Consider the following 72,089-nt stretch of genomic DNA (forward strand, 5'->3'; position numbering starts at 1 on the left):
TAAATAACTTTCAGAAAATACACTTCATGACACTGTCATGAAGCATTATGACCATCCTGTGTCACTTTACTTGGATAATGAAAATGCACTTCATGACACTGTCAAGAAGCATTATGACCATCATAATCTTATAAACCAGCAGTGGTGGAAAAAGTTATCAACTGCCATTCTTGAGTCAAAATGAAAAAGGTACCTTAATCAAAAATTACTCAAGTAAAAGTAAGTCACCCAGTAAAATACTACTTGAGTAAAAGTCTAAAAATATCTGGTTTTAATTATTATTTTTTAAATACGGACACAGGGGCACATTCCAATACGCAGACATAATTTACAAATGCAGTATTAGTCTTTAGCGAGTCTGCCAGAACAGAGGCAGTAGGTATGACAACGTGTTGTATTGATAGGTGCATGAATTGGACCATAACTCCGTCCTGCCTGAGCATTCAAAATGAAACGAGTACTTTTTGGTGACAGGGAAAATGGGAGTAAAAACGTACATATTTTCTTTAGGAATGTAGTGGACTAAAAGTAAAAGTTGTCAAAAATAGAAATAGTAAAGTACAGATATGACTTGAAAGTATTTTTACTTAACTACTTTAACACCACTGTAAGCCAGATAGGCCTATCACGTATATGCCCTTATGTCAATCATCAGTCAAAAAGAGGGTGTCTTGTCCTGCTCCTGAAATCTGCTCCTGCATTAATCCTAGTCACCAGTAACAGAGCATTGGGGTAGGTGTATGTCTGACAATGTGTGCACAATTCCAATAATAATTTAATATGGTCAATTTTAGAAAATGTTATATAACATAAACATACTGTTGACAAGTAGGCTATGGTGTAATGGAATGTTTTGCCTTGTGTGGTAGGTTTTGTGGGTTTTGACACTCTTATGTAGGTGTCATAACCAGCCATAAAGTAACACAATGTCACAACAGGTCTAAATATGTAATGACAGTGTTATGACCATATTATGACAGGTTATGACAAGTTATATAAGCTGTTATGACATGGTTATGTCCGTGTTATTACATGTTATGACATAGGGTGTCAAGTGAAGTGCTACCCAAAAATATATTTTTACATAAGCATCACACCCCTGAGTCAATACACATTAGCATCACTTTTGGCAGTGATTAAAGTCTTTCTGGGTAAGTCTCTAAGAGCTTCGCACACCTGGATTGTACAATATTTGCACATTATTATTAAACTATTCTTCAAGCTCTGTCATGTTGGTTGTTGATCATTGCTAGACAGCCATTTTCAAGTCTTGCATAAGATTTAAGGCGATTTAAGTGAAAACTAACTTGGTCACTCAAGAACATTCAATGTCGTCTTGGTAAGCAACTCTAGTGTATATTTGGCCTTGTGTTTTAGGTTATTGTCCTGCTGAAAGGTGAGTTTGTCTCCCAGTGTCTGTTGGAAAGCAGACTGAAACAGGTTTTCCTCTAGAATTTTGCCTGTGCTCTATTCCGTTTCTTTTTATCCTAAAAACTGCATAATCCTTGCCGATGACAAGCATACCCATAATATGACGCCACCACCATGGTTGAAAATATGAAGAGTTTGTACTCAGTGATGTGTGGGGTTTGCCCCAAACGTAACACTTTGTATTCAGGACATAAAGTGAATTTTAGTAAATTGTTATAATGTTTTACTTTATTAAATGCCTTATTGCAAACAGGATGCATGTTTTGGAATATTTTTTATTCTGTACAGGCTTCCTTCTTTTCACTGTCATTTAGGTTAGTATTTTGGAGTAACTACGATGTTGTTGATCCATCCTCAGTTCTCATATCACAGCCATTAAACTCTGTAACTGTTTTAAAGTCACCATTGGCCTCATGGTGAAATCCCTGAGCGGTTTCATTCCTCTCCGGCAACTGAGTTAGGAACGAAGCTTGTATCTTTGTAGTGACTGGGTGCATTGATTAATAACTTCACCATGCTCAAAGGGATATTCCATTTCTGCTGGTTTTATTTTTGACCGGTCTACCAATAGGTGCCCTTCTTCGCGAGGCATTGGATAACCTCCCGGGTCTTTGTGGTTGAATCTGTGTTGAAATTCACTGCTCGACTGAGGAACCTTACAAATAATGGTATATGTGGGGTACAGAGATGAGGTAGTCATTCAAAAATCATGTTAAAACACATTTATTGCACACAGAGTGAATCCATGCAACTTATGTGACTTGTTAAGAAAATGTTTACTCCTAACCTTATTTAGGCGTGCCATAACAAAGGGGTTTCAGCTTTTCATTTTTAATTAATTTGTAAAAATGTCTAAAAACATAATTCCACTTTGACATAATGTGGTAATAAATATCAGTTTAATCCATTTAAAATTCAGGCTGTAAAACAACAACATTTGGAAAATGTCATGGGTGTGAATACTTTTTGAAGGCACTGTTTTGCTTGTCAGCAATTACGTTTTCAAGATATGTAACTTTCAAAATACAGAAATCACCACCGTATGATGCAAAATGCATTTGCATCATACATTAACCTCTTAAATGTAATGGCAACATTTAGAGTTCCACCTAAATAGACATACCCAAAAGTAACTGCTGTTCATGTGTAATTACATGATGCTGACATGCAAATACTAGGTATATTTGGAAAGAAGACATCTGGGAGATTATGAGGAAATTATCAGAAGATCAATAGGAGTTACATACTTCAGAATACACAATCAAGCATACACAAAATAACTGTTTTAATTATATATTTTTATTTTGGAAGTCATCTTACATTGACAAGCTATAAGTTAATTATTGATTCGCAGAGCTGGAAACACATCAAATGGCTTCAACAACATGTAAACAATATCAGAAAAAAAAGGGATTGATAGACCTAACAACTAGAAATGGGCAGATGTTTTAGTAAGTGGTGTCAGGTGTGGTCAAGGGACGTTTCCAAGTGTCCCTAAACCTCTCCAAAGTGGCATATGTCTGTAAATTAGATAAATCCAGTGCTATTACATATTTGCAATCCCTAAATGCTATTAGTTCAGTATAAAAACACAATTTCTACCATATCAACCTCACTCAAACATTGTGGTGGTGTTATGGGGTATCCAGGGTACATTCAATTGTCCTTTCAAACTCTCCAAAGTGTCCGAATGTGGTAATTGCACTGTTTCTGCACACTGGACATGCCTAAACGTTATTGTTCACTATAAAAACTAAATTTCTACAACACCAACCTCTCTCAAACATTGTGGTGGTGTCGGGGGACATACAGGGGATAGCCAAGTTTTTTCAACCTCTCCAAAGTGCCTGAACGTTTATCCTAGGCATATCCAATGTATTGGTCCCACATACAAATGAACTGTTTACAAAAACAATATAAAAAGCAACAGATATACATAAAAAATATATACAAATGTCTTATCAAACACAAACTTGGTTACACACGTGTCCTTCACTAGAAAGAAATAGAAATAAGCGTAACTATTTACAAATGGCATTTGTGTTCGTTTTACATCCCAGGTGTAGCTGATTAGATTTCACTTTCACCGTAGCTTGTGCATGTCGTGAAAGTCTTTGAAGCAGTCCCTCTCTGCCAGGAATCAAAAAGCAAACTGGTATTTCGGACAGAAGATCTGGCATTTCACCCTTTTTTCCCACCGGTGTTTTGTGTTCTATCTTTTATTTTTTGGCATGCGTGTTGGATAGTGGCACTCACCTTGAGTGGGGGGGGGTTCTTGTGATGGTTGTGAGGTTGCTTTGGGCCTCCAATTCAGCCATTTCCAACACCAGCTGCTCTCTGAAGGCCAACTGGGAGAAAGGGGTTTGACCTTTTGCTTTGGCCATCTGCTTGTGGAGAATGAAAGCATTCACTGTAGCAATGTCCACAAAGTGGTAAAAAAAAGTATTATACCACTTCCTGGTCTTGTGGAGGACCTGGTAGAGCATCAGATAGGTCGACCCCCCCCCCCCCCCCCATGCTGGCATTGTAGTTCATCACAGAAACAGGAATGGGTACATTCTTCCTTTGTCATCCTCCTTGAGACATGGTAGTTATTGAATGCCATATGCTGTGTGGTGAGCGTGGTTACTTCTCTAGTGTCCTTCTATTTCACAAAAAGCAGCTTGTTAGTCCTGATCCAACGTATGGTCCCCCTCTCCGCTGTCTTTGTCATGTCGTTTACCTTGGTCTTGGGGAAACCGATTCTGTTAGGACGAATTGTGCCACAAGCCCCTATTTTATTTTTCAAGAGGTCTATGAAAAGTGGACGTAGACCCATCAGACGTGGTGATTGACATAGCAGCGGGGGGTGAAGACCTTGACCGGCAGGGGCGCTTGCTGGGGAGGGGTGGCTCCCAAATGTCATTATCCAAATCCTCTGCATCCTCCACTCTGTTGTGAATAAAATAAAGGGATATATTGTTATAAGACACACAGAATTACAGCTGACTAAATTTACAAAACGACATTACTGTAAAGTAAAAACACCAAGCCTAAACTTGATCTGCAGTGACTCAAATAGAAGGTGTGAAGCACACACAACGCAACACTTCGGAGACAAAGGTAGAGGTGAGAACGACAAATAAACAATGGCCATGAGAGTTTAGTGGACAGCAAACTAATATGAAACATAGACAATAACTACTTATATAACATTGAAATTACTTGTTACATAGGCCTATGTAAGCAAAATCCAAAGCACAAAAAGCAGACAACATTTATAAAACGAAATATATATAGTAAATTAAAGTCATGAAAATAATTTACTTACAGATCTAAAAGTGGATCCAATCCTTCTAGAAAGCAATCTTCGTCGGTCGAGTCGAAATATTAAATTGTCCAAAATCGCTCCCTTGATCCGAGTCCAACCAGCATTTTATTCAAAGCTATGTCGGTATACTTATTCATAGCTGCCTTCTTTTTAGCTTCCTGTTCGATATTCTTAGTTTTTACCTTTTTCTACCCCCCTTGAGAAGCCATATTTTATGCTAAAGAGAAGAAATTAAAGCGATTAAATATGTTTACAATGTAATGTAGCGTGCTTGGTGCATATCATCTCTGAGCCAGGTAGCAATAGTTCGCATTATGCATAAAAGGTTCTAGGCCTTGCATTGTCCCACCCAGGTCAACTGCATTTCCCTGTAAAGCTTATCTCATTGCCTACAAGACTGTCAAGGTGCCATAGTAGCCAATCCCCTGTGTAATGGATTCATTCCCCGTGTAAGCAGGCAACGTAATGTTTGATGCGCTAAGATATAGTCACTCCGTGGACATTCGATGTTGCCATCCAGTCATACATCATCAGATAACATTGGCAATAGGCTAGATTAGTTCCTACCAACCTAAGGATTCATTTCATACCACCCCATGTATCTATAGCTCAAACACAGACCAAATCGAAGCTTACCTTGTAAGATGTTTGCTATTAGGTGAAAACGTTGTGTAAAATAAACATTGACTCTCAGGGCTGGTAGTCAATAACGGTAGGTCACAGGCAGACAAATAAGACATCTTCATGATCTGTGGAGTAACGGCTTTCGGTGTGTATCGACGTATTCCGTCTTTATTTCCTTTATGCTTCACAACGCTAAGCAGAACGTTGGTAGCAGCCATCTTCAAATGAGGTAATCGGCTCAGCCTGCCCTCATACATTTGTATGCCCATATATGGTATTAAGTCACACCAAAGATCTTAAGGCACAGATCAATAGCCAAGATAACCAGCTTTCCGCAGACACCCTGTTTTTGTAGATCGGGACTACCGTTCTCATACCAGACTGAATTGAATAAAAATATCTATTAGGGTCCCCAAATATGGGGACTTTACATTTAACAGGTTAACTGGGATGAGATTCCCTCTCATGGTAGACGAAAAGGAGCTAGCTGAATGCCGCACTTCCAATAAGCCACACCTGTAATATTCTGATAGGCTGCTGCTGCTGCTACAGTATGCATCCAGTTAGCAAGTATTGTCGCATGTTGTCAACCGAAGAGTCAGTGAAGGCCCAGTAGGTTACTGGTAGGTATTGCTAGTGGCAGCCAGTTGCCAAAGAGGTTATACAGTGGGGGAAAAAAGTATTTAGTCAGCCACCAATTGTGCAAGTTCTCCCACTTAAAAAGATGAGAGAGGCCTGTAATTTTCATCATAGGTACACGTCAACTATGACAGACAAATTGAGATTTTTTTTCTCCAGAAAATCACATTGTAGGATTTTTAATGAATTTATTGCAAATTATGGTGGAAAATAAGTATTTGGTCACCTATAAACAAGCAAGATTTCTGGCTCTCACAGACCTGTAACTTCTTCTTTAAGAGGCTCCTCTGTCCTCCACTTGTTACCTGTATTAATGGCACCTGTTTGAACTTGTTATCAGTATAAAAGACACCTGTCCACAACCTCAAACAATCACACTCCAAACTCCACTATGGCCAAGAGCTGTCAAAGGACACCAGAAACAAAATTGTAGACCTGCACCAGGCTGGGAAGACTGAATCTGCAATAAGAAATCAACTGTGGGAGCAATTATTAGGAAATGGAAGACATACAAGACCACTGATAATCTCCCTCGATCTGGGGCTCCACACAAGATCTCACCCTGTGGGGTCAAAATGATCACAAGAACGGTGAGCAAAAATCCCAGAACCACACGGGGGGACCTAGTGAATGACCTGCAGAGAGCTGGGACCAAAGTAACAAAGCCTACCATCAGTAACACACTACGCCGCCAGGGACTCAAATCCTGCAGTGCCAGACGTGTCCCCCTGCTTAAGCCAGTACATGTCCAGGCCCGTCTGAAGTTTGCTAGAGTGCATTTGGATGATCCAGAAGAGGATTGGGAGAATGTCATATGGTCAGATGAAACCAAAATAGAACTTTTTGGTAAAAACTCAACTCGTCGTGTTTGGAGGACAAAGAATGCTGAGTTGCATCCAAAGAAAACCATACCTACTGTGAAGCATGGGGGTGGAAACATCATGCTTTGGGGCTGTTTTTCTGCAAAGGGACCAGGACGACTGATCCGTGTAAAGGAAATAATGAATGGGGCCATGTATCGTGAGATTTTGAGTGAAAACCTCCTTCCATCAGCAAGGGCATTGAAGATGAAACGTGGCTGGGTCTTTCAGCATGACAATGATCCCAAACACACCGCCCGGGCAACGAAGGAGTGGCTTCGTAAGAAGCATTTCAAGGTCCTGGAGTGGCCTAGCCAGTCTCCAGATCTCAACCCCATAGAAAATCTTTGGAGGGAGTTGAAAGTCCGTGTTGCCCAGCGACAGCCCCAAAACATCACTGCTCTAGAGGAGATCTGCATGGAGGAATGGGCCAAAATACCAGCAACAGTGTGTGAAAACCTTGTGAAGACTTACAGAAAACGTTTGACCTGTGTCATTGCCAACAAAGGGTATATAACAAAGTATTGAGAAACTTTTATTATTGACCCAATACTTATTTTCCACCATAATTTGCAAATGAATTTATAAAAAATCCTACAATGTGATTTTCTGGATTTTTTGTCCTCATTTTGTCTGTCATAGTTGACGTGTACCTATGATGAAAATTACAGGCCTCTCTCATCTTTTTAAGTGGGAGAACTTGCACAATTGGTGGCTGACTAAATACTTTTTTTCCCCACTGTACGTTCAAATCCCAGTTAAGGATGAGTCCCAAGTGTGGTCACAGTACAACATTTTACACTAATTCAAATGTTGTCACTTGTGTAGTTTTATGATATCACATGTTGAAATTTTGCATTCCCATGAGGTCACATTTATAGTATTTCACATGAGATCATGTTGTTTTCACATGCTCACATGTTATCACATTAACGTCACATAAAATCACGTGATCACGTGAAATTCATCTGCTTTTTCCATAAGGGATTTCTCCAGCACAGTATCCACCAAGGTGCCTATAGCTGCAGGAAAAAAAATTTTCTCAGTGAAATACAGTCACATTTATAGCATTAAGCAGTAAGAAAATAAATGGGCCGGTTTTCTCTGAGGTCAAATTATCCTCAGGAGGCGCTGTTTACCATATCTATCCTCAGAGCACTACCAAGGGAAGAGAAATACCAGTCCCAAAATCGTCACGTTAAAAATATCATTATTAATATATTTTCATACGGTCGCTAGGTCCTTGATGCATGTGTCCTTTGTCCACGTCAGGAGTCTCCATATTAGAAATATAGGGCAGGTCACGGATGTGGGTGACATACACTTTTCATTCTCTCTCCAATGACTTAAAATGTTAGACGTCAAAGAACCCTGATAAGAAATAGTAGTTTTATGCTTTTAAAGAGGTAAGAGAAGTCAATTAAGATGTGCATATCTCTTATTCCATGTCCAATTTGTAAAAACATCCTTTAGTGAAGTGCATTCCAATGTAATTCCTACTTAGATCAATGAAAGTAGTATTGAGCTTTGATATAAATATTTGCAAAACACTGCAGACATGATTTCATGCGTTTCAATGTACGTTTCTTATATTTTAACCAACTGAATTACCATAATATTATTTGTTGTGATATCTCACGGCTAATTTAAAAATAAAATGTTATGTTTCCATCAACTGGACCCAAGTCGGAGTCAATCCCACGGTTTTAGAATCACTTGATTGTAAACAGGCGTTTAGATTTAGAACACAACCAAAGAGGAAATTACATTCTTGAAACACTCATTTTCCCAATCAATGTCAATGTCAGTGGTTGATTCAATACAAATTGAGAGCATGTTGTTCGCCTACTTACATTTACATTTTAGTCATTTAGCAGACGCTCTTATCCAGAGCGACTTACAGTTAGTGAATACATATTTTTATAATTTATTTTTATTTTTATACTGGCCCCCCGTGGGAATCGAACCCACAACCCTGGCGTTGCAAACGCCATTCTCTATCAACTGAGCTACATCCCTGCCGGCCATTCCCTCCCCTACCCTGGACGACGCTGGGCCAATTGTGCGCCGCCCATGAGTCTCCCGGTCGCGGCCGGCTGCGACAGAGCCTGGATTCGAACCAGGATCTCTAGTGGCACAGTTAGCACTGCAATGCAGTGCCTTAGACCACTGCACCACTCAGTACTTCTCGCTGTTGATGTGTATAAATGCTCAGGGGCGGATTGGCCATCTACCAGATGGGCTGAACAATTTTTTGGGTGACCCATGGGCCTGTTCATTGTGTTTTGTAGTAGCCTAGGCCAAACCTTTTTCTCTGTTGACATAATCTATCAGCTTTCTCTATTGGGCCGTTGTAGTAGGGAACGGCCCCCCTACCAAGATGGGCCTGCCAGGTTAAGTTCAAAGTAAAATGTGCCATCAGTGAGCCAGTCTATATTCCCTACTGAAGTTGCCAAAATGACCGGTTAAAAAATTAAAAGCTGGTGCTGAGATCTCTCAAGGCCGGTGCATCAAAATGTGTGCTACCAAATTAACAGATAGGCTCGTTTTGTAAAAGTTAAACAGGTGCGAGTGCCAGCTGAAGCAAAGAAGTGAAAGTGAGCAATGATTGCGAGGGAGAGGCCGCTAAATGAGCAGAGTCAAATTTGGATGATAAGGATCAAGAACGTGATTCTTGGCGCACAGACAGTTCAACTTCAGCCAAAGGAATGGAGGACAATGCAGTTGAGGTAGAAAACATAGAGACACACTGACAGATGTACAGGCCTACTGAGTTTCTTGATCTTTTGGCCTAATAATAGGACTAATGAATATATAATATCAAATAATATATCATATCAGGCACTCATTTGCAATATATGTAGCCTAGTTAGTTTAGAAAATTAATTACCTAAATGTAGGCCTATTGAACTAATTATAATTAATTAGTTTGCACAAGTTTCTCATATGACATGAAAATAATGCATCAATGGTTCGTATTTCCTGCAGCTTTCTAAAGAAGCAACATCATGGGTGGGTGTGTGTGTGCGCGTTTATCTATCACTGTGTAGTCAGTTAGTGATAGTCTACTAATGACACTGCAACTGTCTTATCAGGAGCCTGGACGGAAAGCCTTTCCGCAGAACATTCTCAATTAAATGCTAACTACAAAGTAGGCCTATGCCTACCTGGCAAAATTATATAATGACTATTGTTTGTTTAAATTGGGTGGGGATTTGTTTTGCAAACTCTGCCATTACAGTAGCCTACAGAAACATCGCTAGGCTAGACAGACACAGTCCTCTCTCGCTAGGTGCGCAATGTAGGAGGAATTACACCAAAAAATCAACACCAAAAAAATCCAGACCTCAACAACAAAAATAGTATTTTGATGTGATTTTTGCAGTAACATGGACTTAAAACATCCAATTTAGTTGTTTATCTATAAAAAAGTGTTTGAGAACAAACAAATCTGAAACCTAGGCTATGAGTCAAACAAATCAATTTTATTTGTCACATTCTCCAAATACAACAGGTGTAGACCTTAGTGAAATGCTTACTTCCAAGCCCTTAACCAACAATGCAGTTAAGAAAAATAAGTGTTAAGAAAGTATTTACTAAAATAACCTGAAGTAAATCAATTATAAAAATAAATAATAATAATTAAAGAGCAACAATCTGTACCGGTACAGAGTCAATGTGCGGGGGCACAGGTTAGTCGAGGTAATTGAGGTAATATGGACATGTAAGTAGAGGTAAAGTGACTATGCATAGATAATAAACAGAGAGTAGCAGCAGCGTAAAATTTGTGGGTAGGGGGTCAATGCAAATAGTCCGGGTAGCCATTTGATTAGCTGTTATGCCTTGGGGGAGAAGCTGTTAAGAAGCCTTTTGGACCTATAATTGGCACTCTGGTACTGCTTGCACTGTGGTAGCAGAGAGAACAGTCTATGACTAGGATGGCGGGAGTCTTTGGCAATTTTTAGGGCCTTCCTCTGACACCGCCTGGTAAAGAGGTCCTGAATGGCAGGAAGCTTGGCCTCAGAGATGGGCTCCATGTAGCTCAGTTGGTAGAGCATGGCGATTGCAACGCCAGGGTTGTGGGTTCGATTCCCACGGGGGGCCAGTATGAAAAAAGACAAATGTATGCATTCACTAACTGTAAGGCGCTCTGGATAAGAGCGTCTGCTAAATGACTAAAATCATGTACTGGGCCATACGCACTACCCTCTGAAGTGCCTTGCGGTCAGAGGCCGAGCAGTTGCCATACCAGGTGGTGATGCAACCAGTCAGGATGCTCTCGATGGGGCAGCTGTAGAACCTTTTGAGGATCTGAGGAATAGGCGTTGTCGTCCCCTCCTCACGAATGTCTTGGTGTGTTTGGACCATGATAGTTTGTTGGTGATGTGGACGCCAAGGAACTTGAAGCTCTCAACCTGCTCCACTACAGCCCCGTCGATGAGAATGGGGGCGTGCTCGACTCTCCTTTTCCTGTAGACCATAATTATCTTCTTTGTCTTGATCACGTTGAGGGAGAGGTTGTTATCCTGGCACCACACTGCCAGTTCTCTGACCTCCTCCCTATATGCTGTCTCATCGTTGTCGGTGATCAGGCCTACCACTGTTATGTCTTCGGCAAACTTAATGATGGTGTTGAAGTCGTGCTTGGCCATGCAGTCATGCGTGAACAGGGAGTACAGGAGGGGACTGAGCACGCACCCGAGGGGCAGAAGTGGCAGATGTGTTGTTACCTACCCTAACCACCTGGAGGCGGCCCGTCAGGAAGTCCAGGATCCAGGTCCAGAGGGAGGTGTTTAGTCCCAGGGTCCTTAGCTTATTGCTTAGCTTTGAGGGCCCTATGGTGTTGAACGCTGAGCTGTAGTCAATGAATAGCATTCTCACGTAGGTGTTCCTTTTGTCCAGGTGGGAAAAGGCAGTGTGGAGTGCAATAGAGATTGCATCATCTTGGGATCTGTTGGGGCGATATGCAAATTGGAGTGGGTCTAGGGTTTCTGGGATAATGGTGTTGATTTGAGGCATGACCAGCCTTTCAAAGCACTTCATGCCTACTGACGTGAGTTCTACCGGTCGGTAGCCATTTAGGCAGGTTACCTTGGGCACAGGGACTATGGTGGTCTGCTTGAAACATGTTGGTATTACAGACTCGGTCAGGGAAAGGTTGGAAATGTCAGTGAAGACGCTTGCCAGTTGGTCAGCGCATGCTCAGAGTACACGTCCTGGTAATCCGTCTGACCTGTTTAAAGGTCTTACTCACATCGGCTATGGAGAGCGTGATCACACAGTCATCCGGAACAGCTGGTGCTCTCATGCATGATTCAGTGTTGCATACCTCGAAGCAAGAGTAGAATAATTTAGCTCGTCTGGTAGGCTCATGTCACTGGGCAGCTCGCGGCGGTGTTTCCCTTTGTGGTCCGTAATAGTTTGCAAGCCCTGCCACATCTGACGAGTGTCGGAGCCAGTGTAGTAGGATTCAATCTTTGTCCTGTATGGACGCTTTGCCTGTTTAATTGTTCGTCGGAGGGTAAAGCGGGATTTGTTATAAGCGTCCAGGTTGGAGTCCCGATTCAGCTCTACCCTTTAGCTCAGTATGGATGTTGCCTGTAATCCATGGCTTCTTGTTGGGGTATGTGCGTACGGTCTCTGTGGGGACGACATCATCGATGCACTTATTGATAAAGCCATTGACTGACGTGATGTACTCCTCAATTCCAGTCTGTGCTAGCAAAACAGTCCTGTAGCTTAGCATCTGCGTCATCTAACCACTTCCGTATTGAGCGAGTCACTGGTACTTCCTGCTTTAGTTTTTGCTTGTAAGCCGGAATCAGGAGGATCAAGTTATGGTCAGATTTGCCAAATGGAGGGCGAGGGAGAGCTTTGTACGCGTCTCTGTGTGTGGAGTAAAGGTGGTTTAGAGTTTTTTTCCCACTGGTTGCACATGTAAGATGCTGGCAGAAATTAGGTCAAACGGATTTAAGTTTCACTGCATCAAAGTCCCTGGCCACTAGGAGCGCCGCCTCTGGATGAAAATGTTCTTGTTTGCTTATGGCCTTGTACAGCTTGTTGAGTGTGGTCTTAGTGCCAGCATCGGTTTGTGGTGGTAAATAGACAGCTACGAAAAATATAGATGAAAATACTCTTTGGTAAATAGTGTGGTCTACAGCTTATCATGAGCAAAACCTTGAGACTTCCTTAATATTAGATTTTGTGCACCAGCTGTTATTGACAAATAGACAGACCGCCACCCCTTGTCTTACCAGAGGCAGCTTTTCTATCTTGAAAATGCATGGAAAATCCAACCAGCTGTATGTTATCCATATCGTCGTTCATCCACGACTCGGTGAAACATAAGATATTACAGTTTTTTATGTCCCGTTGGTAGGATAGTCTTGATCGGAGCTCATCCAGTTTATTATCCAATGATTGCACATTGGCTAATAGTACGGAAGGTAGTGGCAGGTTACCCACTCGCTTCGGATTCTTACAAGGCACCCTGACCTACGTCCCCTATATCGGCGTCTTTTCTTCATGCGAATGACGGGGATTTGGGCCTTGTCCTGTGTCTGAAGTAAATCCTTCACGTCCGACTCGTTAAAGAAAAAAAGAAAATTCTGACATGCTTTGTCATTGATGGATTTGCTAAATAAAACTACAAAAATGTCAGTGTCGTTGTTATACCAGAGTTTTCCTTATATAAGGCCTCAGGTGAGAGATCATGACACAATTATTGCCTGTGTTTTTCAGGGCCAACAGAAAACTGTCTGGACTTGATTTACTCGACTGTACATGGCAACCCCTACCGCAACCAACCACTTTACCACCGGAGAGATTATGTCTAGAAAGAGATTGTACCGAAAACACTCTCCCTGTGAATTTAACCCATGGGTAAAGAAAGCAATTTTTGAAACACTCTTATCTCAGTAGGGTAGGAATGTTGATATGAACGAGCAAGGTGGAGTTTTTATTTCCAAAATGTCAACATTTTGTTGCTTCCTCTTATAAGGAATGAGGTTTATATGGGTATGAATTAGGGCAGGCCTCCCATCACACTCTGGGTATAGGCTGCAGGATGTTTAGTAAAAACAACAACAATGGGTTAGTGGCTTTAGCCCCTATGAAACTATTCCAATGTTACTAGTGTTATTACAGTGTAACTACACAGATATAACATGTTTTTGTATTCGCTTATTGACATTTGTATTATATATATATATATATATATATATATATATATATATATATATATATTGCCTTATGCTGTTAGGCATACATAGACTACCAGTCAAAAGTTTGGACACTACTACTCATTCAAAGGTTTTTCTTAATTTTTACTATTTTTTACATTGTAGAATAATAGTGAAGACATCAAAAGTATGAAATAACACATATGGAATCATGGACTGTAGTAACCAAAAAAGTGTTAAACAAATCAAAATATATTTGAGATTTGAGATTCTTCAAATAGCCACCCTGTGCCTTGATGACAGCTTTGCACACTCTTGGCATTCTCTCAACCAGCTTCATGAGGTAGTCACCTGGAATGCATTTCAATTAACAGATGTGCCTTCTTAAAAGTTAATTTGTGCAATTCTTTCCTTCTTAATGCGTTTGAGACAATCAGTTGTGTGTGTGACAAGGTAGGGGTGGGATACAGAAGATAGCCCTATTTGGTAAAAGACCAAAGTCCATATTATGGCAAGAACAGCTCAAATAAGCAAAGAGAAACGACAGTCCATCATTACTTTAAGACATTAAGGTCAGTCAATACGGAACATTTCAAGAACTTGAAAGTTCTTCAAGAACTTGAAAACTGAAAGTTTCTTCAAGTACAGTCGCAAAAACCATCAAGCGCTATGATGAAACTGGCTCTCATGAGGACCGCCACAGGAATGGAAGACCCAGAGATACCTCTGCTGCAGAGAATAAGTTAATTAGATTTATCAGCCTCAGAAATTGCAGCCCAAATAAATGCTTCAGAGTTCAAGTCACAGACACATCTCAACATCAACTGTTCAGAGGGCACTGTGTGAATCAGGCCTTGATGGTCAAATTGCTGCAAAGCAACCACTACTAAAGGACACCAATAAGAAGAAGAGAACTGCTTGGGGCAAGAAACACGAGCAATGGACATTAAACCGGTGGAAATGTGTCCTTTGGTCTGGAGTCCAAATTTGAGATTTTTGGTTCAAACCCCTGTGTCTTTGTGAGACGCGGTGTGGGTGAACGGATGATCTCCGCATGTGTAGTTCCCACCGTAAAGCATGGAGGAGGTGGTGTTATGGTGCTTTGCTGGTGACACTGTGTGTGATTTATTTAGAATTCAAGGCACACTTAACCAACATGGCAACCACAGCATTCTGCAGCGATACGCCATCCCATCTGGTTTGGGCTTAGTGGGACTATCATTTGTTTTTCAACAGGACAATGTCCCAACACACCTCCAGGCTGTGTAAGGGCTATTTTACCAAGAAGGAGAGTGATGGAGCGCTGCATCAGATGACCTGGCCTCCACAATCCCCTGACCTCAACCCAATTGAGATAGTTTGGGATGAGTCAGATGGCATAGTGAAGGAAAAGCAGCCAACAAGTGCTAAGCATATGTGGGAACTCCATCAAGACTGTTGGAAAAGCATTCCAGGTGAAGCTAGTTGAGAGAATGCCAAGAGTGTGGAAAGCTGTAATCAAGGCAAAGGTTGGCTATTTTGAACAATCTCAAATATAAAATATATTTTGATTTGTTTAACACTTTTTTGGTTACTACATGATTCCATATGTTTTATTTCATAGTTTTTATGTCTTCACTATTATTTTACAATGTAAAAAATTGTAAAAATAAAGAAAAACCCTTGAATGAGTAGGTGTGTCCAAACCTTTGACTGGTACAGTACATACAGGCACACAAAAAATATGTAATTCCTTATTATATTTACATTGATCTATTCTTAATGCAATGCAGGCAGGTTCAAAGTTACAACATACACTGTCAGAAACAGGTCCTATACTTTATACCTGCTTGTTGCTCTCACACAGACAAACACCTGCAGGGTATTATCCGTCATTCTACCTGCTCATGCTGTTGTTGTCAACTGCAGGTTTTGAGAAGAGAGGGATATTTGTATTCTAACTGCTCCTTAACTGCACCCTTTCCTCCCATTACCCACTGTGGGTCTCTCTCTCACGGCTCATTTATCATACAAAACCCAATAGTGTCTCTACTTTAAATTAGCCCTGCACCACACTACTGACTGAGTAATGGTAGAAGGGGGAAATGTAACATGTTCTGCCTTTTGGAAGAAAAAATAGCTTTTGCCTATAATGAACCTGGAATTCCTTACTCTTAGGAGAAAGATCGGCATTGGCCAATTCCTTAAAAGTTTTCCCCGAAGTTCAATTTAAAAAGGTGCCCGGTTTGGCTACTGAAGCCCTTCTAAAGGTCTTGTGAAATGCAAGTTGATTTTTCATGCAATAATGGGAAATACCCATTTGGAACAAATAGGCCAGTTATTGAAGATAATATTAAAAGCGATCTATCATAATCTGTGTGATGGAGGTCCTGATTTTATGCCAGCCAGACTTCAACCTGGAGAGAACCAATAAAAGTAGACGACTTGGAAATATCACAGAATAAATATTTTGTTATAAGTGCTCATACACGTTCAGTATACTATTACATTAATGGTATTCCACAATGACTGCTAATACGCAGTATGCATTGAGACTACATGATTTGCTAGTACAGAGCATATAGTCATTTATCCAAGCCTTACATGGAAATGCGATTAGCAATACCAAATTATACTGTATTTATGTCTGACGCACACCCATTTTGACCATGCTAACATAAAACCCAATTGAGGGTTAACAATGCATTGAATAGGCCTTGATGAAAATAACATTCATCATAGCTAAATTATCAGTGGATATTTGACACTTTGTCATGACAATGGGGGGTTGAGAGAAAGGTCAAACTTGGCAGGGCCCTGGACATCTGGTGTCCAGCAGCTGACCATTAAATATGTGATCATGGATGGACATGCATCATATGGCAAGAGATCTTTCTCTCGCTCAACCCCACATTTTAGTGACAAAGTGTCAAATCTCCACTGATGATTTAGCTATGATGAATGTTATTGTCATCAAGGCCTATAAATAGTGCCTTCAGAAAGTATTCACACCCCTTGACTTTTTTTTTTTTTTTTCTGTGTTACAGCCTGAATTTAAAATGGATTAAATTGGTATTTTTTTGTCACTGGCCTACACACAATACCCCATAATGTCAAAGTGGAATTGTGTTTTTAAAAATAAAAAGCTATTCAACCTTTGTTATGGCAAGCCTTCACAAGTCACATAATAAGTTGCATGGATTCACTCTGTGTGCAATAGTGTTTAACATGATTTATGTATGACTACCTCATCTCTGTACCCCACACATACAATTATTTGTAAGGTCCCTCAGTCGAGCAAAGGATTTCAAACACAGATTCAACCACAAAGACCAGGGAGGATTTCCAATGGCTCGCAAAGAAGGGCTCGAAAATAAAAAAAGCAGACATTGAATATCCATTTGAGCATGGGGAAGTTATTAATTACACTTTGCATGGTGTATCAATCACTACAAATCAGTCACTACAAAGATAACGGCGTCCTTCCTAACTCAGTTGCCGGAGAGGAAGGAAACCACTCAGGGATTTTTCCATGAGGCCAATGGTGACTTAAAAAAGTTACAGCATTTAATGGCTGTGATAGGAGAAAACTGAGGATGGATCAACAACATTGTAGTTACTCCACAATAATAACCTACAGTACCAGTCAAAGGTTTGGACACACCTACTGATTCAAGGGTTTTTCTTTGTTTTTGCTATTTTCTACATTGTAGAATAATAGTGAAGACATCAAAACTCTGAAATAACACATATGGAATCATATAGTAACCAACGAAGTGTTAAACAAATCAAAATATATTTGATATTTGAGATTCTTCAAATAGCCACCCTTTGCCTTGATGACAGCTTTGCATACTCTTGGCATTCTCTCAACCAGCTTTTCCAACAGTCTTGAAGGCGTTCCCACATACGCATAGCACTTGTTGGCTGCTTTTCCTTCACTCTGCCATCCGACTCATCCCAAACCATCTCAATTGGGTTGAGGTCAGGGGATTGTGGAGGCCAGGTCTTCTGATGCAGCACTCCATCACGCTCCTTCTTGGTAAAATAGCCCTTACACAGCCTGGAGGTGTGTTGGGTCATTGTCCTGTTGAAAAACAAATGGTAGTCCCACTGGGATTAGATGGGATGGCATATCGCTACAGAATGCTGTGGCAGCCATGCTGGTTAAGTGTGCCTTGAATTCTAAATAAATCACAGACAGTGTCACCAGCAAAGCACCCCCACACCATAACACCTCCTCCTCCATGCTTTATGGTGGATACTACACATGCAGAGATAATCCGTTCACCCACACCGCATCTCACAAAGACACGCCGGTTTGAACCAAAAATCTCCAATTTGGACTCCAGACCAAAGGACACATTTCCACTGGTCTTAACGTACATTGCTCGTGTTTCTTGGCCCAAGCAGGTCTCTTCTTCTTATTGGTGTCCTTTAGTAGTGGTTTCTTTGCAGCAATTCATCCACGAAGGCCTGATTCACACAGTCCCTTCTGAAGAGTTGATGTTGAGATGTGTCTGTGACTTGAACTCTGTGAAACATTTATTTGGGCTGCAATTTCTGAGGCTGATAACTCTAATTAACTAATCCTCTGCAGAAGAGGTAACTCTGGGTCTTCCATTCCTGTGGTGTTCCTCATGAGAGCCAGTTTCATCATAGCGCTTGATGGTTTTTGCGACTGCACTTGAAGAAACTTTCAAAGTTCTGAAAATGTTCCGTATTGACTGACCTTCATGTCTTAAAGTAATGATGGACTGTAATTTCTCTTTGCTTATTTGAGCTGTTCTTGCCATAATATGGACTTGGTCTTTTACCAAATAGGGTAAGATCTCTTGTGCCCCTCCCCTCCCCTCCCTTCCTACCCTACCTTGTCACAACACAATTGATTGGCTCAAATGCATTAAGAAGGAAATCAATTCCACAAAATAACTTTTAAGAAGGCACACCTGTTAATTGAAATGCATTCCAGGTGACTACCTCATGAAGCTGGTTGAGAGAATGCCAAGAGTGTGCAAAGCTGTCATCAAGGCACAGGGTGGCTATTTGAAGAATCTCAAATATAACATATATTTTGATTTGTTTAACACTTTTTTGGTTATACATGATTCCATATGTGTTATTTCATAGTTTTGATGTCTTCACTATTATTCTACAATGTAAAAAATAGTACAAATAAAGACAAACCCTTCAATGAGTAGGTGTGTCCAAACCTTTGACTGGTAGTGTAATTGACAGAGTGAAAAGAAGGAAGACTGTACAGAATACAAATATTCTAAAACACGCATCCTATTTGCAATAAGGCACTAAAGAAATACTGCAAAAAATGTGGCAAAGCAATTAACGTTTTTCCCTGAATACAAAGTGTTATGTTTCGGGCAAATCCAATACAACACATTACTGAATACCACTCTCCATATTTACAAGCATAGTGGTGGCTGCTTGCATCATGTTATGGGTATGCTTGTAATCGTTAAGGACTGGGGAGTTTTCCAGGATAAAAAAATGAAACGGATTGGAGCTAAGCACAGACAAAGTCCTAGAGGAAACCTTGTTCAGTCTGATTTCCACCAGACACTGGGAAATTAATTATCCTTTCAGCAGGACAACAATCTAAACCACAAGGCCAAATCTACACTGGAGTTGCTTACCAAGAAGACTGTTAATGTTCCGAGTGGTCGAGTTACAGTTTTCACTTAAATCAGCTTGAAAATCTATGGCAAGACCTAAAAATGGTTGTCTAGCAATTATCAATAACCAATTTTACAGAGGTTGAAGAATTTTGAAAATAATAATTGGCAAAAGTTTCACAATCCAGGTGGAGAATGCTCTTAGAGACTTACCCATAAAGACTCACAGCTGTAATCGCTGCCAAAGGTAATTCTAACATGTATTGACTCAGGGGGTTCAATACTTATCTAATCAAGATATATTAGTGTTTTATTTTTCATAAATGTTTTACAAATGTTAGAATTTTTCTTCCACTTTGACATGAGTATTTTGTGTAGATCACTGACCAAAAAAAAGACAATTAAATCAATTTTAATCCCACTTTGTAAAACAGCAAAATGTAGAAAAAGTCAAGGGGTGTAAATACTTTCTGAAGGCACTGTAGCATTCAATCCATCAGGCTAGAGAAATAGTGAGCATGACAGGATATTCAGAAGTGTTTCCCCCTTTCACTAGTCACTGACCCAAACCCCCTTAACTAACCACCCACAGCAACCCAGAAATTAGATCGTTTTGAGAGAAGGCATGGGCAAGCTGTTTCATTTTGTGCACATTTGTAGAATTTCTGTGTTTTTTACAGTCCTGGAACATGGGATGAATACTGTAAAAACGGTTTGATTTTAGGACAGTTGTTATTGGCTTTCATTACTCATAAAAACTAAGGTGGAAAATGCCTGTCTTTTTTTATTGTCATACTCAATATATTTATGTAACCTTCGTGACAATTTGATCAAGTTAGTTCTCTCCGCTAAGGAAACCTTGGAAGCTTCTCTTAGAAAGTTACACAAGCAGCACAATAGACCAATGATTAGAATGTCTTTAAATGACTGTGGAGGTTGAAATTCCTTTATGCTTATGTTTTCCCAATTTGTAATTCCATTTCAAGTAGACAAGACCTTCAGAGTGTACACAATAATCCCGCCTCTTTTTTCAACGCCTGGTTTGTTTGATGAGCGAATCCTCTGTGGCCGCTCCATTGTACCAGCAAAAACACAATTTAAATTAGCTCCTGTTTTTTCCCTTTCTCTCTAATATCTGGCGCATTATATATTTCTCTCCTTTCCTCTTTAAAAGGTATTTAAAGCAGAGCACGTGGTCTGACTTTACCTTGCGATTGTTCGCTCCCCTTCTTCTTGTCTCCCTTGTTCCCATTCGTTTTTGCCCTTTGCAGTTCCATAGGCTTGTTTTGCTGTCTGCTTGTTCTGGCAGCTTGTCATTGGACCCCCTGACCTGCCTATCAGGTTTTATTTAGGTACAAGCCTACAGTTAAGATACCCATGTCACAATGTGACGGACAGGGGCATCTATGTTATGCTATTTTCTATCTTTCCAAAGCACAAATGGTTCCAAACTTCATACTGTACTGTAAGTATTTTGCAGTGGTGTCTTTCTTCGTACTTTTGTGATATTTTATTGATATTCTTTCTTGTTAGAGGCAGGGCCGTAGCCAGGGTCTGAGTTTTAGTGAGGTCCGGACAATTTACTTAACAAAAGGCACATCTCAATAGGTGGTCCAGGTAAGTCATGACATAGCACAACATTTTACATTTACATTTTAGTCATTAACACAAGTGGGGGGTGGGATGGGGGTGCCTTTCCTCTTTTGTTGTCCCCCACGATGGAATCAGGGAGGGGACTGTGGATCGGTCTCCGAATCAGGGAGGGGACGCGATATCTCAAGACAGCACTGGCCCAATTTTGACAACTTGGGTGAATTATGTGTATTTGGCACATGAAATGAAGTACAGAGAGGGAATTAGCTAAAGAGACTGGTCCCCAGGCTAACTGCCTTCCATTTTTTAGAGCGGCCACTTGAGTATCTGTTCAATATAATGGATAATCTGTGGTCACACACGATAACTGAAATTTGTTAGTCACGCGATATCTCAATTGGCCCAAGGGGGGGTCGCAGCATCATTCGTGGGGGATGATGTTTACTGTTCCTTGTTCTCTATTGCTCGTCTATTGTTCTTCAAGCAAGGGGGGAGGCCGATGGCATCACGGATTCCCATCAGACCAACTCCTTAAAGCCCTACTTTACCCCTTACTTTACCCCTTAGTTTGGGTTGTAAAGGTGAAGCTCAGTTATTGCATTTCTATACAATTCATAGCGGCACTCCAGTCTCCTTTTCAACCAATTTAACACCTGATTTATTTAACAAAAGGCACATCTCAATAGGTGGTCCAGGTAAGTCATGACGTAGCATAAGTGGGGGGGGCTTTCCTCTTTTGTTCTCTATTGCTCCTCTATTGTTCCTTCTGGAACATGTAAACTTTCATGTTTCTTAATAACAAACTGTAAATACGAATACAAATTGTTAAATTATGAGCCTGGTTGGTTTACAGTGAGTGAAAAAAGTATTTGATGCCCTGCTGATTTTGTACGTTTGCCCACTGACAAAGAAATGATCAGTCTATAATTTTAATGGTAGGTTTATTTGAACAGTGAGAGACAGAATAACAACAACAAAAAACACCTCTCAATCAGAAAGATTTCTGGCTCCCAGGTGTCTTTTATACAGGTAACGAGCTGAGATTAGGAGCACACTCTTAAAGGGAGTGCTCCTAATCTCAGCTTGTTACCTGTATAAAAGACACCTGTCCACAGAAGCAATCAATCAATCAGATTCCAAACTCTCCACCATGGCCAAGACCAAAGAGCTCTCCAAGGATGTCAGGGACAAGATTGTATACCTACACAAGGCTGGAATGGGCTACAAGACCATCGCCAAGCAGCTTGGTGAGAAGGTGACAACAGTTGGTGCGATGATTCGCAAATGGAAGAAACACAAAAGAACTGTCAATCTCCCTCGGCCTGGGGCTCCATGCAAGATCTCACCTCGTGGAGTTGCAATGATCATGAGAACGGTGCGGAATCAGCCCAGAACTACACAGGAGGATCTTGTCAATGATCTCAAGGCAGCTGGGACCATAGTCACCAAGACAACAATTGGTAACACACTACGCTGTGAAGGACTGAAATCCTGCAGCGCACGCAAGGTCCCCCTGCTCAAGAAAGCACATATACAGGGCCGTCTGAAGTTTGCCAATGAATATCTGAATGATTCAGAGGGGAACTGGGTGAAAGTGTTGTGGTCAGATGAGACCAAAATCGAGCTCTTTGGCATCAACTCAACTCGCCGTGTTTGGAGGAGGAGGAATGCTGCCTATGACCCCAAGAACACCATCCTCACCGTCAAACATGGAGGTGGAAACATTATGCTTTGGGGGTGTTTTTCTGCTAAGGGGACAGGACAACTTCACCGCATCAAAGGGATGATGGACGGGGCCATGTACCGTCAAATCTTGGGTGAGAACCTCCTTCTCTCAGCCAGGGCATTGAAAATGTGTCGTGGATGGGTATTCAAGCATGACAAATACCCAAACCACACGGCCAAGGCATCAAAGGAGTGGCTCAAGAAGAAGCACATTAAGGTCCTGGAGTGGCCTAGCCAGTCTCAAGACCTTAATCCCATAGAAAATCTGTGGAGGGAGCTGAAGGTTTGAGTTGCCAAACGTCAGCCTCGAAACCTTAATGACTTGGAGAAGATCTGCAAAGAGGAGTGGAACAAAAACCCTCCTGAGATGTGTGCAAACCTGGTGGCCAACTACAAGAAACGTCTGACCTCTGTGATTGCCAACAAGGGTTTTGCCACCAAGTACTAAGTCATGTTTTGCAGAGGGGTCAAATACTTATTTCCCTCATTAAAATGCAAATCAATTTATAACATTTTTGAAATGTGTTTTTTTCAAATAAACCTAGCATTAAAATTATAGACTGATCATGTCTTTGTCAGTGGGCAAACGTACAAAATCAGCAGGGGATCAAATACTTTTTTCCCTCACTGTAGCTACCGAAAAGGACAGTAACCTTCCCGCTAGCCATGATTGGCTGAGATAATGGGTGGGCTGGACATGCCGAGAGATGAGTTCAGATTGGTCTGTCATGTAACTCGCTTCTGTCTATAACATGAGCTGGTCAGTATGTGTAGGTAATCCTTTCTAACGCAGCTTTTTTGAACGATATCGCGTAGTAGAACTGCAAAAGTGTTGCTCTCCATTTTCTGGAGGACCGAGTTTTGAAATCAGTGGAATGCCCGGTGGAATAGCTAAGGAGATGGGAGAATATTCTGCCGTTTGATTGCAAATATGCAGAGGGAGTTGAAAAGAGAACACACAGAAGGCTGTTGTATAAAACACCTGTCTCCGGATTACATCTTTAAACTAAGGGCAACCATGGTATCCGTGACAGAGAGGGAGAAGCGTCCATCCATGTATACGGGTAAGATAGTCTAGCTAGCTACATTTTCAGATTTTACATGTTTCTAATTTTGTCAGAAAGTTGTTTATTTCAAGTTAAAGCATACTGTTAGCTAGCTAGCTACCATTAGCTGGCTGGCTCGCTAGCTAACGTTACATGTATGATCTGTGTAGTAATATTATTCGTATCTCAGAGCCATTTGCATTGCTAGTTATAGCCTAATGTTAGCTAGCTAGCTAACATTGAACCTGGTTGGTTAGCTACCTGCAGATTCATGCAGGGTAGTAAAGATATGAGTTGAGATTATGGTTCAATGTTAGCTAGCTAACGGCAATGGAGGACCAGTACCTAAGGAGGAGTGGGTCCTATGGAGGAACTGACCGTCGGAGAACCAGATGTGGTGCACTTATGAAGCGCTCCGGGCCTGTTTGTCAGACTGCCTTTGTTTCTCTCTGGCTGTACCATCAATGCCCCCTCCGCTGAAGCTACACTGCCTTTCCATTCCAAACTGCCTCAACTCCCAGCCTTTCATCAGAAGCCAAATAGAGACATTCAATCTCAATCATCTCAATTAAAATGTGTTGTTTGATTTGCTTTTTATGCGCTTTGAGATTCTTGTCCCTAATGAAAAGCACTATACAAGTTACATTTATTATTATTATTATTATTATTATTATTATTATTATTATTATTATTAACAAAAGGTAAACAAATACGTTTTCTTTACAGATTTTTTTTATTTCTTTATTTCAATTTTACTGCTATTTTCCTACAATTCTACAAATTTTGCAATGACTTGATGCCATGTTAATATGATATCTGAGTGAGAGTGACAAACAAAATCAATGGGGGCCCCATGGAGGTTATGGCCTCTGGGCACGTGCGTATGTGATGATGCAAAAAGGGTCAATGCAGATTCCCTTCCCTCCCTATCTCCTTTTCACAGACAAGGTCTCTGTGGACCACATATCTTCTCCTCTCCTCTGTGACTTCCCAAACTGTCTCCTGCTTTTCCAATTTTACCCCCTAAATGCCAACAACACACTTTACACATAACTGACATACAGTTTTGGCCTGGCCTTGCTTGTTCTCTCCAGCACAGTAGACTCTCCAGTTGTACTGCCTTTCCTTCTGTTACTACAGTTTACCGTATGTAGTCCCGGACTTTCCTGACTGTCTCTTTTCCTGTCACCGCGTGTCAAGAAGTTTATGCCATTTATTTACTAAACACTGAATCAGTTTCCACCTACAACTCTAAATCCAATATGTACATTTCCTTTGATCAAACTTCAACTTAACTGAGACAAGTCACCTGCCAGTGGGTTGTGTTTTCACTGCACAGGGGCGTGGAGCACAACCGTACACTTTGAGCTCCTTCAAGTCTGAGAGTACATAACCTGTTCAAAGAGTTGAGGTGTCAGAATGGTTTGCTCCAGTGGGTTGAATTACAAATAGAGTAAAAAATCTTAAATGTATAAGTCTTGTCAAAATGTTGAAGGCTTCTGAGAGACACTGTGCGAGGCACTGTCACGCCATCGGCGCAGTAAAACCGACACTGCTCACTAGATGTGAGTGCATCGAAGGGAAGCTCAGCATACAGCTTACAGTATGTAAGTGAGTGCAGTGAAGTAAGAAGCACAAGCTGTACAGTGCCCTGGGTTGTCTGGGGTGCTTTGTGTGATATCTCTGCTGTTCAGACTGCCTGGGCCTCAACAGTGAAGTACACGTCCTGGGTCACTGGGCAGCAAGATGTTGATCATACACGACTGGCCAGGTAGCATGATGGGAGAACAAATTGAGTGTCATTTCTCACCACAAAACTACTCAACAGTCTGGAGTTCAGCAGCAACAGTCTGTTATTTTTACTAGGAGTCATTGGTGGTGTCCCAAATGGCACCCTATTCATAATATAGTTCACTACCCTATGGGACTGGTCAACAGTAGTGCACTATAAAGGGAATATTAAGCCATTTGGGATGCAGACCTTGTGTACCACCACCACTTCACAAACTGGGTAGGGAAGCAGGAGAGACATGTCAATTTGTGAGTACACAGGAAAGTGGACATTGATAAATGGTCAGGGAAATGTTCCCTTACCGGACTGTGGTGGACCACAGTAGGTAGTGTTGTGGGGTGGGTCAGGAGAGTCCACGGGGTGTCCCAAATGGCACCCAATTGGCATTTGGGGCGTAGGCCATAGGAGGACAAGGTAGGCAAGGCTCAATTTCCTGTTGGACTGTGGGGGTGGACAGAAAAAAACAACAGAACATTCACAATAGGTATTCTAATTTAAGTTATCTAATAAAGCACGAGTGAGAACAGTTATGATCTGCTTCATTATCCATTACAAAGCATGTACCTATACACTGTACAGCATGGTCGAAAATGTGCTACACAGAGAGAGCACATGAATAAGTGGATATGGATTGTGCACGTGTTGGAAATGGAATCGTGCTTAAACAACACTCCCTCTCTCCCTCTCTCTCACTCTCTCCCTGACCTCTTTCATTTCACATCCTTCACCACTGTGAGTGATTCGCAAGTAGTCCTATTTTTCTGAATAACATGTTCTACAAGATGATTATCCCCATTGTTACAAAGCTCATGGACACATCTCTGTTTGACCTTCTTTTGTCACCATTCATTGTAGATACAAGCATTTTCATTCAGACAAAGACTATCAGGGATAGTGGACATCCCTGCCTAAGCCTCTCCGCCCCCCCAGGCATGGGGTGCCAACCTGGTCTTTGAGATGTTAAGTGGGCAGCAGTGTGAAAGAAGAGCACTCTGTGGCTACCCCCTCCAAATGTCCATATCTAGGGCCCATAGGTCCATGTTCAAAAGTAGCGCACTATACAGGGAATAGGGAGCCATTTGGGATGCAACCCACATCTCTGTGTGGCTGTGGCTACAGCATGATAATGGAGATGATCTAATTGCCTAAAGGCGAATCAATTTCATTCTCCTATTGGGTAGGACTGAGTGGATGCCCCTGTACAAGGCTATACTCTGAGCTATTGTCAAACTGCCCCGTTGTTATGACAACCGCTGTGCTGTAAATAATACCACCCCTCTCAACAACGTGACAGTCACAGTAGTCATCAGTATATCTACAAAAAGAGGGGAAATTGGTCGGTAGTTAGATTTCAATCTAGGAGAACATTGTGTCCTATTTTGTTTAATTATAGAGATTCAAGGTAATTTATTTGACATTTTGAGGAGAATATGGAAGAGAACAGACTATATATATATATATATATATATATATATATATATATATATATATATATATATATATATATATATATATGATCTCAATTGAGCTTCTCTATGTCTTCCTTTTAATATAGAGGCCCCTCAGGGCATCACCTCCCAGTTTCACGATCCATACAGTATGTCAAGATTGGAGATAGGCGGGTGGCATTTTGTATTAATTTCTTTCTATCTCACTCTGCCATCTTTCTCTCCAACCTTTCATGCTTTTATTCTCCCTGCCTCTCTTATTTTCATAAACTTCTAGATCTGCTTGATTGATCTCAGCCCTTCTTAATTTCCACACACCCCACGCCACCACTGCACCACACACCACAGACATCAAACCATATTCCCCATGTGTGTACACATGCACAGTCGACTGCTCTCTCTCTCTCACACACACACACACACACACACACACACACACACACACACACACACACACACACACACACACACACACACACACACACACACACACACACACACACACACACACACACACACACACTGAGAGAGAGAAACACACTGGCCTTTTGAGATTTATTGAGTAGAAGTGAGATTACGACCATGGTTTGATAGAACAGGCGCCCGCAGATACCTCTGTGCCCATAGAGGTAGGGGTGGGGCGTGGGTGGCTGAAAGGTGGGGAGGCTGAGTTCAAGGTGGAAAGGGTTATAAGAACAGCAACAACAACTTTCTATTTGTACCCCTTCAATGCAAAACATAGTTATTTGAGGATGACGATATACACTACATGACCAAAAGTATGTGGACACCTGCTTGTCGAACATTTACATTTACATTTTAGTCCTTTAGCAGACGCTCTTATCCAGAGCGACTTACAGTTAGTGAATACATTTTTTTTTTTTTTTTTTTATACTGGCCCCCCGTGGGAATCGAACCCGCAACCCTGGCGTTGCAAACGCCATGCTCTATCAACTGAGCTACATCCCTGCCGGCCATTCCCTCCCCTACCCTGGACGACGCTGGGCCAATTGTGCGCCGCCCATGAGTCTCCTGGTCGCGGCCGGCTGCGACAGAGCCTGGATTCGAACCAGGATCTCTAGTGACACAGTTAGCACTGCGATGCAGTGCCTTAGACCACTGCGCCACTCAGGAGTTCTCGCATTCACTCAGGAGAACATCGCATTCCAAAAGCATGGGCATTAATATGGAGTTGGTCCCCCGTTTGCTGCTACAACAGCCTCCACTCTTCTGGGAAAGCTTTCCAATAGATGTTGGAACATTGCTGCTGGGCCTTGCTTCTATTCAGCCACAAGAGCATTAGTGAGGTCGGGCACTGATGTTGGGCGATTAGGCCTAGCTTGTGATCGATGTTCCAATTCATTCCAAAGGTGTTCGATGGGGTTGAGGTCAGGACTCTGTGCACGCCAGTCAAGTTCTTCAACACCGATCTCAACAAACCATTTATGTATGTTGTGAAATCTGTCATGAATGTATTGTAATGTTTATAAAATGTATAACTGCCTTAATTTTGCTGGACACCAGGAAGAGTAGCTGCTGCCTTGGCAGCTAATGGGGATCCATAATAAATACAAAATACAAATATGGATCTCGCTTTGTGCATGGGGGAATTGTCATGCTGAAACAGGAAAGAACAGAATTGTCTAGAATGTCATTGTATGTTGTAGCATTAAGATTTCCCTTCACTGGAACTAAGGGGCCTAGCTCGAACCATGAAAAACAGCCCCAGACCATTATTCCTCCTCCACCAAACTTTACAGTTGGCACTATGTATTGGGGCAGGTAACGTTCTCCTGGCATCCGCCAAACCCAGATTCGTCCGTTGTACAGCCAGATAGTGAAGCATGATTCATCACTCCAGAGAAGGCGTTTCCACTGCTCCAGAGTACAATGGCGGCGAGCTTTACACCACTCCAGCTGATGCTTCGCATTGCGCATGGGGATCTTTGGCTTGTGTGCGGCTGCTTCAGCACTCGGCGGCCCCGTTCTGTGAGCTTGTGTGGCCTACCACTTCGCAGCTGAGCCGTTGTTGCTCCTAGACATTTCCACTTCACAATAACAGCACTTACAGTTGACCAGGGCAGCTCTAGCAGGGCAGACATGTGACAAACTGACTTGTTGGAAAGGTGGCATCCTTTGACGGTGCCACGTTGCAAGTCACTGAGCTCTTCAGTAAGGCCATTCTACTGCCAATGTTTGTCTGTGTGCTCGATTTTATACACCTGTCAGCAATGGGTGTGGCCGAAATAGCCAAATCCACTAATTTGAAGGCGTGTCCACATACTTTTGTATTTCTAGTGTATTTAATTCTTTATTCCCTTAAACCTGGGACACTTTTAATTGGAGCGGCTATGTTGAAAGATTATGATTTGGAGGAAGGTCTTATCAGTGAAATGCAGCTGGATATGCAGCAAACTTATCTGGGTTGCTCACATCTCGTCGATAAAGGTGTTCCTCCTCAACTTATTCAAATAAGAAAGCGAACTGAGCCAGGCTTCCTTCCTTAAGCTCTCTGACAGGTTGTTTTTGTCAACAGAGTGGAACAACCATGTGCCTGAGTCATACTGTACCCGACACAGAGAAGGGAAAAAAGAGAAAGAAAATATGTACACAGGTTTCCCAGATACCATATTGCCCATATTACCGTAGATTTCTATGATGTTGTGGATGTTGAAGTTGATGTCAGAGGAGGCTGGTGGGCAGAGATATATAGGATGAGCTCATTGTAATGGCTGGAATAGAATGCATGGAACGCTATCAAACACATTCCGTTCCATTTCTTACATTCCAGCCATTACAATGAACCCGTCCTCCAATGTCTCTACCCAGCAGGTAAAGGTTCCTTGGGTTGTACCTGTGGGTTATGCCTCACAGGCTGATGTTTATGCAACTCAGCCCATTATTTCCCATCAGCCAATCAGATTAATATTGCAGACGGAGGGACAGCAAGAACCATTTTGAAATCTTTCATGCGGTGGTGTCTAACTGAAGCAGCTAAAAAAGATAAGCACATTGCATTTAAAAACACTGAATATTAAGACTATTTGCAAATACGTATTCCAATTTATACAGGCTGATATATAGATTAGCTAGCTACTTTGCTGGTTAGTTATCTTTTCAAATTAGATAACTTAGCTTGCTAGATAGCTAGCTAGCCTATTTTATCTGAAGCAATGTGCTAATAGCAAGCTGTAACTTATCTGGCTGTTTAGATAGCTATATCTTTGCATCTAATTAACACAATGCAGGCTCCTCCCAGGCTGGTCAGTGTACTCAGACACCCTAAAGGCTGGTGGGCCTCAAAGCTAGCAGTTTTACCCACAGCCTCCGAGGCTGGTATGTGTGCAAGGCTCCCCAGAGGCTGATCGGAGTAAATAGGGATAATAAAGGTTCCTTGCCGGCTGGTCAGTGTAAATAGCAGCCTCCGAGGCTGGTCTTCAGTGGTGGAAAAAGTACCCAATTGTCATACTTGAGTAAAAGTAAAGATACCTTAATAGAAGTCACCCAGTAAAATCCTACTTGAGTAAAAGTCTAAAAGTATTTGGTTTTAAACATACTTAAGTATCAAAAGCAAATACAATCGCTAAAATATACGTAAGTATCAAAAGTAAAAGTATGAATCATTTCAAATTCCTTATATTAAGCAAACCAGACGGCACCATTTTATTTGTTATATTTTTATTTACGGATAGCCAGGGGCACGCTCCAACACTCAGACATCATTTACAAATGAAGCATGGGTTTAGTGAGTCCGCCAGAGCAGACGCAGTAGGGATAACCAGGGATGTTCTCTTGATAAGTGTGTGAACTAGACAATTTTCTGTCCTGCTAAGCATTCAAAATTTAACGAGTACTTTTGGGTGTCAGGGAAAAATGTATGGAGTAAAAAGTACATTATTTTCTTTAGGAATGTAGTGAAGTAAAAGTAAAGTTGTCAAAAATATAAATAGTAAAGTAAGGTACAGATAACCCCAAAAACAACTTATGTAGTACTTTCAAGTATTCTTACTTAAGTACTTTACACCACTGCTGGTCTTCAATAAAGGTTCTTTGCAGGCTGGTCAGTGTAAATAGGTATAATAACAGTTCCTTGCAGGCTGTTCAGTGTAAATAGGTATAATAACAGTTCCTTGCAGGCTGTTCAGTGTAAATAGGGATAGTAAAGCTTCCTTGCAGGATGGTCAATGGAAATAGGGATAACATTTCCTTGCAGGCTGGTCAGTGTAAATAGGGGCTTCCGAAGCTGATCTACAATGAAGCCTTATCGCAGGCTGGTCAGCTTAAATAGGAGCTTTCTGGCTCATAAATAATGATAGTTCCTCTATTTATAAAGCAATGCTTGCTCTACATTAATGATAACACAGTTTCATCGTTTTCATTTGACAATCTACAGGATTAAGAAGTTCTGGCTTGAAACATTGAGGACTCATTGTACAAGGAACTTGACCAAGGGATCAGAAGAATCCCTCTCCTCTGTCCTCCACTTGCTTCCTTCCTTGGATAAGGAATTGGTGCATTAGAGGAGAAGAACCAAAGGGGGTAACCTAGATCTTGTCCCTCATTGCAATTTGAGTAAGTATTGAGTGGAGGACAGAGGAGAGGATGCCAGGAATCGAGTTCCTAACAATTGAGAAAGGGCCATGGTGCTATGGACAAGATAGCTTTCAAAGGCATCCCATGTGATCAGATCTTATAATTGTAAACAGACAAGATCAGGATGAAGGACAGAGGTCAATCACTTTGTGAAATGAGGAAACATTTGATCTCTCTCTCCATTTTTTCAGTTAGAGTTTCCCGTTCCTGAATGACAGATTGTATTTTATTTTATCTTGAACATACTCAAGGCAAAAAGCGATAGAATACTACTAATAAAAAAGAGGGAGTGAGGGCTTATCAAATAACACATTTTGAAATCGCTGACTTTCAGCATATTCTAGAATTTTGAACAATACACTGTACACTTCCACTTCAGCTGGGAGATAACTCCATCAAAGACATATTTAACGTCCTCCTTTTAGTGCAGATATGTCTCCGTCTTCTAACAAGTAAAACAAAAAAATCACTATCCGGGCAACTTTCTCTCCTGATATACGAGTATTTTGTGCTGAATCTGACAATGATAACGGATCATATACTGATAGAGCCAGTGACTGGGCTGTACACTACTAAGCCTAAAGTGCTGTGAGATTTGTAAAGTGTCAAGTGTCTGATAAAACAGCCACCGTGGCAATCTATCAGCATTGGAAATATAACATAGTGATACTGATACTACTTACACTGGTACTGATTCTGTTCTTACAAAGCATACAGAGCCAGGTATTGGAGCTTTATTGCATCTCCTTGTCTCTCAAAATGTCAATTTAAAGCCACTATCCTGTTGTAGTAGTATTCTCTGTCTGCAGTATGATTTCTATCCCAGTGTCTCGATGGTCCTAGTACCCCAGGCTTCTGGCACAGGGATGGATCTGGGCCCGGGTCAAAAGTAATGGGCTATAAAGGGAATAGGGTGCCATATGTGACGCAGGCAGTAACTTGGTCAGACTCCTATCTGAGAAACCCAGTGCCAGCATCACATGAGTGGCTGTCCTGTTTCCCTGGTATTACCACAGAGCTTACTGTAACATCAACAGTGCACAAATAGATGCAAAAAGTAAATAGCATAGTGGGTCAATTTCCGCAAACAAGTGAAGCGAACTCGTGCACATATACTGTGTGTGACAGCGAAGTCTTGCATCTTGCTCATCTCAATATATATATATATTTTTTTTGTGGTATTTTACCCCCTTTTTCTCTCCAATTTCATGGTATCCAATTGGTAGTTACAGTCTTGTCCCATCGCTGCAACTCCCATACGGACACGGGAGAGGCGAAGGTCGAGAGTCGTGCGTCCTCCGAAACACAACCCAACCGAGCCGCACTGCTTCTTGACACAGTGCCCGCTTAACCCGGAAGCCAGCCGCACCAATGTGCCGGAGGAAACACAGTACACCTGGCAACTGAGTCAGCGTGCACTGTGCCGGCCAAACCCTCCCCTACCCTGGACGGCGCTGGGCCAATTGTACGCCGCCCCATGGGTCTCCCGGTCGCGGCCGGCTACGACAGAGCCTGGACTCGAACCAGGATCTCTAGTGCCTTAGACCACTGCGCCACTCGGGAGGCCCGCTCATCTCAATATCTGTGGTGCTGCTTGTGGCAACCTAATTTCCCTGAGTCTACCTTTAAAAATATGCACTCTAGAACTTTTGTATAATTTCAGCCAGGAGTTTTGAAAGTGGTGTCACAAGCCAAAACGGGTCCCCATTTTTTGTGTACTACGTCATCCATTTCATGTAATATGTTATGTATTTGTTGTGTCAAAATTTACACTCAAACCACCACTGTAACATGTTGCTGCACAAGGTCTCAAAATAATGAATAATTCAAAGTGTACAGCGAGCCGGTGTAGCTTGACATACCACGCTGTGGCAGATGTAAACCAAGGGAAAGATGTTTTGCTCTGCATCGGAGTATCCAAACCCTATCATATGAGATAAAATGTGAGAACCACTACGTTTGACTAACTTATCTAGGCGAGCTAGAACAGTATGTCAGTGGGGATGCTATCAATTAATGAGATGTCAACAATTGTTTAGTGTCACATTATTCATGTCAGTGCTGTAATAAGTAATGAGACAGGAAAATTGAGAAAACTCATCGCTCAAGAGCTCTTTCCCCCTGAGCTTCTCCAAGCTTTTAACCTCTAAGACAGTGTCATATCATCCTGTTCAACCAGACTCCTCCAGTTACTAAGAGGAGCAGGATCCCTGAACGGAGGAACATTAAGGGGCTCAGAAGGACTGAGGTTCCATCCCAAATGGCACCTTATTCCCTATTTAATACACTACTTTTGACCAGGTGGTGTACCAAATTATAGTGCACTATATAGATAATGTAGTGCCATTTGGGACTCACCATGAGAGAGAGAAGAGACATGGCAGAAAAGATGAGGACAAGGTGGCAGGATTGTGTTTGCTGACGATTAAGGCCATCCTTCAGCGTGGCGTGATGATGGATGGACGGCACTCCTTCATCCATCAGAGCCTGTTTACATCACCTTTAAACAGCCACAGCCATGCCAACCCCGCTCCCCAGCCTCTCCTCTCTCTTAAAGGGGCCAGGACCCTGGTTTGAACCAAAGCTTCTACGCATGACTCCGGCTTTACAAATGATAGAGTTATAATTAATTAGGTTGTGGTTGGTGTGGATGCAAAGGAGTTGATGTGTATTCATTCCGTAATTCATTTATTTTATTTAACCTTAATTAACCAGGAAGTCCCATTGAAGTTAAAGACCTATTTTACAAGGGAGACATTTGTGATCTGTTTGGTATGGTATATACAGTGCATTCGGAAAGTATTCAGACCCCTTCACTTTTTCCACATTTGTAACGTTACAGCCTTATTCTAAAATTGATTAAATTGTTTTTTTCCCCTCAATCTACAAACAATACCCCACAATGACAAAGCAAAAACAGGTTTTTAGAAATGTTTGCAAAGGTATTAAAAATCAAAATGTAAATATCACATTTAGGGATGGTGCCAGGTTTCCTCCAGACGTGACGCTTGGCATTCAGGCCAAGAGTTCAATCTTGTTTCTCATGGTCTGAGAGTCCTTTAGGTGCCTCTTGGCAAACTCCAAGAGGGCTGTCGAGTGCCTTTTACTGAGGAGTGGCTTCCGTCTGGCCACTCTACCATAAAGGCCTGATTGATGGAGATGCAGAGATTGTTGTCCTTCTGGAAGGTTCTCCCATCTCCACAGAGGAACTCTGGAGCTCTGTCAGAGTGACCATCGGGTTCTTGGTCACCTCCCTGACAAAAGCCCTTCTCCCCCGATTGCTCAGTTTGGCCGGGCGGCCAACTCTAGGAAGAGTCTTGGGGGTTCCAAACTTCTTCCATTTAAGAATGATGGAGGCCACTGTGTTCTTGGGGACCTTCAATGCTGCAGACCTTTTTTGGTACCCTTTCCCAGATCTGTGCCTCGACACAATCCTGTCTCGGTGCTCTACAGACAATTCCTTTGACCTCATGGCTTGGTTTTTGCTCTGACATGCACTGTCAACTGTGGAACCTTATATAGACAGGTGTGTGCCTTTCCAAATCATGTCCAATCAATTGAATACAGGTGGACTCCAATCAAGTTGTAGAAACATCTCAAGAATGATAAATGTTTCCTCAATTTCGAGTCTCATTGCAAAGGCTCTGAATACTTATGTAATTAAGGTATTTCTGTTATTATTTTTAAAAAATTGCAACCATTTCTATAAACCTTTTTTTTTTTCGCTTTGTCATTACGGGGTATTGTGTGTAGATTGATGAGGGAAATTTTTTATTTAATCAATTTTAGAAAAAGGCTGTAACGTGACAATATATGGAAAAAGTCAAGGGGTCTGAATACCTTCCGAATGCATTGTACTCAAGTAGATACATATGTATACAGACAGCCTCAGCACAATCCGGGTATGAATGTTGTTGTCGTATTTCTGATGAGGACTTATGACTTAATATTATTGAGTGGTTAAAATAGAAATGTGAAGCTCTATTGAAAATAAAACAGCGGTAAGTGCATGTTTGCAAATACTGTATTTGCCCTCTCATTTGCCCTAAAGCAGGTATCATCAACTAGATTCAGCTGCGGGTCGTTTTTTTCTTGAGCGATTACAAATCTTTTGTAGACTGCAAATTGACCACAAGAAGCCCAAACAGATATAATATTTGACTAAAACATAAACATTTAAAAAATTGCTTACATTTGTATAAGATCACATATTGTATATCTATCTATTATGTGTGGGAATACTTTGGAACAGATTTCCAAAATTAAAATCACTTGGAGCTGATTTGCTGCTTTTCTTACAGTATTTTATTTCCAACATAAAAAAAAAAAAATACCTGCCCTAAAGCCTCATTTACAGCTTGCACTACTCATAAACTTCACGCTATAAACATATTTACAAGGGTTGATAATGGCATATCTCTGGTTTAAAATATATGACTAATGTGTTTAAAATATATGACCAATCGGACTGAGCTTCCGTAGCTGCTGTTTCAGACCGCTATCAACACTGGGCCTCTTTTATCCACTGCTTGTTTGTTCATTTCATGGGCCGGCTGTTCAAAACAATGACAATGCCCTACTATAGAGAAGTGGACCAAGGAACTGAAAGACAAATTACCTCCCCACAAATTACCCTCTTACTTTCCTGAACCTTGAACAGATTTTTATTAGAAATCCCAGACTGATAAAAAAATCATTTTGAGGATGTTTTATTGTATATCCCCATATTCATAATGAGCACGTTCCCCTTCAAACCTCTATTTCAAATGCAGTTTAAAGTTGCAGTTTTCTAAGTAATTTATAGGAAGATACTATCTTTCAATGAACAATATATAATAAACTAGTGTCTCCAAATGGGAATTACCAAAACCCCAAAAAGATCTCAAGCAACATTCCAATGCTCTAATAATGTGTGAATGACATGTTATGAATGTATTTATTTTAACAGTGCTGCAGTGATTTGATCCACATTGAAATATTTGCATTGAAATATTTGCTCAGCCATTTCCTGTGAAAAAAGGGTTATTTTTGGCTGTCCCCATAGGAGAACCCTTTTTGGTTTCAGGTAGAATCATTTTGGGTTCCATGTAGAACCCTCTGTAGACAGGGTTATACAGTGCCTTGTAAAAGTATTCAACCCCCTTTGCGTTTTTCCTATTGTGTTGCATTACAACCTGTAATTTAAATGGATTTTTATTTGGATTTCATGTAATGGACATACACAAAATAGTCCAAATTGGTGAAGTGAAATGAAAGAAATTACTTGTTTCAAAAAAGTCTAAAAAATAAATAACGGAAAAGTGGTGCGTGCATATGTATTCACCCCCTTTGCTGTGAAGCCCCTAAATAAGATCTGGTGCAACCAATTACCTTCAGAAGTCACATAATTAGTTAAATAAAGTCCACCTGTGTGTAATCTAAGTGTCACATGATCTGTCACATGATCTCAGTATATATACACCTGTTCTGAAAGGCCCCAGAGTCTGCAACACCATTAAACAAGGGGCACCACCAAGCAAGCGGCACCATGAAGACCAGGGAGCTCTCCAAACAGGTCAGGGACAAAGTTATGGAGAAGTACAGATCAGGGTTGGGTTATAAAAATAACTTTGAACATCCCACGGAGCACCATTAAATCCATTATTAAAAATGGAAAGAATATGGCACAACAACAAACCTGCCAATAGAGGGGTGCCCACTAAAACTCACGGACCAGGCAAGGAGGACATTAATCAGAGAGGCAACAAAGAGACCAAAGATATCCCTGAAGGAGCTGCAAAACTCCACAGCGGAGATTGGAGTATCCATCCATAGGAGTGGACAGAAAAAAAGCCATTCCTTAAAGAAAAAAATAAGCAAACACGTTTGGTGTTCGTCAAAAGCCTTGTGGGAGACTCCCCAAACATATGGAAGAAGGTACTCTGGTCAGATGAGACAAAAATTGAGCTTTTTGGCCATCAAGGAAAACGCTATGTCTGGCGCAAACCCAACACATCTCATCACCCCGAGAACACCATCCACCATCCATCCAAGCATAGTGGTGGCAGCATCATTCTGTGGGGATGTTTTTCATCGGCAGGGACTGCGAAACTGGTCAGAATTGTAGGAATGATGGATAGCGCTAAATACAGGGAAATTCTTGAGGGAAACCTGTTTCAGTCTGCCAGAGATTTGAGACTGGGACGGAGGTTCACCTTCCAGCAGGACAATGACCCTAAGCATACTGCTAAACAACACTTGAGTGGTTTAAGGGGAAACATTTAAATGTCTTGGAATGGCCTAGTCAAAGCCCAGACCTCAATCCAATTGAGAATCTGTGGTAAGACTTAAAGATTGCTGTACACCAGTGGAACCCATCCAACTTGAAGGAGCTGGAGCAGTTTTGCCTTGAAGAATGAGCAAAAATCCCAGTGGCTAGATGTGCCAAGCTTATAGAGACATACCCCAAGAGACTTGCAGCTGTAATTGCTGCAAAAGGTGGCTCTACAAAGTATTGACTTTGGGGGGGGTGAATAGTAATGCATGCTCAAGTTCTCTGTTTAATTGTCTTATTTCTTGTTTGTTTCACACAAAAAAATATTTTGCATCTTCAAAGTGGTAGGCATGTTGTGTAAATCAAATGATACAACCCCCCAAAAAAATCAATTTTAATTCCAGGTTATAAGACAACAAAATAGGAAAAATGCAAAGGGGGGTGAATACTTTCGCAAGCCACTGTACATGCAACCGACTATTGTTAAACCTGGAATCAAAAGGGTTCTTCAAAGGGTTATTCTATGGGGACAGCCGAAGAACCCTTTTAGAGTGTAGTGTTAAATGTGCTCACTGAATATTATGCCACTGAATTATTCAAAGTATTTTTGGATAGACTGTATGTACTATTTCCTATATATCTTTTTGGATACAAAATCACACAATAATCAACTGTTAAAATAAACAAGCTAAATGTGTAACCTCTTTCCAAAGTTGAACACTGACATTTGTTTATCTAAGATGACACATAGGCTATCCAGTGCCTTAGTGAATGTTTTTTTTTTTACTCTGCAGTTCAGAGCGTGATAAAGATACAAACATTCCTCGGATGACCTAGAAGATTACAACACGTGTCTTCTTCTGAAAGGTTTGGGTTACTGGGTTGTATCCCAAATGGCACCCTATTCCCTATAGTACCCTACTTTTGACCAGGGAACAGAGACAGATTGTTGTGCTCTGGGTTTCTTTCTGCCGATGCTGTAGACTTTTGAGCTGTGAGATGATCCAGGCAGCTTGACAGGCACTTCAGGCTGCAGTGTAATGATGATGTCTTGCCAACATCAAGGGGCCACACTACTTCCAGGATGTGTCCCAATTGGCACCTTATTCCCTATGTAATGTACTGCTTTTGACCGGAAGAAATTAGTACACCACATAGGGAATAGGGTGCGATTTGGAACGCAACCCCAATATGTCCAGAGGCCAGGCCCCACACTACTCACAGGATGTGTCCAAAATGGCACCCTATATTCCCTATGTAATGTATTACTTGTGACCGGTCAAAAGAAGTACACTACATAGAGAATAGGGTGCCATTTGGAACACAAGCCCTATAGGACAGAGAAGGTTTTCATGTTAGACACTTTTTCATTTAATCTTGCTCCAGCTCCAAGCCAAGCTGTAAGCCATAGTAGTGGCTTAGGTTTTCTTACTTGACAGCGGTTGTTCCTTGGTAGAGCTCAACAAGATGGCCGCTCATAAAATTTACCAGAACTTCATTTTTTTCATCTGAATATTCGGTCAAAGCACACAGACCACATAAACTCTCATCCGCATAATTGTCAGTGAGAGGGGAGGGAAATGAGTGTTGTATCTTTCTGGTGTGTGAAGATAACGCCATGATATGTATCCCCAGCATCATGTATCTCTGTCTACCTCTGGGATGGATTATGAAGTATCTTACTATCACTAATAACCTAGTTACGAGGAGGTAGCACTGGAGAATTCACAACATCAGTTAAAATGTACTTTTTTATTAATTTGCAGATGTAATTCCCAATATTTAAATCCAATTCACACAGGAGGGCCCTGTATTTAATTTGGGTAGTTTACTGAAATGTATGAAGCACAAACTGTTGGATTTAAAAGAGTCCTCACAACACCATTGAACTGTGACATTTCCAGCTCTTCAGGAAAATTAAGCCGTTAAATAAATGCAGCGAAGGAACTGCAAGAGTAGGAACAAATGAAATAGTAATAAAGTGGGAGAAACATAATTTAAAAACAAAAGCAAGATTTTTCCCTTTTAATACTGTGATTTTTTTTTTTACGAGTTTTTAAATTGATAACCCATCTGCAGTTATAGACCTCCATACAGAATATTTGTGTCCATTTCTCTGCCATTGTGTAACATTGGATTTGGGTCAGTTAGGACATCAGAGCTGTTGGGACAAGTCACTTCAAAACAACACCCTCAGATTGAAACAAGGTTATTATAGTTTTTGGTTTTTATATCCGTTTTTATTTATATTCGTTTTATTTGAAGTTCAGTTTGGTTTCAGTTAGTTTTCAGAACAACTTCACTAGTTTCTATTTAGTTTAAGTTTTCAGTTTTTGTTGATTGTTAGGGACAGAAAGTAGCCTATGCCTGGGAGGCTAGGAGCAATTTACAGTGACTTCAGAATGTATTCATACCCCTTGACTTATTCCACATTTTGTTGTGTTACAGCCTGAATGCAAAATTGATTAAATATATATTAAACACACAATACTGATATTGAATATCTGATTTAAGTCAAAACAGTAACTAGGCCACTCAGGAACATTCAATGTTGTCTTGGTAAGCAACTCCAGTGTATATTTGGCCTTGTGTTTGAGGTTATTATCCTGCTGAAAGGTGAATTTGCAGAGTCTGTTGGGAAGCAGACTGAATCAGGATTTTGCCTGTGCTTAGCTCTATTCTTTTTCTTTGACAAGCATACACATAACATGATGCAGCCACCACCATGCTTGAAAATAGGAAGAGCGGTACTCAGTAATGTGTTGTGTTGGATTTGCCCCAAACATAAAGCTTTGTATTCAGGACTTAAAGCTAATTTCTTTGCCACCTTTTTGCAATTTTACTTCAGTGTCTTATTGCAAACAGGATGCATGTTTTTGGAGAGAGAAAGAATCTGTACAGGCTTCCTTCTTTTACATTTGAGTCATTTAGCAGACCCTCTTATCCAGAGCGACTTACAGTTAGTGAGTGCATATATTTTCATACTGGCCCCCCATGGGAATCGAACCCACAACCCTGGCATTGAAAGCGCCATGCTCTACCAACTGAGCTACACTGTCATTTAGGTTAGTATTGTGGAGTAACTACAATGTTGTTGATCCATCCTCAGTTTTCACCTATCAAAGCCATTGAACTCTGTAACTGTTTTAAAGTCACCAATGGCCTCATGGTGAAATCTCTGAGAAGATTCCTTCCTCTCCGGCAAGTGAGTGAGGAAAGATGCCTGTATCTTTGCAGTGACTGGGTATATTGATATGCCATCCAAAGCGTAATTAATAACTTCACCATGCTCAAAGGGATATTCAATATCAGTAATCTTTTACCGATCTACCAATAGGTGCCCTTCTTTGCGAGGAATTGGAAATCCTCCCTGGTCTTTGTGGTTGAATTTGTGTTTGAAATTCACCGCTCAATTGAGGAACGTTGTTTCTTTTTTTCCCTTTTTGTTTTGGGGGGGTAGATCAGCTTTAATATTGCAGATAGTTTGTAACTTCCATCAATGTAAATGTCTGCATCACTTCCAATCACCCATATGTTAATTTTTTCTATATACATACATACATACATACATACATACATACACATACAGTGAGGGAAAAAAGTATTTGATCCCCTGCTGATTTTGTACGTTTTCCCACTGACAAATAAATGATCAGTCTATAATTTTAATGGTAGGTTGATTTGAACAGTGAGAGACAGAATAACAACAACAAAATCCAGAAAAATGCATGTCAAAAATGTTATAAATTGATTTGCATTTTAATGAGGGAAATAAGTATTTGACCCCCTCTCAATCAGAATGATTTCTGGCTCCCAGGTGTCTTTTATACAGGTAACGAGCTGAGATTAGGAGCACACTCTTAAAGGGAGCGCTCCTGATCTCAGTTTGTTACCTGTGTAAAAGACACCTGTCCACAGAAGCAATCAATCAATCAGATTCCAAACTCTCCACCATGGCCAAGACCAAAGAGCTCTCCAAGGATGTCAGGGACAAGATTGTAGACCTACACAAGGCTGGAATGGGCTACAAGGCCAAGCAGCTTGGTGCGAAGGTGACAACAGTTGGTGCGATTATTCGCAAATGGAAGAAACACAAATGTCAATCTCCCTCGGCCTGGGGCTCCATGCAAGATCTCACCTCGTGGCGTTGCAATGATCATGAGAATGGTGAGGAATCAGCCCAGAACTACACGGGGGGATCTTGTCAATGATCTCAAGGCAGCTGGGACCATAGTCACCAAGAAAACAATTGGTAACACACTACGCCATGAAGGACTGAAATCCTGCAGCGCCCGCAAGGTCCCCCTGCTCAAGAAAGCACATATACATGCCCGTCTGAAGTTTGCCAATGAACATCTGAATGATTCAGAGGAGAACTGGGTGAAAGTGTTGTGGTCAGATGAGACCAAAATGGAGCTCTTTGGCATCAACTCAACTCGCCGTGTTTGGAGGAGGAGGAATGCTGCCTATGACCCCAAGAACACCATCCCCACCGTCAAATATGGAGGTGGAAACATTATGCTTTGGGGGTGTTTTTTCTGCTAAGGGGACAGGACAACTTCACCACATCAAAGGGACGATGGACGGGGCCATGTACCGTCAAATCTTGGGTGAGAACCTCCTTCCCTCAGCCAGGGCATTGAAAATGGGTTGTGGATGGGTATTCCAGCATGACAATGACCCAAAACACACGGCCAAGGCAACAAAGGAATGGCTCAAGAAGAAGCACATTAAGGTCCTGGAGTGGCCTAGCCAGTCTCCAGACCTTAATCCCATAGAAAATCTGTGGAGGGAGCTGAAGGTTCGAGTTGCCAAACGTCAGCCTCGAAACTTAATGACTTGGAGAAGATCTGCAAAGAGGAGTGGGACAAAATCCCTCCTGAGATGTTTGCAAACCTGGTGGCCAACTACAAGAAACGTCTCACCTCTGTGATAGCCAACAAGGGTTTTGCCACCAAGTACAAAGTCATGTTTTGCAGAGTGGTCAAATACTTATTTCCCTCATTAAAATGCAAATCAATTTATAACATTTTTGACATGCGTTTTTCTGGATTTTTTGTCTCTCACTGTTCAAATAAACCTACCATTAAAATTATAGACTGATCATTTTTTTGTCAGTGGGCAAACGTACAAAATCAGCAGGTGATCAAATACTTTTTTTCCCTCACTATACATATACACACATATCCTTTAAAAATATATATTTCCCTTTATTACTTTCCAACCCCACAACCCCTTCCCTAATTGGAGTAGACTAGTGAACAACAACGCTTAGGCCTCTACTTCCAGCTTATACATACTATATACATTTTATGGACACAGTCAATTTTACAATAATTATATTTTGTTTGTTTTTACTCCTGAACTTCCTCTACCCTCAACCTCTCTGATCATTTTCATGATGTCCATCTGGTTTGCTTCTATATGCCATATCTTTCTAACTGTGCTCTTTCACAAAAGCTGTCAACCTAAAACCTATATACTTATTATGGACAGTATTCTTTATATTAGTTATCTTGCTGTTATTAGCTGTTGTTAGTTGTTATTATTCCCATCCTTCAGCTCCATTCAACACCTCCCATCTATCGCTTAACACCATCCATATTGGATTTCTATTTGCCATATATTTTTCAACTGTACTGTGATGTTTCACAAAATAGAAACCCTTCTATTCTCATTGTTTCCACAGATTGTAAATTGAAAATAAACATTTTTGCTAAAAGTATTATTATATTATTGATTGATTGACTATGACTTTTCAGATCACCCAGTAGTGCTATCTGCAGGGTTAGTTCCAGGTAAATATTGCATTCCCTCAGCCATTCCTGGACCTGTGACCAAAAACAAGCTACAAATGGACAGTACTAAAACAAATGATCTAATGATATTGTCTCTTCGCAGCAAAATCTGGAGAGCTGGGAAGATTGTAACCCCCATATGAATAACATTCTATTGGTAGCAAGAATTTTGTATAATAATTTAAATTGAATCCGGCGTCGTTTTACGTATCAGTTCATCAACACTATGCCATGGAATCGGTACGTCAAAAATCTCTTCCCAACTATTTTGCAATCTATATGGGACGTCTGTCAATCCTTTGGTCCTTAAATTAAACTAGTATACTTTTCTATTTATCACAATTTTCTTTAACCAATTATGTTCTTAAATGCAATTAGTATATTTGAGTTTAACCACAATATTTGTTGCATTATTTCTTTTGTCGTTTCTGGAGGATTAAACAGAAATTGCAAACAACTTTCTATGGCTTGTTTTAGAAATAGTGATATTTGGGAGATGATTTCCTTTTCAAATAACTGAAAGTGAGAGGTTGTAATCTGAATAAAGGGAAAAAGGCCATTCTTGAACATTGGTTGAGACAATCTTACTAATTTGCTAGAGAACCAGTTCAGATTTAAGTATAACTTTTTTATGACTGAAGCTTTTAGTGATAGGTCTAATGCTTTAATATTTAATCATTTCTGTCCTCCGAATTCATATTAATTATATAAATAGGCCCGTTTAATGTTGTCTGGCTTGCCGTTCCAAAAAAAATTGAATATTTCTTTCTCATATAATTTAAAAAACTGTTCGCTAGGCGTAGGCAAGACCATAAGCAAATAGGTAAACTGGGATAATACTAAAGAGTTAATCAGGGTGATTTTTTCACAAATAGACAGGTATTTACCTTTCCATGGTAGCAAGATCTTATCTATTTTTGCTTACTTTCTATTAAAATGTATTGGAGTGAGATCATTTATTTAATTTGGGATATGTATGCCAAGTATATCCACATCACCATCAGACCATTTTATTGGTAAACTACATGGTAATGTAAAAATTGTATTTTTTAGTGATCCAATACGTAATATAGTACATTTATCATATTTGGTTGTCATCCAGAGAGGTTAGAAAATGTATCTAGATCCTCTATGAGGCTGTGGAGGGATTCAAGTTGTGTATTTAAAAGAAAACATGCATCATCTGCATACAATGACACCTTAGTTTAGAAGCCCTGGATTTCTAATCCCTTGATATTATCATTGGATCTGATAATAATAGCTAACATTTCGATGGCCATAATAAATAGATATGCCGATAGTGGACAACCTTGTTTTACTCCTCTTGACAGTTTAAAACTTTCGGAAAATTAGCCATTATTTACTATTTTACACCTAGGGTTACTATACTTGATTTTAAACCATTTTATAAGAGATTCTCAAAAATTGAAACGCTCCAGGCATTTATATATAAACTCCAGTCGTACTGAATCAAATGTCTTTTCAAAGTCTGCTATGAATAGTAGGCCTGGTTTCTCAGATTTTTCATAGTGTTCTATTGTTTCCAATACTTGCCTTATATTATCTCCAATGTATCGTCCATGTAAAAAACCTGTCTAATTAGAATGAATAATGTCAGACAATACCTTTTTAATTCTATGCGCTATACATTTTGCTAGAATTATTGCATCACAACACTGAAGTGTAAGCGGCCTCCAATTTTTTTAATGGACTGGATCTTTATATTCCCCACGTGTATCCTGTTTCAGTAATAATTAAATCAGACCTTCTTCTTGAGTGTCTGATAATCTACCATTTACATAGGAGTGGTTAAAACATGCTAATAACGGTCCTCTGAGTATATCAAAAAAGGTTTGGTACACCTCAACTGGTATGCCATCCAACCCTGGAGTTTTCGATTGAGGGACCAGATAATTGTATATGTGGAGTACAGAGATTAGGTAGTCATTCAAAAATCATGTTAAACACTATTATTGCACACAGAGTGAGTCCATGCAACTTATCATGTGACTTAAGCAAAGTTTTACTCCTGAACTTCTTTAGGCTTAAATTCAGGCTGTAGCACAACAAAATGTGTAATAAGTCAATACTTTCTTTAGTTTTCGTGTTTTTGGGGATGTCACTTCTTGCCACTGGGCAGTAATGCATAAAGTGATGGGTCACGTCATAGGTTAGATTAGGTTTAAAGGAAGGTAGACTCAGCTAGATGACTTAGATGCACAATGTAAAAAGTTGTAGTGGGTCAATTTCCGGGACAACAAGGTGCACTGAAGACCGAGGCTACAGTGGCTTGCTAAAGTATTCACCCCCCTTGGAATTTATCCTATTTTGTTGCCTTACACTCCTGGAATTAAAAATGATTTTTTGGGGGTTTGTATCATTTGATTTACACAAAATACCTACCACTTTGAAGAAAAAAAAACTGAAAACTTGAGCGTGCATAACTATTCACCCCCCCTCAAAGACAATACTTTGTAGAGCCACCTTTTGCAGCAATTACAGCTGGAAGTCTCTTGGGGTATGTCTCTATAAGCTTGGCACATCTATCCACTGGGATTTTTGCCCATTCTTCAAGGCAAAACTGCTCCAGCTCCTTCAAGTTGGATGGGTTCCACTGGTGTACAGCAATCTTTAAGTCATACCACAGATTCTCAATTGGATTGAGGTCTGGGCTTTGACTAGGCCATTCTAAGACATTGAAATGTTTCCCCTTAAACCACTCGAGTGTTGCTTTAGCAGTATGCTTAGTGTCATTGTCCTGCTGGAAGGTGAACCTCCATCCCAGTCTCAAATATCTGGAAGACTGAAACAGGTTTCCCTCAAGGATTTCCCTGTATTTAGCGCCATCCATCATTCCTTCAATACTGACCAGTTTCCCAGTCCCTGCCAATGAAAAACATCCCCACAGTATGATGCTGCCACCACCATGCTTCACTGTGGGGATGGTGTTCTCGGGGTGATGAGAGGTGTTGGGTTTGCGCCAGACATAGCGTTTTCCTTGATGGCCAAAAAGCTCAATTTTAGTCTCACCTGACCAGAGTACCTACTTCCATATGTTTGGGGAGTCTTTTGGCGAACACCAAACGTGTTTGCTTATTTTTTTCATTAAGCAATGGCTTTTTTCTGGCCACTCTTCCGTAAAGCCCAGCTCTGTGGAGTGTACGGCTTAAAGTGGTCCAATGGACAGATACTCCAATGTCCGTTGTGGAGCTTTGCAGCTCCTGCAAGGTTATCTTTGGTCTCTTTGTTGCCTCTCTGATTAATGCCCTCCTTGCCTGGTCCGTGAGTTCTGGTGGGTTTTCCCTCTCTTGGCATGTTTGATGTGGTGCCATATTCTTAATAATTTTTAATAATGGATTTAATGGTGCTCCGTGGGATGTTCAAAGTTTCTGATATTTTTTTATAACCCAACCCTGATCTGTACTTCTCCACAACTTTGTCCCTGACCTGTTTGGAGAGCTCCTTGGTGGTGCCCCTTGCTTAGTGGTGTTGCAATTATGTGACTTCTGAAGGTAATTGGTTGCACCAAATCAAATTTAGGTGCTTCATAGCAAAGGGGGTGAATACATATGCAAGCACCACTTTTCCATTATTTATTTTTTTGAATTTTTTGAAAAAAGTAATTTTTTTCATTTCACTTCACCAATTTGGACTATTTTGTGTATGTCCATTACATGAAATCCAATTAAAATCCATTTAAATTACTGGTTGTAATGCAACAAAATAGGAAAAATGCCAAGGGGGTTGAATACTTTTGCAAGGCATTGTACAATTTCTGCTGTTACTACCACGTTGTAGCAGCGTGAAGCGCACCCGTGCACATACGCAGATACTCTGTGTGACTGTGTGAGAGCAAAGTATTGCGTCATGTTCATCTGAATGGGTCTGTTCGAGTTGATCACTGTTGTCAAGTCTGTGACCATCGTTGGTCACCGCCTTTCAAAGTGTGTTGCATTCTGGGGATTAAAATTGTCAGACTTGCGACTTCATGTCAACTGCATGAACTTTACAAAAATCATGTTATCAAAGGTCATGAAGTTTTGACTGCATGTTTCTGCAGTTACTCGTCACCAACTTCATGCTGCAGCCAACGCCTGCATTGTGGCAGGCTCTATTGACCATGGTAAGGTGACTGGGAACATGGACAAGTACAAACAGACCAGCTATGACCTCTAAGTCAATTAAAGAGGCAAAAATACATTAGAGGGACAAAGTGGAGTCGCAATTCAATGAATCAGACACGAGACACATGGCAGGGACTTCAGACAATCACAGATTATAAAGGGAAAACCATCAACATTGCGGACCGAAGATTTGAGCACGAACACTGCCCCTTCATGGAACTCCCTGTCAGCTAAGTCTTTTGTCAGTGAAGTCTTTTGTCAGTGCACGCCTGCCTGTGCGCGCTCTCTCACCATTGGAAAGGCTGGCAGGGAAACTCGTTTAAACCTGTCTGAAGGCTGATAAAAAGCCTGTAGGCTAAAAACTTCCTTGTAGTCTTATTATAGTGATATTTAGAATGTGCTGCATACGTTGCCTTTCTTTTAGACAGAATAAATAAAATGGGGTAGGGCAAATAACTTATCCATAAGCCTACTAATACATTAATTAATAAATACAAAATGTGCACATATTCAAAATAAGAATTCAACCAGCTGACTAGAGTGTTTATGACCATATTCAACCTCTCAGTATGCTAGTCTGTTGTCCCCACTTGCCCTAGAGTCGATGTCCACGCCCTGCGGAAATCTAATTAGCATAATACAAAATCCCCATAGAAATCTGCCTGTTTAAGCTAGATATACTGTAAACTAGAGTTTGGCATGGGCTGTGTCTCCCTGTGTCAGCCTTCCACATCTGCGGTGAAAGGTGGTAGAACTACAGAGGTGTTTGTCAGACCATGAGACATCCCAAAAATCGGTCTTCTCAAGAAAACGTCTGTAGCGTTCCCAACGGTTTGGCCTACAAACTATTAAGCGTCACGTGACTCGTCTGAAGTCGGTATTGCCAATCTGTCAACTTCTGTCTGAACAGTTTGGGCTACACACTAATATGACGACTCTATGGAAAAGTGAGACTCCCATGAAAACGTACATGTTTTGCTCTAGGACACCCACAAGCCTTACAAGTCTCGTCTGATGGCAGCCCGGTACCAGCTTAAAAAATGAATGGAAGTATATATGGTAGTAATTTAGTACCTAAAAAAGGGGTTAAATATGTGTAAAATAATATATAAATAATTTCCTGATCTTTTTTATGTCGCTCAGATATAGGACAGGCACTTCAAAACAAACTTCCTTTAGATTTTTTTTGGGCCATCTGTTTTTCCATGTATGAATCTGTTATTCAGTGATTTTCTATGGGCTAATAGCAGTATCAAATAAAATAAAATAAAATAAAATAAAATTGTATTGGCCACATGCGCCGAATACAACAGGTGCAGACATTACAGTGAAATGCTTACTTACAGCCCTTAACCAACAGTGCATTTATTTTTAATAAAAAAGTAAAATAAAACAACAACAAAAAAGTGTTGAGAAAAAAAGAGCAGAAGTAAAATAAAATAACAGTAGGGAGGCTATATATACAGGGGGGTACCGGTGCAGAGTCAATGTGCGGAGTCACCCGCTAGTTGAGGTAGTTGAAGTAATATGTACATGTGGGTAGAGTTAAAGTGACTATGCATAAATAATTAACAGAGTAGCAGCAGCGTAAAAAGATGGGGTGGTGGGGCAGTGCAAATAGTCATTGTTCAGGAGTCTTATGGCTTGGGGGTAGAAGCTGTTGAGAAGTCTTTTGGACCTAGACTTGGCACTCCGGTACCGCTTGCCGTGCGGTGGCAGAGAGAACAGTCTATGACTAGGGTGGCTGGAGTCTTTGACAATTTTGAGGGCCTTCCTCTGACACCGCCTGGTATAGAGGTCCTGGATGGCAGGAAGCTTGGCCCCAGTGATGTACTGGGCCGTACGCACTACCCTCTGTAGTGCCTTGCGGTCGGAGGCCAAGCAGTTGCCATACCAGGCGGTGATGCAACCAGTCAGGATGCTCTCGATGGTGCAGCTGTAGAATTTTTTGAGGATCTGAGGACCCATGCCGAATCTTTTCAGTCTCCTGAGGGGGAATAGGCTTTGTCGTGCCCTCTTCACGACTGTCTTGGTGTGTTTGGACCATGATAGTTTGTTGGTGATGTGGACACCAAGGAACTTGAAGCTCTCAACCTGTTCCACTACAGCCCCGTCGATGAGAATGGGGGCGTGCTCAGTCCTCTTTTTTTTCCTGTAGTCCACAATCATCTCCTTTGTCTTGGTCACGTTGAGGGAGAGGTTGTTATCCTGGAACAACACGGCCAGGTCTCTGACCTCCTCCCTATAGGCTGTCTCATCGTTGTCGGTGATCAGGCCTACCACTGTTGTGTCGTCGGCAAACTTAATGATGGTGTTGGAGTCGTGCCTGGCCATGCAGTCATGGGTGAACAGGGAGTACAGGAGGGGACTGAGCACGCACCCCTGAGGATCAGTGTGGCAGATGTGTTGTTAACTACCCTTACCACCTGGGGGCAGCCCGTCAGGAAGTCCAGGATCCAGTTGCAGAGGGAGGTCTTTAGTCCCAGGATCCTTAGCTTAGTGATGAGCTTTGAGGGCACTATGGTGTTGAATGCTGAGCTGTAGTCAATGAATAGCATTCTCACGTAGGTGTTCCTCTTGTCCAGGTGGGAAAGGGCAGTGTGGAGTGCAATAGACATTGCATCATCTGTGGATCTGTTGGAGCGGTATGCAAATTGGAGTGGGTCTAGGGTTTCTGGGATAATGGTGTTGATGTGAGCCATGACCAGCCTTTCAAAGCACTTCATGGCTACAGACGTCAGTACTACGGGTCGGAAGTCATTTAGGCAGGTTATCTTAGTGTCCTTGGGCACGGGGACTATGGTGGTCTGCTTGAAACATGTTGGTATTACAGACTCAGTCAGGGACATGTTGAAAATGTCAGTGAAGACACTTGCCAGTTGGTCAGCACATGCTCGGAGTACACGTCCTGGTAATCTGTCTGGCCCTGCGGCCTTGTGAATGTTGACCTGCTTAAAAGTCTTACTCACATCAGCTATGGAGAGCGTGATCACATAGTCATCCGGAACAGCTGGTGCTCTCATGCATGCTTCAGTGTTGCTTGCCTCGAAGCGAGCATAGAAGTGGTTTAGTTCGTCTGGTAGGCTTGTGTCACTGGGAAGCTCGCGGCTGTGCTTCCCTTTGTAGTCTGTAATAGTTTTCAAGCCCTGCCACATCTGACGAGCGTCAGAGCCGGTATAGTATGATTCAATCTTTGTCCTGTATTGACTCTTTTCCTGTTTGATGGTTCGTCGGAGGGCATAGCGGGATTTCTTATAAGTGTCCGGGTTAGAGTCCCGCTCCTTGAAAGCGGCAGCTCTACCCTTTAGCTCAGTGCGGATGTTTCCTGTAATCCATGGCTTCTGGTTGGGGTATGTACGTACGGTCACTGTGGGGACGACATCATCGATGCACTTATTGATGAAGCCAGTGACTGATGTGGTGTACTCCTCAATGCTATCTGAAGAATCCCGGAACATGTTCCAGTCTGTGCTAGCAAAACAGTCCTGTAGCTTAGCATCTGCATCATCTGACCACTTTTTTATTAACCGAGTCACTGGTGCTTCCTGCTTTAGTTTTTGCTTATAAGCAGGAATCAGGAGGATAGAGTTATGGTAAGATTTGCCAAATGGAGGGCGATGGAGAGCTTTGTATGTGTCTCTGTGTGTGGAGTAAAGGTGGTCTAGAGTTTTTTTTTCCTCTGGTTGCACATTTAAATGCTGGTAGAAATTAGGTAGAATAGATTTAAGTTTCCCTGCATTAAAGTCCCCGGCCACTAGGAGCGCTGCCTCTGGATGAGCGTTTTCCTGTTGACTTATGGCCTTATACAGCTCATTCAGTGCAATCTTAATGCCAGCATTGGTTTGTGGTGGTAAATAGACAGCTATAAAAAATCGAGATGAAAACTCTCTTGGTAAATAGTGTGGTCTACAGCTTATCATAAGATATTCTACCTCAGGCGAGCAAAACCTCGAGACTTCCTTAGAATTTGATTTTGTGCACCAGCTGTTGTTTACAAATATACACAGACCGCCACCCCTTGTCTTACCGGAGTCAGCCATTCTATCCTGCCGATGTAGCGTATAGCCCGCTAGCTGTATGTTATCCATGTCGTCGTTCAGCCACGACACGGTGAATCATAAGATATTACAGTTTTTAATGTCCCGTTGGTAGGATAACCGTAGTCTTAGGTCATCCAATTTATTTTCCAATGATTGAAGATTGGCTAATAGGATTGATGGGAGAGGCAGTTTACTCGCTCGCCGTCGGATCCTTACAAGGCACCCCGACCTACGTCCACGATATCTCCGTCTCTTCCTCATGCGAAAGACGGGGATTTGGGCCTTGTCGGGTGTCTGTAGGATATCTTTTGCGGCCGCCTCGTTGAAGAAAAATTATTAGTCCAATACGAGGTGAGTAATCGCTGTCCTGATATCCAGAACCTCTTTTTGGTTATAAGAGGCGATGGCAGAAACATTATGTACAAAATAAATGACAAATAACGCGGAAAAACACACATAATAGTACAATTGGTTAGAGGGCTGTAAAACGGCAGCCATCTTCTCCGGCACCATTTCGAGATCATCAGCAGTAAGGCCAATTGCAATGTTTCATCAATAAAAAAAATATATATAGACACTATATATACAAAAGTATGTGGACACCCCTTGAAATTAGTGGATCCGGCTATTTCAGACACACCCGTTGCTGACAGGTGTATACAATACAGCACACAGCCATGCAATCTCCATAGACAAACATTGGCAGTAGAATGGCCTTACTGAAGAACTCAGTTACTTTCAACGTGGCACCGTCATAGGATGCCACCTTTCCAACAAGTCAGTTGGTGGCATGTCTGCCCTAGAGCTGCTCCGGTCAATTGTAAGTGCTGTTATTGTGAAGTGGAAACATCTAGGAGCAACAACGACTAAGCCAGAGAAGTGGTAGGCCACACAATCTCACAGAACGGGACCGCCGAGTGCTGAAGCGCATAAAAATCCTCTGTCCTTGGTTGCAACACTCACTACCGAGTTCCAAACTGCCTCTGGAAGAAACCTCAGCACAAGAACTGTTCATCGGGAGCTTCATGAAATGGGTTTCCATGGCCGAGCAGCCACACACAAGCCTAAGATCACCATGCACAATGCCAAGCGTCGACTGGAGTTGTGTAAAGCTCGCCGCAATTGGACTCTGGAGCATGGAAACGTGTTCTCTGGAGTGATGAATCATGCTACACCATCTGGCAGTCCGATGGACAAATCGGATTTTGGGGATGACAGGAGAACGCTACCTGCCCCAAGGTATAGTCCCAACTGTAAAGTTTGGTGGAGAAGGAATAATGGTCTGGGGCTGTTTTTCATGGTTCGGCCTAGGCCCCTTAGTTCAGGTGAAGGGAAATCTTAATCCTACAGCTTACAATGACATTCTAGACGATTCTGTTTCTCCAACTTTGTGGCAAAAGTTTGGGGAAGGCCCTTCCTGTTTCAGCATGACAATGCCCCGTGCACAAATCGAGGTCCATACAGAAATGGTTTGTTGAGATCGGTGTGGAAGAACTTGACTGGCCTACACAGAGCCCTGACCTCAAACACCTTTGGGATAAATTTGAACGTCAACTGCAAGCCAGGCCTAATCGCCCAACATCAGTGCCCATCCTCACTAATGCTCTTGTGGCTGAATTTTAAGCAAGTCCCAGCAGCAATGTTCCAACATATAGTGGAAAGCCTTCCCAGAATAGTGGAGGTTGTTTTAGCAATAAAGGGGGGACCAACTCCATATTAATGCACATGATTTTGGAATGACATATTCGGCGTCCACATACTTTTGGTCATGCAGTGTATTTTCTTTTCTACCTAAATGGGTCCAAATTCAAAATCAAATAGCTAAATGATCCTTAGTATGACCATTTTAAAACAATTCCATATGTTAGCTTAGTAGAACTTCCCAGGCTTAAACTCTAGAGGGTTTCTCTCTCTCCCTCCCATCCCGGAGGACCTGAGCCCTAGGACCATGGCTCAGGACTACCTGGCCTGATGACTCCTTGCTGTCCCCAGTCCACCTTGTCGTGCTGCTACTCCAGTTTCCACTCTTCTGCCTGCGGCTATGGAACCCTGACCTGTTCACCAGACGTGCTACCTTGTCCTAGACCTGCTGTTTTCAACTCTCTCCCTCTACCGGACCTGCTATTTCAACCTCTAAATGCCCGGATATGTAAAGCCAAGTGACATTTACTCCTGATGTACTGACCTGTTGCAACCTCTACATTTTACATTTTAGTCATTTACCAGACGCTCTTATCCAGAGCGACTTACAGTTAGTGAGTGCATACATTTTTCATACTGGCCCCCCGTGGGAATCGAACCCACAACCCTGGCGTTGCAAGCGCCATGCTCTACCAACTGAGCTACAGGAGGGCCACTGTGATTATTATTTGACCCTGCTGGTCATCTATGAACGTTTTAACATCTTGGAGAAAAATCTGGCCTTAATGGCCATGTACTGTTATAATCTCCAGCCGGCACAGCCAGAAGGGGACTGGCCACCCCTCAGAGCCTGGTTCCTCTCTAGGTTTCTTCCTAGGTTTCTGCCTTTCTAGGGAGTTTTTCCTAGCCACCGTGCTTCTACATCTGCATTGCTTGCTGTTTGGGGTTTTAGGCTGGGTTTCTCTATAGCACTTTTTAAAAATGGTATTTTATTTATTTTACCTTTATTTAAGTAGGCAAGTCAGTTAAGAACGCATTCTTATTTACAATGAGACTTTGTGACATCTGCTGATGTAAAAAGGGCTTTATAAATACAATTTGATTGATTGATTTTAAGATGTCCACCATTGTTGCTGTACCGAAGCAATCTAAGGTAACTGAACTAAATGACTATCGCCCTGTAGCACTCACCTCTGTCATCATGATATGCTTTGAGAGTCAAGGACCATATCACATCCACCTTGCCCGATAGCCTAGACCCACTACAATTTGCATACCGCCCCAACAGATTCACGGACGACGCAATCGCTGTTGCACCGCACACCACCCTATCCCACCTTGACAAGAGGAATACCTATGTGAGAATGCTTTTCATCAACTGCAGCTCTGCTTTTAACACAATGGTGCCCTCCAAGCTTGTCACTACGCTCAGGGCCCTGGGTCTGAACTCCTCCCTGTGCAACTGGGTCCTAGACTTCCTAACAGGCCGACCCCACGTGGTGAAGGTAGGCAAAAACACCTCTGTCATGCTGATCCTCAACACGGGGACCCCACAGGGGTGTGTGCACCCCCCCCCCCCCCCAAAGTTAATACTTTGTAGAGCCACATTTTACAGCAAATAAAGCTGCAAGTAACTTGGGGTATGTTTCTATAAACTTGGCACATCTAGCCACTGGGATATCTGCCCATTCTCCAAGGCAAAACTGCTCCAGCTCCTTCAAGTCGGATGGGTTTCGCTGGTGTACAGCAATCTTTAAGTCATACCACAGATTCTCAATTGGATTGAGGTCTGGGCTTTGACTAGGCCATTCCAAGACATTTAAATGTTTCCCCTTAAACCACTCGAGTGTTGCTTTAGCAGTATGCTTAGGGTCATTGTCCTGCTGGAAGGTGAACTTCCGTCCTCTTGAAGACTGATACAGGTTTCCCTCAAGAATTTCCCTGTATTTAGTGCCATCCATCATTCCTACAATTCTGACCAGTTTCCCAGTCCCTGCCGATGAAAAACATCCCCACAGCATGATGCTGCCACCACCATGCTTCACTGTGGGGATGGTGTTCTCGGGGTGATGAGAGGTGTTGGGTTTGCGCCAGACATAGCGTTTTCCTTGATGGCCAAAAAGCTCAATTTTAGTCTCATCTGACCAGAGTACCTTATTCCATATGTTTGGGGAGTCTCCCACATGCCTTTTGGCGAACACCAAACGTGTTTGCTTATTTTTTTCTTTAAGCAATGGCTTTTTTCTGCCCACTCTTCCGTAAAGCCCAGCTCTGTGGAGTGAACGGCTTAAAGTGGTCCTATTGACAGATACTCCAATTTCCGCTGTGGAGGTTTGCAGCTCCTTCAGGGTTATCTTTGGTCTCTTTGTTGCCTCTCTGATTAATGCTCTCCTTGCCTGGTCCGTGAGTTTTGGTGGGCGTCCCTCTCTTGACAGGTTTTTCTGTGGTGCCATATTCTTTCCATTTTTTAATAATGGATTTTATTGTGCTCCGTGGGATGTTCAAAGTTTAGGATATTTTTCTATAACCCAACCCTGATCTGTACTTCTCCACAACTTTGTCCCTGACCTGTTTGGAGAGCTACTTGGTCTTCATGGTGCCGCTTGCTTGGTGGTGCCCCTTGTTTAATGGTGTTGCAGACTTTGGGGCCTTTCAGAACAGGTGTATATACCAGGGGCGGTGTGTTCAATAGGGCGATATGGGCGACGCACTGCCAAACGGGAAAAGGAAGGGATTTTTTTTCTAATCAATTATATCACGGCAACAGTAGTTATCAGTGTTGTAATCTAGACGTCTGATCTGCCACAGTGCCACACTGCCACTAAATGTCCAATCAGGCTAAAGTCGTGCTTCAAATGGCCCCCCCCCCCCCTTTTGGGGCGATTTCAGTCAGGTTGAAAATCGCCCAGAAGTCTGTCATAGACTCCCATGTAAAATCTATTTTTTTCAAATTTCAGAGCTTTCAATACAATCTCTATGGGTGTCTGAGGGCTTGCACTTACGCACTTTCGTCATACGTAACATAACCATGAACGTAACTAAGAAAAGAGCGGGTAGCAGCGTCTCTGTTGCGACCTGCAGTGTGTGTGACGTTTGGTGTGGCGTTATCTTATGTTTTTAATCTTATGTTTTTAATTTGTACACTTAGTGGCGTTATTTTATGTTTTTAATTTGTACACTTAGTTTACAAACATTCTGCCAACCATGGATTTCCAGTGGTGGGGTCACGGTGTTGGACTGATCTTGTTGATCGTGTACATACCCGCTACGAACGGACTAAATAATGAAAACGCTGCTGGCAGCGGAATCCAATACAGCAGGGAGTTTTTACTACAATGCAACTCAAATACGAACGCGATGGATATCCCAATGGCCCATCTAATACCTGATTGTCTGCGAGTGGATTACAAACCCAAATGCAAACGTGGAAAACGCGGGGGAATCAGACAACGACTTAAAAAAAATTAAGAACAAACTTCCCTTACCCACCACCTTGCTGATTAATGCCCAGTCACTGAGGGGGAAAGCGGATGAGTTGTCAGCGAATCTGCGCTTCCAACACGAATATCGGGAGGCCTGTTTGCTGGCATTTACTGAGACTTGGCTGGATGACAGAGTCCCGGACAGAGAAGTGGAGCCGGCCGGCTTCACCCTGGTCAGAGCGGACCGCGATCTGACAGTCACAGGGAAACTTCACGGCGGGGGCGTCTGCCTGCTTGTCAGCGACCAGTGGTGTAAATCGATCCTGGTAAGAGAGCGACTCTGTACCCCCGACATTGAACTGCTTTCTGTGTCACTGCGACCTTACTATCTGCCCCGTGAGTTCCCCCAATTGTTTGTTACCGTTGTGTACATTCAACCAAAAGCTAATATAACAAAGGCATCAGAGATTATTTATAATCTGTCACAGAAACTGGAATCCATCTCCCCCGACGCACCCACATTTATTTTAGGGGATTTTAACAACTGTACCTTGCACAAAGTCTTGCGCACATACCATCAGTATGTGAAATGTCACACTAGGAAAAATAGGACTCTTGATTTGTGCTATGGGACAATACCAAAGGCGTTCTCTGCCACCACCAGACCTCCTCTGGGGACATCAGACCACAATGTGGTCTACCTCAGGCCAATTTACTGTCGCCTCCTGGAGAGGGAGAAACCCACAGTTAAAACTGTCCAGATCTGGAATGACAACAGTATCACTTGGGGTGTTTTGACTGTACAATGTGGGAGGTATTTGAGGACAGCAGCTCTGATCTGGATGAACTCACAGAGGTTATTTCAGACTATGTAAACTTCTGTGTTGAGTCAGTTGTGCCTACTAAGACCTGTAAAATCTTCCCTAACAACAAGCCTTGGGTATCAAAACATCTAAAATCACTACTTGATAGGAAGAAGGCAGTTTATGCTGGGGGTGATAGACAGGCTTTAAGAGATGTACAACGTGAGATAAAAAGACAGATACTGGTGGACAAGTTTTGCGGAGTGTTTGAGTTAGCTTTGCGAGGCAAAGATGAAACTGAGGGCTCCACCAACCCTGGTAAGCCAACACTTTTGAGATCAGTCAATAAATGCTTCTGGTATTGACTTATATGCTGCCCCTGTCTTCATGTTGTTGCTGGACATATCTTTTTTAAAATGTGTGTAGGTCACCTAAATCATCAGAAAAATTGCCCCCCCTGAGAATTTTTTCAGGAGCCGCCACTGGTATATACTGAGATCATGTGACACTTAGATTGCACACAGGTGGACTTTATTTAACAAATTATGTGACTTCTAAAGGTAATTGGTTGCATCAGATCTTATTTAGGGGCCTCATAGCAAAGGGGGTGAATACATATGCATGCACCACTTTTCCGTTATTTATTTTTTTGAATTATTTGAAACAAGTAATTTTTTTCATTTCACTTCACCAATTTTGACTATTTTGTGTATGTCCATTACATGTAATCCAAATAAAAATCAATTTCAATTACAGGTTGTAATGCAACAAAATAGGAAAAACGCCAAGGGGGATGAATACTTAAGCGCAAGTGCAAGGCACTGTAAGCATTTTTCTGCATATGCCATAACACCTGCAAATCTGTGTACATTACCAATAAACTTGTATTTAATTTGATATATTGTCAACCAATCATTAGGGTGGTTTTATTTGACCCACACGAATGTGTCGAAAGACATGACTGAAACAGGAACCAATTTTCCGCGATTTATGTGTACAGTGGATATACTGTATACAAATAAATGTGATATTTGAAGCTCTCTCTCAGAAGATAGCCCTATTTGGTAAAAGACCAAGTCCATATTATGGCAAGAACAGCTCAATTAAGCAAGACAAATTACAGTCCATCATTTCTTTAAGACATGAAGATCAGTCAATACTGAACATTTCAATAACTTTGAAAGTTTCTTCAAGTGCAGTCGCAAAAACCATCCAGTGCTATAATGAAACTAGCTCTCATGAGGACCACCACAATAATGGAAGACCCAGAGTTAGACTGGTGACAGTGTTTCCTAGCCTCAGTGCAGTGGGCAGCTGGACTTTACAGTGTCCCAAATTTTTTGGGAGTTAGTGCTACAGGATGCAAATTTCTGTTTGAAAAAGCTAGCCTTTGCTTTCCTAACTGATTGTGTATATTGGTTCCTGACTTCCCTGAAAAGTTGCATATCGCGGGGGCTGTTCGATGCTAATGCAGTATGCCACAGGATGTTTTTGTGCTGGTCAAGGGCATTCAAGTCTGGGCTGAACCAGGGGCTGTCTGTTCTTAGTTCTGCATTTTTTGAATGGGGCATGCTTATTTAAGATGGAGAGGAAAGCACTTTTAAAGAACAACTAGGCATCCTCTACTGACGGAATGAGGTCAATATCCATCCAGGATACCCGGGCCAGGTCAATTAGAAAGGCCTGCTCGCTAAAGTGTTTTAGGGAGCGTTTGACAGTGATGAGGGGTGGTCGTTTGACCGCGGACCCATTACGGACGCAGGCAATGAGGCAGCGATCGCTGAGATCCTGGTTGAAGACAGCGGAGGTGTATTTAGAGGGTAAATTAGTCAGGATAATATCTATGAAGGTGCCCATGTTTACGGATTTAGGGTTGTACCTGGTAGGTTCCTTGATAATTTGTGTGAGATTGAGGGCATATAGTTTAGATTGTAGTACGGCCGGGGTGTTAAACACGAACTCTGAGGATAGATGGGGGGCAATCAATTCACTTATTGTGTCCAGGGCACAGCTGGGGGCTGAGGGGGGTCTGTAGCAAGCAGCAACAGTGAGAGACTTGCCAAGAGTGTGCAAAGCTGTCATCAAGGCAAAGGGTGGCTCTTTGAAGAATCTCAAATATAAAATATATTTTGATTTGTTTAACACTTTTTTGGTTACTACAGTCCATGATTCCATATGTGTTATTTCATAGTTTTGATGTCTTCACTATTATTTTACAATGTAGAAAATAGTATAAATAAAGAAAACCCTTGAATGAGTAGGTGTGTCCAAACTTTTGACTGGTACTGTACATGTTTATTTTCATCTGAGCCTTGCTGTTGGAAAACCACATTAGTCCGACTTTCGGCTGTCACATATACACCTCCCCCGAATTCACTCCTCCACTTTTGTCTAGTTGGTTGCTTTAGCATTACCACTCAAATGCGCCCAATATCTGTAATGCTGCTTGTGGCAACGTCATCTCCAAGAGCCTAGCTTTAAATTATAATGTTAAACTTGTCAGGGGTGCTGAAGGTGGGTGTGGTGCAGGAATCAAGCGCAGGACGCAGAAGCTAAGTCCAAAAGACTTTAGTGAATTATTCACGTAGTACACGAGCACAATAAGCCCGGAGGCGAAATAAAGGCGCACACAGGCGTCAAACAAAAGGCGCACTAACATGTGCGAAAACCTCTCCAAACAACGGAGGGAAGTACGTAGCTCAGAACACCAAAACAGAAGAGCAATCACACACAACACCTGACACACACAACGAGAACTAAATAGGACACTAATGAGGACTAACTAGACACAGGTGTACAACATCAAGACAAAACCAAACGAACATGAAACATAGATCGGTGGCAGCTAGTACTCCGGGGACGACGACCGCCGAAACCTGCCCGAACAAGGAGGAGCAGCAGCCTCGGCCGAAACCGTGACAGTACCCCCCCTTGACGCGCGGCTCCAGCCGTGCGCCGACCCCGGCGATGACCAGGAGGGCGCGGAGCAGGGCGCGCGGGATGGTCCCGGTGGAACTCCGACAGGAGAGATGGGTCTAGGATGTCCCTCCGCGGCACCCAGCACCGCTCCTCCGGGCCGTACCCCTCCCACTCCACGAGATACTGGAGACCCCCCATCCGGCGTCTTGAGTCCAAGATGGACCGAACGGTGTACGCCGGAGCCCCCTCGATGTCCAGTGGGGGCGGAGGAGTCTCTCCTATCTCACCTTCCTGGAGTGGACCAGCTACCACCGGCCTGAGAAGAGACACATGGAACGAGGGGTTAATATTCTTATATTCAACAGGCAGATGTAACCTATAACACACCTCGTTCAATCTTCTCAGGACTTTAAAAGGCCCCACAAACCGCCGACCCAGCTTCCGGCAGGGCAGGCGGAGGGGTAGGTTTCTGGTAGAGAGCCAGACTCGATCTCCGGGTGCGTACACCGGCCCCTCACTGCGGTGGAGATCGGCGCTCGCCTTGTGACGACGGATGGCCCGCTGCAGGTGGACGTGTGCAGCGTTCCACGTCTCCTCCGAGCGCCTCATCCAATCATCCACCGCAGGGGCCTCGATCTGGCTCTGCTGCCAAGGTGCCAGAACCGGCTGGTAACCTAACACACATTGGAAGGGGGTTAGGTTGGTAGAGGAGTGGCGGAGAGAGTTCTGGGCCAACTCGGCCCAGGGAATGTACCGAGCCCACTCCTCAGGCCGGTCCTGGAAATACGACCTCAGAAACCTACCCACATCCTGGTTGACTCGTTCTACCTGCCCGTTACTCTCCAGGTGGTACCCTGAGGTAAGGCTCACCGAGACCCCCAAACTTTCCATGAACGCTCTCCATACTCGGGAGGTAAACTGGGGGCCTCGATCAGACACTATATCCTCGGGTACCCCGTAATGCCGGAAGACGTGGGTAAATAGTGCCTCTGCGGTTTGTAGGGAAGTAGGAAGACCTGACATAGGGAGAAGACGACAGGCCTTAGAGAACCGGTCCACAACGACCAGGATGGTGGTATTCCCCTGAGAGAGGGGAAGGTCTGTCACAAAATCCACCGAGAGGTGGGACCATGGTTGTTGTGGAACGGGCAGGGGTTGTAACTTACCCCTGGGCAGGTGTCTGGGCGCCTTACACTGGGCGCACACCGAGCAGGAGGAGACATAAACCCTCACATCCCTGGCTAACGTGGGCCACCAGTATTTAGTGCTAAGACAATGCACTGTCCGGCCAATACCCGGATGTCCAGAGGAGGGTGACGTGTGAGCCCAGTAAATGAGTCAATCCCGAATCTCGAGCGTAACGTACTTCTGACCCTCAGGACACTGTGGAGGGCTGGGGTCGGTACGCAACGCTCGCTCGATTTCAGCATCGACCTCCCACACCACCGGTGCCACAAGACAAGACTCCGGTAGTATGGGAGTAGGCTCAACGGACCTCTCCTCCGTGTCATACCGCCGGGACAGCGCATCTGCCTTACCGTTCTGGGACCCAGGGATGTACGTGATTTTAAATACGAACCTGGCGAGAAACATACTCCATCGAGCCTGGCGAGGGTTCAGTCTCCTCGCTGCCCGGATGTACTCCAGGTTCCGATGGTCAGTCAAAATGAGGAAAGGGTGTTGAGCCCCCTCAAGCCAATGCCTCCACACCTTAAGGGCCTGAACTACAGCTAACAGCTCCCTGTCCCCGACGTCATAATTAGAGTAAAAAGCACAGGGGCGGAGTTTAGGTGGCGTGCCGGACCGTTAAGAGAGTACGGCCCCTATACCGGCCTCAGACGCGTCCACCTCGACCTGAAAGGGTAATGCGGGATCCGGATGCGCCAGCACCGGAGCCGACGTAAACAGGTCCTTCAGTCTCCTAAAGGCCCTGTCCGCATCAGCTGACCACTGCAGGCGCACCGGACCCCCTTTCAGAAGGGACGTGATGGGAGCTGCCACCTGTCCAAAACCCCGGATAAACCTCCGGTAGTAATTTGCAAAGCCCAAGAACTGCTGCACCTCTTTGACAGTGGTTGTGGTTTGCCAATTACGCACAGCTGACACATGATCCACCTCCATTCTCACCCCTGACGCGGACAACCGATAACCCAAAAAGGAGACCGACTCCTGGAAAAACAGACATTTCTCTGCCTTGACATATAGGTCGTGCTCCAACAGCCTCCTCAATACACGACGCACCAGGGCTATATGCTCGGCTCGGGTAGACGAGTACACTAGAATGTCATCAATGTACACGACCACCCCTTGCCCCTGCATATCCCGGAAAATGTCATCTACGAAGGATTGGAAGACTGATGGAGCATTCATCAACCCATATGGCATGACGAGATACTCGAAATGACCTGACGTGGTACTAAACGCTGTTTTCCATTCGTCGCCCTCCCTAATGCGCACCAAGTTATACAAGCTCCTGAGATCCAGTTTTGTGAAAAACCGCGCTCCATGCAATGACTCCGTCATGGTCGCAATCAGAGGGAGTGGATAACTGTATTTCACAGTAATCTGATTGAGACCACGGTAATCTATGCACGGGCGCAACCCTCCATCTTTTTTCTTCACAAAAAAGAAGCTCGAGGAGGCGGGAGAAGTGGAGGGCCGTATGTATCCCTGTCTCAAAGATTCGGCTATGTAAGTTTCCATAGCTTTTCTCTCCTCTTGAGACAAAGGATACACGTGGCTCCGTGGGAGCGCTGCACCTGCCTGGAGATCAATCGCACAATCCCCCTGTCTATGAGGAGGCAACTGCGTCGCCCTAGCTTTACTAGACACGAGAGCTAAATCCCCATATTCAGGCGGAATGTGCAGTGCGGGCACTTGGTTTGGACTTTCCACCGAAGTCGCCCCTACGGAAACACCCAGACATCGCCCCTCACACTGAGTAGACCACCCATTGAGAGCCCTCTGTTTCCACGAAATAGCAGGGTTATGGGTGCTTAACCAGGGAATTCCCAGCACCACCGGGTACGCAGGAGAGTCGATCAGATACAACTGTATAGTCTCTTCATGACCCCCCTGCGCACACATCCTAAGTGGCGCTGTGACTTCCCTAATCAACCCCGACCCCAACGGGCGGCTATCTAAAGCATGAACGGGAAAAGGCTTGTCAACAGGCAGGAGAGGGATCCCTAAATCTAAACAAAACTTCCGAACAACAAAATTCCCAGCTGCACCTGAATCTACTAGCGCCTTATGCTGGGAATGAGGTGCAACCTGTGGAAAACAAACAGGTATACAAAAGTGTGCAACAGAGAGCTCTGGGTAAGTGGGGCGTCTACTCACCTGGGAAGGCTCCCCAGTGCGGGGCCTGTTGTTTCCTCCCTCGGGGAACCCTCCCCAGCACCTGGCCGCAGTGTGCCCTCCACGACCGCACTTGGTGCAGGGGACAGGCCCGCTCGGGCTCCTCCTCCTCCTTTCTCTAGCGCCAGCACCCCCGAGCTCCATAGGGCTCGGCTCGGAGGTGCCGAATGGTGGAATGGACGGACCCCACTCGGGACGTCCACGGGTGGCCAGCAGGGTGTCCAGACGGATGGACATATCGACCAACTGGTCGAAGGTGAAATTGGTGTCCCTGCAGGCCAACTCACGTTGAACGTCCTCCCGTAGGCTACATCGAAAATGGTCGATGAGGGCCCGTTCATTCCACCCTGCGTCGGCCGCTAGAGTCCGGAACTCCAGCGCGAACGCCTGTGCGCTCCTCCTCCCCTGTCTCAGGTGGAATAGACGCTCCCCCGCCGCTTTGCCCTCAGGTGGATGGTCGAACACGGCCTTGAAGCGACGGGAGAACTCGGCGTAGGAGATGGTGGTGGCGTCCATCCTCCCCCACTCGGCGTTGGCCCATTCCAACGCCTTGCCCATGAGACAGGAGATGAGGGCGGAAACGCTCTCGTGTCCCGAGGGCACCGGGTGTACAGTGGCCAGGTAGAGCTCCACCTGCAGGAGGAACCCCTGACACCCGGCAGCTGTTCCGTCATACGCCCTCGGGAGCGAGAGCCGAATCCCACTGGGTTCCGGACCTGGGACTGGTGGACCGGCCGATGGGGGTGGCAGGGTAGGTGGAGGTGTGGGTACCCCTCTGGACTCCCATCGGTGCAGGGTGTTGATGACGTCCTGTAGAGCGGTCCCCAGTTGTCTGATCTGGTCCATCCTGGCCGCGGACATGCTCCTCCAGCGACTCAGGCGTGACTGTTGCTCCTGCTGATTCCATTCATAAAGGTGTGTGATTCTGTCAGGGGTGCTGAAGGTGGGTGTGGTGCAGGAATCAAGCGCAGGACGCAGAAGCTAAGTCCAAAAGACTTTAATGAAGTTTTCACGTAGTACACGAGCACAATAAGCCCGGAGGCGAAATAAAGGCACACACAGGCGTCAAACAAAAGGCGCACTAACATGTGCGAAAACCTCTCCAAACAACGGAGGGAAGTACGTAGCTCAGAACACCAAAACAGAAGAGCAATCACACACAACACCATACACACACAACGAGAACTAAATAGGACACTAATGAGGACTAACTAGACACAGGTGTACAACATCAAGACAAAACCAAACGAACATGAAACATAGATCGGTGGCAGCTAGTACTCCGGGGACGACGACCGCCGAAACCTGCCCGAACAAGGAGGAGGAGCAGCCTCGGCCGAAACCGTGACAAAACTCAATGTGACCCAACAGATTCAGAAGCTTGATAACCCCATTCGAAAAAAAAGATTAAAAACCTCATTGGAAAACCCATTTGATTTTTGCCCCTACAAAAAACTAAGACTGAACATAATTCATGATGATATTTATTTTACTTTAGTTCGTTTTGGAGTCAAATATAATAGTTTCAGTATAGCTATAGTTTTTCAAACACGTTTATTAATTACTTTATTTAAGTTTACTAAATGTTTTTTTCATTATTCATTATAGTTTCAGTTTTCATTGACTGTGACAAAGTGGATTTATGCCCACTCGTCACGAACGCACACTCTGTCTTATCTGCCAATATATTAAAATAGTGCGTTCTATTTCCCTTATGCATTTTGCAATTTCTTTCTAGAAGCATTAAACTGCACATTACTATATTATTCTATAGCTCCTTTTTTAGCAGTAAGCTACAGTTTATAGTTCATTCCCAGTTTGGTAGGAAAATGTTTGCATGGAAAGGTAAAGGTAAGTGTCAAAATAATGGAAACACTTGAGTAAATGAAGGATACAAAGTATATTGAAAGCAGGTGCTTCCACACAGGTGTGGTTCCTGAGTTAATTAAGCAATTAACATCCCATCATGCTTAGGGTCATTTACAGTTGAAGTCAGAAGTTTACATACGCCTTAGCCAAATACATTTAAACTCAGTTTTTCACTATTCCTGACATTTAATCCTAGTAAAAATTCCCTGTTTTAGGTCAGTTAGGATCACCACTTTATTTTAAGAATGTGAAATGTCAGAATAATAGTAGAGAAAATTATTTCTTTCAGCTTTTATTTCTTTCATCACATTCCCAGTGGGTCAGAAGTTTACATACACTAAATTAGTATTTGGTAGCATTGCCTTTAAATTGTTTAACTTGGGTCAAACGTTTTGGGTAGCCTTCCACAAGCTTCCCACAATAAGTTGGGTGGATTTTGGCCCATTCCTCCTGACAGAGCTGCTGTAACGGAGTCAGGTTTGTAGGCCTCCTTGCTCGCACACGCTTTTTCAGTTCTGCCCACACATTTTCTATAGGATTGAGCTCAGGGCTTTGTGATGGCCACTCCAATACCTTGACTTTATTGTCCTTAAGCCATTTTGCCACAACTTTGGAAGTATGCTTGGGGTCATTGTCCATTTGGAAGACCCATTTGCGACCAAGCTTTTTCTTCCTGACTTATGTCTTGATGTTGCTTCAATATATCCACATAATTTTCCTTCCTCATGATGCCATCTATTTTGTGAAGTGCACCAGTCCCTCCTGCAGCAAAGCACCCCCACAGCATGATGCTGCCACCCCGTGCTTCACGGTTAGGATGGTGTTCTTCGTCTTGCAAGCACCCCCTTTTTCCTCCAAACATAACGATGGTCATTATGGGCCAAACAGTTCTATCATCAGACCAGAAGACATTTCTTCAAAAAGTACGATCTTTGTCCCCATGTGGAGTTGCAAACTATAGTCTGGCTTTTTTATGGCGGTTTTGGAGCAGTGGCTTCTTCCTTGCTGAGCGGCCTTTCAGGTTATGTCGATATAGGACTTGTTTTACTGTGGATATAGATACTTTTGTACCTGTTACCTCCAGCATCTTCACAAGGTCCTTTGCTGTTGTTCTGGGATTGATTTGCACTTTTCACACCAAAGTACGTTCATCTCTAGGAGACAGAACACATCTTCTTCCTGAGCAGTATGACGGCTGAGTGGTCCCATGGTGTTTATACTTGCGTACTATTGTTTGTACAGATGAATGTGGTACCTTGAGGTGTTTTGAAATTGCTCCCAAGGATGAACCAGACTTGTGGAGGTGTACCATTTTTTTTCTGAGGTCTTGGCTGATTTCTTTTGATTTTCCTATGATGTCAAGGAAAGAGGCACTGAGTTTGAAGGTAGGCCTTAAAATACATCCACAGGTACACCTCCAATTGACTAAAATAATGTAAATTAGCCTATCAGAAGCTTCTAAAGCCATGACATCATTTTCTGGAATTTTCCAAGCTGTTTAAAGGCACAGTCAACTTAGTGTATGTAAACTTCTGACCCACTGGAATTGTGAAACAGTGAATTATAAGTGAAATAATCTGTCTGTAAACAATTGTTGGAAAAATGACATGTCCTAACCAACTTGCGAAAACTATAGTTTGTTAACAAGAAATTTGTGGAGTGGTTGAAAAACAAGTTTTAATGACTCCAAACGAATTGTATGTAAACTTCAACTGTATGAAAATGCTGGGCAGGCTATTATTTTGGCTACCATGGCTATGCCCCCATCAGATGACAATGCCCCCATACACAGGCCACGAGTCACCACTGAATGGTTTGATGAGCATGAAAGCAATGTAAACCATATGACATGGCCGTCTCAGTCGCCAGATCTCAACCCAATTGAACACATGGCAGATTCTGGAGCGATGCCTTAGACAGTGTTTTCCTCCACCACCAAATTATGGAATTTATTGTGGAAGAATGGTGTCATAACCCTCCAATAGAGTTCCAGACACTTGTAAAATCTATGCCAAGGTGCATTGAAGCTGTTCTGGCTCCTGGTGGCCCAACACCCTATTAATTAGAGTCTAAGACATTGGGGGAGGGTGTGCTAAGCTGACATATGGAATTGTTTTAAGATGGTCACACTATGGATAATTTAGCTATTTGATTTGGAATATTAGGACCCCTTTGGGTAAAAAATAAGTAATAATTTGATAAAATATTGATTTTGGCATTTAATACTAAAGCCCATAGAAACACATTGAATAACACATTCAATGTAGCTCAATTGGTAGAGCATGGCGCTTGCAACGCCAGGGTTGTGGGTTCGTTTCCCACGGGGGGCCAGTATGAAAATGTATGCACTCACTAAACTGTAAGTCGCTCTGGATAAGAGCGTCTGCTAAATGACTAAAATGTAAATGGAAAATTAATGGAAAAAAGGACAGTCAAAAATAAATAACAAGAAACAAGGTTAGAAGTGTCTGTCCTAAATCTAGGAGCTATATATTTTTTTTACTCAGGAAATATATATTAATATCTATATTTTGTAATTGTTTTGTAAATCTTCATACATAATTTTTTTACAACCGGTACCGGTTACCTTCAGACGAGTCCAGTGACACTTGTGGGGTCATAGAGCAAATGGAGAACACCATCGTATCCATGAGAATCTCCCCTTTCCACAGTTGGGTCCCATTAGTTTGTAGCCCAAACAGTTTGGACGCTACAAAACAGAAGTTGGCACATCGACACTACCGACTTCAGATGAGTCTCCTGACACTTGTGGGGGTTGTAGAGAAAAACGGAGAACACCATAATGTTCGTGAGAGTCCCCCCTTTCCATAGTAGTTTGTAGATCAAACCGTTCGGACGCTACAGATGTTATCGTGAGAAGACCGATTTTCAGGATGTCTCATGGTCTGTAAAACACCACTCTAGCTCTGCCATCTTTCACCGCAGATGCGGAAGTGTGACACTGGCGGATGCAGTGGATTGAGACGCATCCAATGCAAAAAAACGTATCTCTAGTTTAAACTGACTGGATTTTGATGGGGATTTTTTTGTTATGTAATTTAGATTGAGACACAGGTGTTACCTGTATGTTCATATAATCTGTTCCATAAATGTGGTTATTTACACTACCGGTCAAAAGTTTTAGAACACCTACTCATTCAAGGGTTTTTCTTTATTTTTAATATTTTCTACATTGTAGAATAATAGTGAAGACATCAAAGCTATGAAATAACACACATCTAATGTCCATTGCTTGTGTTTCTTGGCCCAAGCAAGTCTCTTCATATTAGTGGTGTCCTTTAGTAGTGGTTTCTTTGCAGCAATTCGACCATGAAGGCCTGATTCACACAGTCTCCTCTGAACAGTTGATGTTGAGATGTGTCTATTACTTGAAGTCTGTGAAGCATTTATTTGGGTTGCAATTTCTGAGGCTGGTAACTCTAATGAACTTATCCTCTGCAGCAGAGGTAACTCTGGGTCTTCCATTCCTGTGGCGGTCCTCATGAGAGCCAGTTTCATCATAGCGCTTGATGGTTTTTGTGACTGCACTTGAAGAAACTTTAAAAGGTCTTGACATTTTCCGTATTGACTGACCTTCATGTCTTAAAGTAATGATTGACTGTCGTTTCTCTTTGCTTATTTCAGCTGTTCTTGCCATAATATGGACTTGGTCTTTTACCAAATAGGGCTATCTTCTATCTTCTGTATACCCCCCCACCTTGTCACAACACAACTGATTGGCTCAAATGCATTAAGAAGGAAAGAAATTCCACAAATTAACTTTTAAGAAGGCACACCTGTTAATTAAAATGCATTCCAGGTGACTACCTCATGAAGCCGGTTGAGAGAATGCCAAGAGTGTGCAAAGCTGTCATCAAGGCAAAGGGTGGTTATTTGAAGAATCTCAAATATAAAATATATTTGTTTAACACTTTTTTGGTTATACATGATTCCATATGTGTTATTTCATAGTTTTGATGCCTTCACTATTATTTTACAATGGAGAAAATAGTACAAATAAAGAAAAACCCTTCAATGAGTAGGTGTTCTTAAACTTTTGACCGGTAGTGTACCTGTCTCTAGCCTACTCAAGAGTGAAATTTCGGTGCACAGAATCCTCATAAACACTCATGAGCTAGAAACTTTATTTCATTCTCTTAATGCTTCCTTTTGTCCATGCTTCCCGCGTTGTCGTAGCTTTGTGTGTCGGTCCTTGTCCGTCATTTAGATTGTGCGTTAGTAGCATACAGTGGCAAATATTCATGGAGACCAATTGAAGCCAGGATTCCCCAAAAAATTTACAAAATAAATTATACATATAATAATTCATCTTTCGTCTCTCTGTGTTTCATACTTTTCCTTCAATTCACAAGAGGCTGAATGTATCTCACAGGAGAAAGCATCCGAGCGAGCGAAACAGCGCCCATCTGTCTCTCTAAGTGTAGGCCATCTATCTGATGCTGTCTGGTCCAAACGAGTATGACATTGTTGCCGCCCGTAGCATTGAAGGCAAGGTTTTTGGTATCTTTTAGTTGTCACTGTATTAGTCTAAGCAGAGGTGATTTGATGATGTTGAAATGTTGAAGTTGAAATGGTGCTGGAATAGTGGAGGCAGCTCCTGTTTTCTTTGCACCTTGCGGTAACTCTCTGTGGTTATAAATCAATAGTTGTTTAGTGGTCTGAAAATGTTGGAAACCTTAACTTGCAAGACCATGCTGTAGGTCATGTACAGTGGGGGAAAAAAATATTTAGTCAGCCACCAATTGTGCAAGTTCTCCCACTTAAAAAGATGAGAGAGGCCTGTAATTTTCATCATAGGTACACGTCAACTATGACAGACAAATTGAGGAAAAAAAATCCAGAAAATCACATTGTAGGATTTTTTATGAATTTATTTGCAAATTATGGTGGAAAATAAGTATTTGGTCAATAACAAAAGTTTCTCAATACTTTGTTATATACCCTTTGTTGGCAATGACACAGGTCAAACGTTTTCTGTAAGTCTTCACAAGGTTTTCACACACTGTTGCTGGTATTTTGGCCCATTCCTCCATGCAGATCTCCTCTAGAGCAGTGATGTTTTGGGGCTGTCGCTGGGCAACACAGACTTTCAATTCCCTCCAAAGATTTTCTATGGGGTTGAGATCTGGAGACTGGCTAGGCCACTCCAGGACCTTGAAATGCTTCTTACGAAGCCACTCCTTCGTTGCCCGGGCGGTGTGTTTGGGATCATTGTCATGCTGAAAGACCCAGCCACGTTTCATCTTCAATGCCCTTGCGGATGGAAGGAGGTTTTCACTCAAAATCTCACGATACATGGCCCCATTCATTCTTTCCTTTACACGGATCAGTCGTCCTGGTCCCTTTGCAGAAAAACAGCCCCAAAGCATGATGTTTCCACCCCCATGCTTCACAGTAGGTATGGCGTTCTTTGGATGCAACTCAGCATTCTTTGTCCTCCAAACACGACGAGTTGAGTTTTTACCAAAAAGTTATATTTTGGTTTCATCTGACCATATGACATTCTCCCAATCCTCTTCTGGATCATCCAAATGCACTCTAGCAAACTTCAGACGGGCCTGGACATGTACTGGCTTAAGGAGGGGGGCACGTCTGGCACTGCAGGATTTGAGTCCCTGGCGGCGTAGTGTGTTACTGATGGTAGGCTTTGTTACTTTGGTCCCAGCTCTCTGCAGGTCATTCACTAGGTCCCCCCGTGTGGTTCTGGGATTTTTGCTCACCGTTCTTGTGATCATTTTGACCCCACGGGGTGAGATCTTGCGTGGAGCCCCAGATCGAGGGAGATTATCAGTGGTCTTGTATGTCTTCCATTTCCTAGAAATTGCTCCCACAGTTGATTTCTTCCAACCAAGCTGCTTACCTATTGCATATTCAGTCTTCCCAGCCTGGTGCAGGTCTACAATTTTGTTTCTGGTGTCCTTTGACAGCTCTTTGGTCTTGGCCATAGTGGAGTTTGGAGTGTGACTGTTTGAGGTTGTGGACAGGTGT

The sequence above is a fragment of the Coregonus lavaretus genome (assembly GCF_964263955.1).
Source record: "Coregonus lavaretus genome assembly, chromosome: 2".
NCBI lineage: Eukaryota > Metazoa > Chordata > Actinopteri > Salmoniformes > Salmonidae > Coregonus > Coregonus lavaretus.